This window comes from Podarcis pityusensis, assembly GCF_964106645.2.
Source record: "Podarcis pityusensis genome assembly, chromosome: 8".
NCBI lineage: Eukaryota > Metazoa > Chordata > Lepidosauria > Squamata > Lacertidae > Podarcis > Podarcis pityusensis.
Genome location: NC_138033.1, coordinates 32,143,588 through 32,202,436, shown reverse-complemented (window position 1 = coordinate 32,202,436; position 58,849 = coordinate 32,143,588). Strand labels below are relative to the sequence as shown.

Here is a 58,849-nt window from a genome sequence, read left to right as displayed (position 1 = left end):
CCAGGTATTTCACTTTCTTAACCACTGTTAAACCTGTCTCATTCTGAAACCTCTCTTTCTCAATCACAGTTAAGTTTTTCTCTAAGACCTTTGTTTTTAACTTATTCAATTTAAATCCTGCAACCTGACCAAATTCTTGAATCAGTTCCAAAACCCTTTTAGTACTAGATTCTGGCTCCTGCAATGTCAATACTAAGTCATCTAAAATACCAGCCTGTTTAATCCATATTTACCCTTTTTGGTAAAAAGCCGTTGGGCAAAAACAAACCTGTTGCTATCCTAGTGGCCCCTTTGCAATAGCTCAACAAAGTATTTGAAAAGTATGCCCCATTCTTGGGGGAAAGCAGTAGCTCAGTGGTAGAGCATCTTCTTTACATGCAAAAGATCCCAGGTTCAATCCCTGACATCTCCAGGTAGGGCTGGGAGAAATTCCCTTCCTGAAATTCTGCAGAGCTGCTACCAGTCAGTGTGGAAAATGCTGAACAAGATGGAACAGTAAAAGACAGCTTCACTCGTTCCTATTGGGATCAGTTTAGGCATAACCAGGAAGCAAGACTCTCTGCACATACTCAGTGGTACTGTTATTTACATGTTCTAGGACAGAAATTAAGGGACGCAGGTGGCACTGTGGGTTAAACCACAGTGCCTAGGACTTGCCGATCAGAAGGTCGGCGGTTCGAATCCCCGTGATGGGGTGAGCTCCCGTTGCTTGGTCCCTGCTCCTGCCAACCTAGCAGTTCGAAAGCACGTCAAAGTGCAAGCAGATAAATAGGTACCTCTCCGGCGGGAAGGTAAACGCCATTTCTGTGCGTTGTTCTGCTTTGCCAGAAGTGGCTTAGTCATGATGCTGGCCACATGACCCGGAAGCTGTACGCCGGCTCTCTCGGCCAATAAAGCAAGATGAGCACCGCAACCCTAGAGTCGGCCACGACTGGACCTAATGGTCAGGGGTCCCTTTACCTTTACCTTAGGACAGAAATTAAGCTCTAGTATTCATATTACTCCATGACCAAAGCTATACCACACCAGGATGGCTGCTAAATCCATTGCACGCTCAGCGCAGGCAGATCAGGAAAAACAACATCACCAGAAAGTACACAAGTTGTGTAAAGAAAGCATACATGCCCACCAATTAGGGACTGTGTCGCTTATGCCACACATGGATGGAGGGAGCCAACCAACCAACCAAGGCCCCATGTCTTTCAAGTCACCACACCTACAACAGACAAGAAACACAGAACTACGCAGCAACCATCAGCACAGCCAAAGGAGCCCTGTGGTGTTGTCTGTTAAAACAGCCATCAACACCTTGGGGAAGTTACTGGTTCATGTGATACCATGTAGTTTGCAAAACAGCCACATAAATATATATAGGAGGCTGCCAATTCAATTATTCCATCCTTCCTTCCTTCCTTCCTTCCTTCCTTCCTTCCTTTCCCACAAGCCATCATTAATTGAAAAGGGGATAGTCAGTTAAGTTGTGCATACACTAAAACAAGGATGCAGACATACTCCCAGGAGCACTGGTTCAAATACTGCCAGGGGAAATTAGAGCAGGTGAGACAGAGAGTAGTGCTTCTCCTAAGGTTCCTGATGTAGCATTCCCATTGGTCTGGCTGCTTCTGGAGGCTCCAGGCTATGCCAGTCTGACTGGTCAGTTGCCTGCCAATCAGGTCCTGGCCCTACCGCCAGGTAGTTGCCCCTCTCTACCTGATTGGCAGCACTGCTCCTTCCTGTGACCTTACAAGCATATAACTGGGCTGCACTAGGGTCATGGAGAAATACTCAACCATTATTTAATACCATGGTACGCAAAATAAGAATAGGAATAATAAGACACCCATGTTTTTGAACTTAACTATAACTTGGTAAGGCATGATTTTGATCCTGTTCATCTGCACAAACTTCCTCCAACAGGATCTCGGACTTGAAACAAACTGCAGGCAGGGCCGAATCCCATCCCACCCCAAACTGGTGTTTGCTTTCATCTTATTATTTTGCTTTTCTTTTTAGCATACTGTCTGATAAAAGATTCTGAGTAACTTAAAAGCTCACTCACAACCCAGGGAGTCTTGGTCTTAAATATGAGATAGTATTCTTAATGTTCCTGTTCCTGTTGTTGTTGTGTGTTTTAAAAAACAACAGCAGAGTAACCTGAGTTGTTTAATGAATCTATAGCTTTATTTGTTTGCAGAGAGCATAGAGGATCTTGGCTATTTAATGAACATTCATCCTGATTTGTTTGTGAGGAAATTAGATTAAGTTGCATTGAGCAAGTGTTATCCCAAACTTTCCAATGTATTTCCCCACCACTTTCCTTATCATAAAAAGCCCAGTTTTTAAGTAAAGCAGGTTTGTTTCGCAGGAGCTCCAGATCAGCTTTAATTGTACTACATGCATTGCGGGTATGTGATTAAATCTCACCCCAAAATAACAATAGTTTTGATTTGGTTTGATTAGCACTAGCATGTCAATGGATGCCAATGAATTGTTTAGGGTGCTGAAGTTTAACTCACTGTTCAATGCTACCATCGTCTGGTGACTTGATGGCATTGCATTGGGAAAATTTTCTACATTGGAAGCTTAAAACTCAAAGGGGATGGGGGAGCCAAACTCCTTGCAAAGCAGTTGCTAGTAATAGGCTGCACTCAATTGTTTTTGCTGCCCAGAATGGCACTGTAGGCTAGCTTCTAAAATGCCTTTTGCTATACTGCTCCAATGTGTTGCCAAAATGAGAGTCAGCGTAGTGCAGCAGTTAGGGCACTGGACCAGGACCTTCATGGATCCTCATAATTTTTACAAGCACTCCCTCCCCAAGCCACCATCAAACGGAAGCTGGCATTGATTCTACTGTTGTTTACCTTGGTGTTCCATCCTTTCTCTATTGAGCTTAGCATGGCATACACAAGTATGTGGGCTACCTCACTTTATCCTCATAATAAATTGTGAAGTAGGCTGCACTCAGGCACTGACTAGCTCAATGTCACCTAGTGAGGTTTATAGCAGATCAAGGATGTGAAGTCCCAACATGGTGACCACTAACAGTGCAATTTGCAGTCTCACTATTCTGTTTATTTAAAATGTGTATAGACTCCTTTTTGAACAAATTGTTTCCAAAAGTGGTTTCCAAAAATATACACAAACCATTGTATAGTTTGAAAACCAGTTTAAACAGATTTACTGTACAAAATGTTATTAAAATCACCATGAACTTGTTAGGATATTTCCATTCCACCTTAAAAGGGAGCAGGCTTTGTGAGTAACAGAGTCTGCGCATGTCCTGTTCACAGGATGTTTATGCTTGCTGTTTCCTTTCGATTTCAGTCGGGCAGAGACGCTGACGCAGAACGGTCATGTTTTTCTTTGTTCTGTTCAACGCTAAATAAAGTCTGTAAATATGCTCTTCTGCTCTTCTGCGGTGCAAGCTTTCTGGCTGTGTTTCTGCTGATAAAGGATGTGCACGAGCCTGGAATGTGGCAGTCAATTTCCAAGGCTTCGTGTCGCTAATTGCTGGGTCTGCGTGGCTACAGAGATCGATGGACGTCCGGCAGCCGGCATGGGGGCTCAGATGGACGCTATCTCCCTGGCAGTATCCCAACAACAAGGTTATGGGCCCAGATTCACAGCACCTACAGGAGAGTAAAGCTGCAACAGACTGCGTATGAGAGGTATGTCAAAAGCGAAAGAGAGGCTTTTCTGTTTACCTCGGAAGGAGCCTTTGGAACTCCGGCAGATTAATGGCTCTGAGAGCCAAGCCAGAGAGTTTGTGATTAATGGGCTGCCAAAATAAGGAGTCTTTGAAGGCATAAGAGACTCCCGGCTCAAAGGAAAAGCTGAAATGGAGTTTTTCCAAGCTTCTCAGGCTGAGGAGTGCCCAAAGTTAAATCGGCACAATTATGAAACCTGGGCAAAATGGTGTGAATCTTTGCTGCGTCAGTTTGGAGTGTGGCATACTGTGTCTGAAGCCCCTCCAGTTCCTCTGACAGATAGATGGAGGGCCGCTAATTCGAAGGCGATTGACATAATCGTCTTGTCCGTCTCTCTGGAGGATATAAAGACACTAGCTGGCAATCTGACTGCACGTGGCATGTGGAATGCTTTGATGAAAGCTCACAAGCCAGTCATCCCAGCCCAGAATTTGACTGCATCGGAGGTCCTAGCTGTTTCCCAGAATGCGAGTGAATGCAGGGATGCTGAGGGCACCGGTTGCAAGCTGCAGGGGGAGCTGACCGTCACGTCATCCCAGGCAGCATTCCAGCCTCCAGGGGGAGCCAAGGAGTCGGCAGCTGAGAGCTCTGTTTCTCGTGGGAACCAAGGTCATCGTCTTTGCAGAGGCCAGAAGGCCAGAGGTAAACAAAGACAGATGCCTGCAGATGGCCAGAAGCAGAGGGAGGGTGAAGAGCCCGCGCCAGGGAAAAACAAAGCATTGTTTGCTGGCACAGCTTCACCAAAGGCTAAAGGCACGTCTGCTGACCAGAAGCAGGGGGGCAAGCTGCAAAAGCCCACGCCAGTGGAAAACAAGGCTATGTTTGCTGGCACTGCTTCACCAAAGGCTAAAGGCACGTCTGCTGACCAGGAGCAGCAGGGGGGCAAGCTGCAAAAGCCCACGCCGAAGGAAAACAAGGGTTTGCTTGCTCTAAAGACTGCTCCAACAGCCAAAGGCAGATTTATTATCGATTCAGGTGCGACCCGCCACGTCACGAAGGATCGCCACCTGTTCATCTCCTTCAAGCCTCAGGAAGGTGAGATCCACCTGGCTGACGGAAGGACGTTGCAAATCGCAGGAGAAGGGACTGTGAAACTTGCAAGTCTGCACACAACCATCAGCGGTGTACTTTATGTACCAGGCGCTGCAAGCAATTTGCTAAGTGTCCCACAGCTTACTGGGCGTGGTTTTCAGATATCCTTCAAGAGGAGCGTCTGTGTCATCAGTAAAGGCAAAGAGGACTATTTGCATGCAAAGTTTATGGATGGTTTGTTCCATGTAACTTATGATGACACTGCTGTTGTATCTAATGCTGATTCTTGTTGTGTTGCACAAACGAACAAAGTTCTTCATGCAGGTTGCATTCACGATGCACACAGAAAGTTTGGTCATCTCTCTTGGAAGGCACTGGCCAAGATGCCAGAGGTGGTTGAGGGTTTGAACATCAAACCCTGTAAATTTCACATGAAATGTGTATCTTGTGCAGAGAACAAGGTGAAGGTTGCTCCAAAAGGCAAGGAATCTAGCAGGCAGGCTTCCAAACCCTACCAGCTAGTACATGCAGACCTGGTAGGGCCACTTACGCCCTCTTTAGGGGGAGCAAGGTACTTCATGGTTCTAATTGATTCTTTTTCCAGGTACATTCATGTGTTTTTGCTCGAACAGAAATCGCAAGCGTTTCCGAAGTTTAAGGCATTCTGTGCTTGGTTGGAGAATGCCCACGGCAAACGTATCGGTTGTTTGTTTACCGATCGAGGCGGGGAGTTCACTTCTCAGCAGTTTGAAGCTTTCCTGACTGAGAAGGGAATCCAGCATGACATGTCAACGCCCAGATCGCCATGGATGAATGGGCTTGCGGAGCGAGCAAATCAGACATTGCTGCAAGGAATGAAAACCTTGTTGCATGATGCCAATCTCCCTGATAAGTTTTGGGGGGAAGCTGTCGGACAGAAACAATACAAATTAAAAGCTTTTGCAGATGACCTGGTTTTGACCTTGCAGAAGCCAGAGCCTAGTACGAAAAGAGTATTACAACTGATTAATGACTTTGGTCGGGTGGCTGGATTTAAATTAAATAAACAGAAAACTAAGGTTTTGGGAAAAAATTTGACTGATACAGAGTCAGAACGGTTTCAGAATGAGACGGAACTTAATGTGGTTAAAAAAGTAAAATACCTAGGGGTAAACATAACAGCAAAAAATCTAAGTCTATTTAAGGACAACTATGAAAAATGCTGGACAGAAATTAAGAGAGACTTAGATAGTTGGTCAAAATTGAAACTTTCTTTGTTAGGCCGAATTGCTGCTATCAAGATGAATGTATTGCCAAGGATGTTGTTTTTATTTCAAACACTTCAGGTTTTGGACAAAACGGAGTGCTTTCAGAAGTGGCAGAGAGATATTTCTAAGTTTGTCTGGCAGGGCAAAAAGCCCAGAATTAAGTTTAAGATATTAACTGATGCAAAACAAAGAGGGGGCTTTGCCCTGCCAGACTTAAAGTTGTATTATGAAGCCGCAGCGTTCTGCTGGCTAAAAGACTGGCTACTTCTTGAAGACACTGATGTGTTAGATTTGGAAGGGTTTAACAATGCTTTTGGATGGCATGCATATTTATGGTATGACAAGGTTAAAGCAAATAAGGCCTTTAAGAACCATATTGTCAGAAAATCATTGTTTAATGTCTGGACAAAATATAAAGACTTGCTGGAAAATAAAACACCAAGGTGGCTTTCACCTTTGGAAGCTAAGGCCCGAAAAAGACCCAATATGGAGGCTAAATGGCCAAAATATTGGGAAATACTAGAAAAGGATGGAGATAATTGGAAATTGCAGAGTTTGGAGAAAATGAAAGACAAAGTGCGAGACTGGTTACATTACGCTCAGATTAAAGAAGTTTTCAAAAATGATAAGAAACTAGGGTTCCAGGTGGAGAAATCGAAACTAGAAACAGAATTGTTAGAACCAAAGATTAAGGTACTTTCAAGGATGTATAACTTGCTGTTAAAATGGAATACACAAGATGAAACGGTTAAATCGGCTATGATAAGGTGGGCACAGGACATTGGGTATAATATCATGTTTGAGGACTGGGAAAGGTTGTGGAGTAATGGATTGAAATTTACTGCATGTAACGCTTTGAAAGAAAATGTAATGAAAATGATTTATAGATGGTATATGACCCCAGTCAAACTTGCAAAAATTTACCACCTGTCTGATAATAAGTGTTGGAAATGTAAAGAGTGTGAGGGAACGTTCTTCCACCTCTGGTGGACTTGCCCTAAAGTGAAGGCGTTCTGGGAAATGATTTATAATGAATTGAAAAAGGTATTTAAATATACCTTCACTAAGAAACCAGAGGCTTTCCTTTTGGGTATTGTCGGCCAAGGGGTGGTAAAGAAGGACCAGACATTTTTTATGTATGCAACAACAGCAGCAAGGATACTTCTCGCAAAACACTGGAAAGCTCAAGATCTACCCACACTGGAAGAATGGCAGATGCAACTGATAGACTACATGGAACTGGCTGAAATGACCGGCAGAATTCGTGACCTGGGAGAAGAGAGGATTGAGGAGGACTGGAAGAAATTTAAGAATTATTTACAAAAACATTGTAATTTGAGTGAATGCTAAATAAGATGCTAGACCAAAATAACTGAGCACCACTTAATTTAGAGGTTTTTAAGAAAATAAGTAAGATTGTGAAAATTTAACTTCTTTTGAGAACTATAAGATTATGAAACATAGAAGGGATATAAGAATGTAAATAAGATGATAAATTGCTGACAAAATGTTATAACGATGAAAGTGGGAGCGGGAGATGTGAGGAAGTCCAAAGAAAATGTGAAATTATGTTAAGACAAATGTTATATTGTTTATTATGTTTATTTCTATTGTAAAACCCAATAAATTGTTAAAAAAAAAAAAAAAGTTTTGGGGGGAAGCTTTGGGGAATTTTGTTTACAGTTTTAATCGCAGATTGTCATCACCCATTGGCTGTACCCCCTATGAGAAGATGTTTGGCAAGAAACCCAACACCAAACACATGAGAATCTTTGGTTCTGACATGTGGGTACACTCCCCACAAACCAACAAGCTTGGGAAGCGTGGGGCACATGGTTTGTTCATGGGGTACGAAAAAGGTGCATACAGGGTATGGATGACTAACTCTAAGTCCATTAAGTTCACAAGGAGTGTTGAGTACAATCCTAAGTGGGGGGAAAATGTGGGAATTTTCCAGAGTTACCCAGAGGAGGATGAAGGTGATGTCAAGCAAGCAGCTAAAGCTGAGGAAGCTGCTGAGGATGAGGATGATGATGATGAGGATGATGATGATGATCAGAGTTCGGATTCCAGTTCAGTGGGCGGTGCTGCTGCTGGTGTCAGTGACAGTGATGACACAGCAGACTACCAGAGCGCAAAGGCCTCAGTCAGACCATCTGATGCGTCTGACAATGAACTGGAAGAACCACTGTTCACCATTGGTCAATTTTCTCCTAAGAAAGAGGAGATGAGTCCAGAAGACTTGCGTCTAGTACGTAGGTCTGAAAGGGCAACCAAAGGCAGACCTCCAAAGAGGTATGCTGATGAGTTTGCTAAGACAGCAACTGCTGTTCTTAGTAGCTCAGAGAAGGTGTGGGAACCTTCAAGCTTCAAAGAGGTTCAGGAGTTAACCTCTAAAGATGCTGAGCCTTGGCTTAATGCCATGAAGGCTGAAGTTGATTCCTTGAACAGGAACCAAACTTGGGAACTGGTACCGGTAGTCCCAGGAATGAGACTGGTTGGCAGCAAATGGGTCTTCAAGGCCAAAACAGACCAGAATGGCAAGGTAGTCAGACACAAAGCCAGATTGGTTGCCAGAGGTTTTTCACAGGTACCAGGACAGGATTACCACGAGACCTACTCACCCACAGTCAAATATGAGAGCATTCGGCTGATGCTCAAGGTCACTGCGGAGGAGAAACTGCATGTTTCCCATCATGACATTAATACAGCTTTTTTGTACGGGATTTTGAATGAAGAGCTGTTTATGCTTCCACCTGATGGGATGGAGATACAGAAGGGAATGGTCTGTAAACTGCGGAAATCCTTATATGGTCTCAAGCAGAGTGCCAGGTTGTGATGGCCTGGGATTCCGATTCTGAGAGTGAACCGGAGGAATCCCAGCCGGCACAGGAGTCCCCGCCTCCAGGGCCGGCTGAACTGGGGCAAGGCCTAGATTCTGAGGAGCCTGCACCTGTGCCAGATCCTCAGGAGCAGGCACCAGGTGAAACCATTCTGGCCCCAGAGGTGCTTGAGGACTCAGTGTCTACAGGTGAGCCTTCCCCGGGGCCCAGTAACCCTTCAGCCTCTCCTGAACTGCAGAGGCTTAGGGCAGAGAGGCGAAGGGAACTGGTTTCTCCCAGGAGGAGTGCTCGCCTTAAGGCCAGGAGAGGCGGGGCTCCTGGGGGCCGGGACCGCCCCTGGCCTTAGAGAAGATAAAGGGCAGTCAGCCCGGTCCCAGGTTGCGGGAGCAACGTCGTCATTGAAGAGCTGTTTTGGCCAGCATCCAGTCCTGTTCCTCCAGTGTTCCTGTTCCCCGCCCGGCTACCTGCTTCTGATCTTCGAGTGTTCCTGTCCCCGCCCGGCTTCCTGTTTCGGACCTCACCTCGCACTTTGTGGACTATCTCCAGGCTAGTGACTTAGGACTGAACTTTGACTACGGTAACAGTAACCTTCCCCCCGGGACCAGCACAGTTTGCTCCCGCCACACCCGCACTCCCCCTTCGTTGGGGTGCGTTCGGGAACAGCCAGAGGCCATGGTTGACCAGGCAGCTGCGCTGGTGGCATTGGCCCAGGAGAACCAGGCCTTGACCCACACCGTTCAGCAGTTAAGCGATGTGGTTGCGGCGCTTCAGCAACGGTTGGAAACCTTTACAGATCATGGGGCCGACGCCCCAGCTCCAGGCAAGTACCCAGTGGCTTTGCCAGAGAAATTTGATGGGACCCTGGCCAGTTTTCCCATGTTCTTCGCCCAGGCCAAGTTGTATATTCAGGGGCGAGCCCGGACCTTCCCTGACGACCGCACCAAGGTGCACTTTCTGATCAGTTTGTTAAAGGACCAGGCGGCCAAGTGGGCTTTGCCACTGCTCCGGCACGACTCTCCTTTGTTAACGGACTATGTGGGATTTTGTAACCACTTAGAGACTGTGTTTGGCAACCCTCTGAAGGAGAGCCAAGCCAATCGGGCGATTCGTCAGTTGAGACAGGACAAGTCCACAGCCGCCGCCTACGCCACAGAATTTCGGCTGTTGGCACAAGACTTGTCTTGGAATGACTCTGCACTACGGGACCAGTATCTGGAGGGACTGTCGGACGAGATACTGGACCAGTTGGCCATGATGGAGCGTCCCACCACGCTGGACGCCCTCATTCAGCGGAGCCTGCAGATAGACGATCGGTTGGAGGACCGTCGCCAGGCCCGGGACCGCCAGCACCCCCGGCTCCTAGCGCCCATCCTTCCCAACAGGTCCACGCCCACAGCCGAGTTGCCAGTCGAGCCAACGCAGCTCGGGGCTGTGCGACCTCGCCTCTCCCCCTCGGAGAAGACGCGGCGTCGGGAGGGAAACCTGTGTCTTTACTGCGGTGGGAGTGGACATTACGCCCGTTCCTGTCCCAGGAAAATGCCAGTCGCAGGAAAACCACCAACCTCTGTAGCCGAAGGCCCTAGCAACGTGGGGTCCCAAACCATGCAAGAGGGGCCCTCACCAGTGGAGTTGCGACATCTCATGGTTCCAGTGCGTCTCTACCCTCCAGGTGGGCCCTGGATTCTTACCCACGCTCTGGTAGATTCGGGGGCAACCCGCTCCTATATGGACGCTGCCTTTGCCGCTCATCATCAGGTGCCACTTCAGAACAAGCCAGAACCGGTACAGGTGGAGGCAATCGACGGACGGCTCCTGCGTTCGGGTGCCGTCACTCGGGAGACCCAGCCCTTGGTCCTGTGTCTCCAGCAGCACCGGGAGGTGCGAACTTTGGACATTGCCTCCATGCCCCGGTTCCCCCTGGTGCTTGGAATGGACTGGTTGGAGGCTCACAATGTTCAGATTGACTGGGTTAATCGGACTGTGCACTTCCCAGACCCATGCCCCCATGCTCGGTCCGAGATGCTAGCGGCCGCACCCACTGAGGAGGCAGCACCCACGCTCCCAGCCGTGTACCGGGACTACCAAAACGTGTTCGAGGAACGGGGGGCAGACCAGCTGCCGCCGCATCGGTCTTTTGACTGCGGCATAGACCTCCAGCCCGGAGCGCCCCTGCCGGTGAGTCGCTTATACTCTCTAACAGAGCCAGAGCGCGAAGCTTTGCAGGACTTCCTGCGCAAGAACCTGGAGCGTGGGTTCATTAGGCCTTCTACCTCACCCACCGCTGCGCCAGTACTCTTCGTTAAGAAGAAATGTGGGGAGCTTCGCCTTTGCCATGATTACCGGGCCCTGAACAAAATTACCATCCCGGACCGGTACCCCTTGCCCCTTATTTCGGAGTTGCTGGAGCGGGTGCAAGGGGCGCAGATGTTCACCAAGCTTGACCTCCGGGGGGCCTACAATTTAATTAGGATCCGAGCCGGGGATGAGTGGAAGACAGCATTCGGGACTCGGTACGGGCAGTTCGAATACCTGGTTATGCCCTTCGGATTGTGCAACGCGCCCGCTGTGTTCCAACGGTACATCAACCACGTGTTCCAGGACTTGCTGGACAAGTACGTGGTGGTGTACCTGGATGACATTTTGATTTTCTCCCGTGACCCGGCTCGCCACGAGGGTCATGTCCGGACCGTGCTGCAGCGCTTGCGGGAGCACCGCCTGTATGCGAAGCTCAGCAAGTGCGAGTTCCATCAGCAGACAGTGGATTTTCTGGGTCACCGACTCTCTCCAGATGGGGTGCAGATGGATCCTGGGAAGGTGGCAGCGGTTCGGGAATGGGCGGCACCTCGGAACCGCAAGGACCTACAGCGTTTCCTGGGGTTCGCCAACTATTACCGGACCTTCATTGCGGGTTACGCTCGTCGCACTACCCCATTGACCCGGCTACTGCGCCCCAAGACGCCGTTTTCCTGGGACAGCGAGGCAGAGGAGGCGTTTCAGGGGTTGAAGGCCTGTTTCCAGAGAGCGCCGATCTTGCAACATCCGGATCCTTCTCGACCCTTTGTGGTAGAGACTGACGCCTCCAGTACGGCTCTCGGTGCCGTCTTGTCTCAGCAGTACGGACCTGATGCGCCACTCTTACCCTGCGCCTTTTATTCCCGCCAGCTCCTGCCGGCGGAGCGTAACTATACTGTATGGGAGCGGGAACTACTGGCCATCAAGGTGGCTTTTGAGGTCTGGCGCCACCATCTTGAGGGGGCACGACACCCGGTGGAGGTGAGAACCGACCACCGGAACCTGGAGTACCTCCAGACCACCCGCAAGCTGAACCAAAGGCAGATCCGGTGGGCGTTGTTCTTTTCCCGGTTCCAGTTCCGGATCCGCTACATCCCTAGCTCCCAAAACCAGAAGGCGGATGCCCTGTCCCGGAAACCTGAAGACAACACAGACACGGTACAGCAGGCAGTACCCACCACGATCCTACCACCGGCTGCATTCCTGGCCACCCAGGAGGCTGAGCCACTGCAGGCTCGGGTGCGGGAACAGCAGTGGGTCGACGCTTGGGCCCAGGAACGACTCCAGGAACTGGCCGAAGGGTCATGCCCTCAGTACCCGGGGCTGGTCCTGCATCAGGGCCTTCTGCTGCACCACGGGCGCCTGTACATCCCGCCAGGGCCGCTGCGGGCTGAGGTTCTCCGGATGACCCATGATGCTCCAGCAGCAGGGCACTTTGGGCGGTATCGGACCACCCATCTGGTAAGCCGTGAGTTTTGGTGGCCCCGTCTGAAGGCTGACGTGGCTCGCTACGTCGCTGGTTGTGATGTCTGCCGGCGGGCCAAGGGGCCTACCGGGCGACCCCCCGGCCTTCTTCAGCCGTTGCCGGTTCCACCACGTCCTTGGCACACGGTTTCTCTGGACTTTGTAGTGGAGCTACCCCCGTCTCGTGGCTGCACCTGCCTTCTAGTTTTCTCTGACCATTTCACGAAGATGGTGCACTGTGCCCCCTGCCCATCCGTACCCTCAGCTAAGGAAACCGCTCAGCTGTACCTTCAGCATGTCTTCCGCCTGCATGGCCTACCTGAGCGTGTGGTGTCCGACCGTGGCGTTCAGTTCACGTCCCGGTTTTGGCGTGCTTTGCACCAGGCCCTCGGAACAGAGGTCTGTCTCTCATCTGCCTACCACCCACAGACTGATGGCCAGACGGAACGGGCGAACGCGGTGCTGGAACAGTACCTCCGGTGCTACTGCAGCTACCAGCAGGATGACTGGGTCGACCACCTAGCATTGGCGGAGTTCGCTTACAACAACGCGGTGAATGCATCCACCCAGCAGACCCCGTTCCAGGCCAGTTACGGTTTTCATCCACGGTTGTTTCCGGATGTGCTGCCGGCATCTGCGGTCCCTGCGGTGACAGAGTGGCTTCAGGAGCTCCAGTCCCAGCAACAGCTGTTGATGGAGCAGCTGCGCCAGGCTAAGGAGGCGTACAAAGTCCAGGCCGACCGCCACCGCCAGGTGGGGCCAGAACTCCACGTCGGTGACCTGGTATGGCTCTCCACTCGCCACCTCCACCCTTCTCGACCTTCGCGGAAGCTGGACGCCCGTTTCACCGGCCCGTTCCCTATCGTGAACCAGGTCTCGCCTGTGGCATTCCGTCTCCAGTTGCCTGCAACCCTGAAGGTTCACCCGGTATTCCACAGGTCCCTTCTGAGTCCAGTGGCCCCACCCGACGAGTTCCACCCGGACCGTCCCCGACCGCAGCCAGTTTTGGTTCAGGGAGAGCCTGAGTACGAGGTGGAACGCATTCTGGACTCCCGATACCGCAGGGGAAAGCTGCAGTATCTCATTGACTGGAAGGGGTATGGGCCGGAGGACCGTTCCTGGGAATCAGCGGCCAACGTCCACGCGCCTGCCTGCCTCCGAGAGTTCCATGCGGCGTACCCCAGCAAGCCGGGTCCAGACCCTCGATTAAGGGGGGGGCCTGGGAGGGGGGATGGTGTGATGGCCTGGGATTCCGATTCTGAGAGTGAACCGGAGGAATCCCAGCCGGCACAGGAGTCCCCGCCTCCAGGGCCGGCTGAACTGGGGCAAGGCCTAGATTCTGAGGAGCCTGCACCTGTGCCAGATCCTCAGGAGCAGGCACCAGGTGAAACCATTCTGGCCCCAGAGGTGCTTGAGGACTCAGTGTCTACAGGTGAGCCTTCCCCGGGGCCCAGTAACCCTTCAGCCTCTCCTGAACTGCAGAGGCTTAGGGCAGAGAGGCGAAGGGAACTGGTTTCTCCCAGGAGGAGTGCTCGCCTTAAGGCCAGGAGAGGCGGGGCTCCTGGGGGCCGGGACCGCCCCTGGCCTTAGAGAAGATAAAGGGCAGTCAGCCCGGTCCCAGGTTGCGGGAGCAACGTCGTCATTGAAGAGCTGTTTTGGCCAGCATCCAGTCCTGTTCCTCCAGTGTTCCTGTTCCCCGCCCGGCTACCTGCTTCTGATCTTCGAGTGTTCCTGTCCCCGCCCGGCTCCCTGTTTCGGACCTCACCTCGCACTTTGTGGACTATCTCCAGGCTAGTGACTTAGGACTGAACTTTGACTACGGTAACAGTAACCTTCCCCCCGGGACCAGCACACAGGTGTTGGAACACAAAACTCACTGAGACATTGCTTTCTCTAGGTTTTCACCAGGGCAAAGCTGATCCATGTGTGTTTGTCAAGGAGGAGGGGCAAAACAAACTGTATTGTTTATGTTTTGTTGATGATCTTCTGATGTTTTGGAAGAATCAGGCTTTCTACCAAAGCACCCTAGCTCAGCTGAAGGAGCATTTTGACATGAAGGATCTTGGTGAGGTATCCAACTATCTTTCTCTGCAGGTGGAGAAGGACCAAGCAGGTAATTTTCTGGTACACCAAACACAGAAAATTGCTGATGTGTTAACCAGGTTGAATTTGGTTGATGCAAACCCAGCAGACACACCGATGGTGACAGGTTACCAGGTAGACAGTACTGCTGAAGCGTTTTCTGACACAACGCTGTACAGATGCATTCTAGGCAAGCTGAATTTCATTGCCAGATGTTCAAGACCTGACATAGCTGTAAGCTGTAATCTGCTTAGCAGACATGCCAACAATCCTACAGTTCAGGATTGGAAAGCTCTGAAGCGCATAGCCCGCTATTTGAAAGGGACTATGCACTACAGGCTGAGGTTCACCAGTCAGAAGACTGGAGGTCTTGAAATCTTTGCTGATGCAAGTTTTGGAAGTGACACCACGGATGGTACAAGCACTTCTGGAGTATGCTACATGTACAACCACTGCCTGTTTGACTGGTTGTGCAAGAAGCAGACGACAGTGAGCCTAAGTTCCTGTGAAGCAGAACTCAATGCCCTGTCATTTTCACTCATGGATTGTGAATGGTTGATGCAACTGTTTAAGGACATCGGGGTTTCTGTGAAATGTCCTGTACAAGTGTATCAAGACAATAGATCTTGTTTGGCTTTGCTGAACTCCGAGAGTTGCAAGCAAAGAACCAAGTACTTGCAGATTAAGCTACATCGTGCAAGGGAGTGTATTCAGAAAGGACTGATTCAGGTGTCCTACATGCCAGGAAATGAAATTCCTGCTGATCTGTTGTCTAAGGTTGTTAACAGAGAACAACTTAAGGTTTATGTACAAAGGTTGCAATTGGGTTGAACCACAGGTACTACAGGTTACACGGAAAGGGGGAGGATGTTAGGATATTTCCGTTCCACCTTAAAAGGGAGCAGGCTTTGTGAGTAACAGAGTCTGCGCATGTCCTGTTCACAGGATGTTTATGCTTGCTGTTTCCTTTCGATTTCAGTCGGGCAGAGACGCTGACGCAGAACGGTCATGTTTTTCTTTGTTCTGTTCAACGCTAAATAAAGTCTGTAAATATGCTCTTCTGCTCTTCTGCGGTGCAAGCTTTCTGGCTGTGTTTCTGCTGATAAAGGATGTGCACGAGCCTGGAATGTGGCAGTCAATTTCCAAGGCTTCGTGTCGCTAATTGCTGGGTCTGCGTGGCTACAGAGATCGATGGACGTCCGGCAGCCGGCATGGGGGCTCAGATGGACGCTATCTCCCTGGCAGTATCCCAACAGAACTAATATGACTAACTTGATTCTAATAAACTGGGTTATTCTATGTGCTGATCCTCTTTGCAGTTCATATATCTATATTTATATAAAGAAAAACTTTGTAAAACATCAAGCGGTGGAGGGAAAAATATGTACTTCATGTACGCCAGACTGCTATAAAATATGGGTGTTCTACCATATGCCTCATTCTTTGTGTAATCAGTAAAGTCACACCAGAATGCATAAAAATAAAAAAAATTGATTTTCTTTTGGCCTCTTGTAACTTTTATTTTTTATGTCAGTTTTTCTAATAATGTTGTTTGTCAGATTGCATTATACCATTGGTCCATAGTTGATTGTAATGATTCCCACATCCTGGCAATAGTTGTTGTTGCAGCAGTTAACAGATGTGTTGAGTTCTTTTACAATACAATACAATACAATACAATACAATACAATACAATACAATACAATACATACTGTATTGTGAAGACATGAGTTAAGTAGAGCCAGTCCTGGGTCATGGGGACTGTCTGCCTTGTAATTGTAATTAAAGATATTTCTGTAATCAAATATATTTTTGTAAATACATTTTTCCATAACTTTTCAATTTTTGGACACTCCACCACATTTGCTGATACTGTATGTCCTTATAGCGGGACATCCTCTCCAACACATGGGATAACTCATCGGTTTTATAAAGCCTAGGCTTCTAGGTATTAGGTTCCAGCTCTGTGCAATTTTAAGTGGTCTTTCTCTGCTGGTCATTGCTGCTATGGATTTGTATGACACTTTTGTCCACATTTTTGTCCATGCCTCTTTTTAGAGCCAGTATAGTGTAGTGCTTATGAGTGCTGACCTATGAAAGAAAAACCTAAGGTATGGGATAACAGGCTTCATAAAACCCACCCAGTCATGAAGCTCACTAGATGACCTCAGGCCAGTCACTGCCTCTCAGCCTAACCTACTACACAGACTTGTTGTGAGGATAAAATGTGGAGGGAGAGAACCATATACACTACCTTGAGCAATGTGGAGGAAAAGTTGGTATATAAATGTAATAAATAAGACAAACTTGAAAGAACGGATGGAGTGAATCTGGCTCACTCAGCCTACCCATGAGGGAACACATTATTATTTACCCAGGCTTTGTTTTTATTGGGAGGGCAGGTAGATAAAGGATGAACAAAGCAAAGGCCACAGACATTAAGTTTAGTGGAAAGGGCTTTGAAATGTACGGTACGTATTTTGGGGTGACCTTATTGCCCTTTCTTACCTACTTTAATGCTGTTGTTTATTACTTTGAGGCACTTGAGGGTTAGTGTGGTATAATGCTTATACAGTATCAGACTAGGACCTGGGAGAGACCAAGGTTCAAATCCCCAATAGGCCATGAAGCTCTCTGGGTGGCTTTGGGCCTAGTCTACCTCACAGGGTGCTCATGGGGGTTAAATGAGGAGGTGAACCATGTACTGTATGCTACATTAGAGCTCCTTTGAGAAAAAGGTGGGATATAAATGCAAGGGATCATAAGAATAAAAAAATCAAATTAAGCAACCAAGCATGATACGGAAAGACTGCCGTCTCATATAAATCCTCCTCTTGGCCCCTCGTAAAATGCCACTTTTTTTTCGAAGCCCGCACAGGGAGCCTCACTCTATTATACAGGAGACAACATCCTGCGCCAGCATTTCGAGAGCATATCACCCTAAAGACTTTCTCGCCAACATTGGGAATTGTAGTCCCCCCGCGGCGATACTTCTATGCCAGCTAGTCTAGCTTGGGCTGAAAAAGACTCCACCTCCCATCAGGCCTAAGGGTGGCTCCTGCGGACGTAGAGCGCGCGAGCTGGAAAAGGGGGAGGAGCTTGACTTTAGAGAGAGAGCGCGAGAGTCGGCGGGGCGGAAGATAGTCGGTGACGGGCTCCTGCAGAGGCATGCCGGTTCTTGTAGTACATGACGTGAAAGCCGTCCGCGGTGCAAATAGGCTAGGGGGGCGGAAGAACTACATCTCCCAGCGGCTTTACTTAGTTCGCTCCTGGCTGGTAGTGCTGCGCGCGCAGGACGTCTGGGCCTGCTGCTACTGCTGCGGTGGTGAGCTGTGAGGTAGGCAAAGGCGGGCGAGAGAAGAAGGCCGCGTCTGAACGGTGAGGAGGAGGCCGCGGCCTGCGGATTGTTGTTGTTGTTTTCTGTTTCCCCTCCCTTAAGATCGAAAAAGATGGCGAAGGATTATGTTTCTACCTCACACACCCCAGGCAGGGGGGTGCTGAGGTGGAGCGGGGGGGAGGGGCGAGTGGGGGAGGGGTATCGCGTGCCCTGGGAGGAGGTCGGTTCGCGAGTAGGCCAAGGGGTAAATGGAGAGGGCCGTTATTTCTGATAGCAGAGCTGAATCGGGGCTTTTTTAAAAATCGCCCCCGAAAACCAGACGGGGTTTTGGCAAATCCACCTAGAAGTGTTGGCGGGAGAGGTACCGGGAAGGCGGCCTCTGGTCCTGTCCTCTCCTTTCGCGATTGAATGGATGCCGACATATATTTTTTTTAAGAAGTCTGCGCGCGATCAGGTGAGGGGGCCGCTTCCCCTCTTGAGTCAGGTACCATGGCACCCAACCCCCCTTGCGTGCAGTGTTTATTGTCTGTCCATTCCGTCTTCCCCATCGGCATTCTGCTTTTCTTTCTCTAAAAGGGAGCTGCAAATTAATTCACAATTAGATACGAATTAGCTTGTGTCTACATAGTGTGAGGAGTGGTCCTCTAGATCAATGTTTCCCAACCTTGGGTTCTCCAGCTGTTTTGGGGCTACAACACCCATCATACCTAGCTAGCAAGACCAGTGGTCGGGGAGAATTGTAATCCGAAAACAGCTGGAGAACCCAAGGTTGGGAAACACTGATCTAGATGATGACGATTAATTCCTAGCTCTTTGTAGCTGCAGCTCCCACTCCACGTGGCCTTGTAGTCCAAGGACACTGCAGGACTGCAGCTTACCTACCCCTGCCAGCAGGACTTTACAGAACCCAAAAAGAGAAGAGAATGTTGTAGTTAAGTCTGGTTTCAGTAGGGCATGGAAATTAGGGGCTTTCTGTTCTAAAAACTCCCTTGTGCAGACTGTTGAGCAGGCTTTGGTTCTGCCACACACCAGCTGTTAGGTGGTACAGCTGAAGCCTGCTTTCCTTTACCAATGTACCCTAATATTAGGAGTGCACTTCAAAGATGCTCCTAAATGTGCATTGACAGCTGCATCTCTGTCTTCCTCACATCGTAGGTGTTAGTAAGTGGGCATGATTTGGGAAAAGTGGCCTAGCAAATGAAATTTTAGATGCTGGTTGGCCAGATTTAGCCTGTGGGCCAGAGGCTCCCCACCCCTGACATAGTTCATAAAACAATTTATTTACTACTTTTACTTCTGAGAATACAACTCAAACCATTGGGATCATGTTACATGAAAAGGGTTTTAGGTTAAATATTAGGAAGAGCTTTCTTACAGTGCAAGTTGATAAAAGGCATTTTGAACCACAGAGGTCACGTAAATATTGGGTGACAATATTGAGTTAATACTAGCCCCTAAACTGTGGCCCTAATGCATAAGAGAATGCAATTTTTCCAGAACAAATTTAACACCATCATCTGGTCAGATAAACCACTTACCAAGGTACCTCCATCTTGTCTAGATTGAATATCAGTCAATAAACCCTTATCCAATCTTCTACCACACCCAGGCACTGATTCAGGGCACAAAAGTCTCACCTAAAAGATGAAAAAGAGAAACAGCTGGATGCCTTTTTGTGTATTGATGATACCTCAAGAAAAATCTGCAGACCTCTCCCAGCAGTTTTATGTTAAACAGTGTTAGGGGCAGGGAGGGGAATAGAATTATGTAGACCCCTGGAGTGTAATATATAAGGGGCTGAGCCACAGTTCCCCAGCAGAACTCTCTGGAATTAGCCATCCAAATAGGAGAACCACCACTATGTCGTATCTCAAGCACACAGTTGCGATATATTATCCTGATGGTCAATGACATCAAAAGCACCTGAGAGGTCCAAGAGAATCAACAGGGTTTTGAACCCTTTGGTTTTCAGAAAAAGCCATCCTACAAATTGCTCAAGGCAGTTTCTGTCCTAAAACCTTGCCTGTAGCCTGATTTAAATGGATATAGAGAAACACTTTTATCGAAGCACTTTGCTCAGGACATGTTGTCAACCAGCCTATAATTGTTGACATTTTCTAGATGCATGCTAGGTTTCTTTATGACCAGTATTAAAACTTCTGAAGTGGAAGTTAGAAACACCCTGCCTCCCCTGTCATCTAAGACTAAGACTGATTCCAAGGAGCCCTCACACTCCACCCTTGGAGATGGATTAATGCCATTGAATGCCTAAAGTTTAACTTGAGCAGATACGTAAAATTTCCAGAAATTTTGAAGCCATGGAGAGGGGGACAGGTTTTTTGGGGGGTGATTGTTTTTTTTGGGGGGGGAGAAACAACTTTTCTGGGGGAAATGCATTTTTTTGTTTTGCTTCCAGTGCTCCATATTGAAAATCACTTTGTTACTTTAGGAACCTAGAATGCATTATGCATAACTTGGTTTGCAATAGAATGATCATGTCTGTTATGTTAAAAGTTCAGTTCTTTACAATAATTACAAATTGAATTTATTAAAGTTTTGTTTTTGTTTTTTACAAATGGGGCTACAAGCTGCTAAACTAGCATCTCTTTGGTTTTGCTAGTTTATGAGGAATGGGCAAAAACAGAAACCAATATTATAGTAAAACAAATTATTATTCAGAAAATAACAGTTAAGCAGACATAAAGCATTCATTTCCATTAAAAGAGCTGAGAAAAGGGGAGGGGGAACAAAACTCATTAAATTTCATGCAGTGTTCATTGTCCCATGTTCTAAATTATTGCTATCAGTTCCTCTTTATCTTAAAAGTTTATTTCCAATGTATGTTTGAATGTAGTAGTTGAAATGAGATATTTAAATAAGAAAAAAGAATACAGTAATGCGAATAATTATATTCAAACAAATTCGGTTATCTGATAGTCAGAGATTTAATCTTAAATCCCTTGTGATGGTCAGATCTTGTTTATAGAGATGTGAAGGCCCAGAAAATGAAATGTTTTCTTTTAGAATGATGAACAAAATGTTTTAAGACACAGTGTTCATAAATTTAGTCTCCCAAAATGATTTCTAAAGCTCTGTTAACAGAAAGACTTTGATGTAAGGCTTTGTACAGTATCAAATCATTACAATTCCTATACACTGAGGACAAGCAGGTCCTGAGCTGTACATAGAGTACAGTTCTAAAAAGCAAGAGTAAGATACATTTTTGCCTCTTGGGAGGCACTGTCATTGTTAAAAGAGAATAAAGGATTCAGTGCATTCTTTGCTTGTAGCTTTCTTGTTGGATCTGTTTCTGTCCTCTTGACTAAGCCTCAAAGGATTTCGAGCAGGAAAAAGTACAGAGCAACATAATTTTGTTGCCATCCAATTCAGACTGCTGCAAATCAATTGGATCAAAGATTCAAAGGGATAAATGTAAGTGATAGCACTGCTTCAGCATTTGACTAGATTACAAAACAAGCAGCATTCTTAGGGTTTGATATTTGAAAGGTACCTTCAAAAGTTACAGAGAGCAGAATTATATTTATGTATTTGGCCAAGTATAGGGACACGGGTGGTGCTGTGGGTTAAACCACAGAGCCTAGGACTTGCCAATCAGAAGGTCGGCAGTTCAAATCCCCGTGACGGGGTGAGCTCCCATTGTTTGGTCCCAGCTCCTGCCCAACTAGCAGTTCGAAAGCACGTCAAAGTGCAAGTAGATAAATAGGTACCGCTCCGGCGGGAAGGTAAACGGCGTTTCCGTGCGCTGCTCTGGTTCTCCAGAAGTGGCTTAGTCATGCTGGCCACATGACCCGGAAGCTGTACGCCGGCTCCCTCGGCCAATAAAGCGAGATGAGCGCCGCAACCCCAGAGTCGGTCACGACTGGACCTAATGGTCAGGGGTCCCTTTACCCCTTTATCTTTATTTGGCCAAGTAATGCAGTCTGGGATTCTGCACATCCCTCCTGCAGCATGGTGGCCAAATCTTTCCAGTTTGTTTCAATCTGGGCATACCTTCAGTTTTAAGAGGCCCATGATAAATACAGTAGGTACAAAGGTGACTCTCTGAGGATACTGTGCAGCTGAGTTTTGAAAGATTATGATCCTTATCTTCAAGTGTGAATTATTAAAACTTTTATTAAACTGACATCCTATATTGAATTCAGAACAAAGAAGCAGGCCAGTTTTAATTTAATAAGAAATGCAATTCTCAGCCAATTTTTTACTTATGCAAGGTGCACTTTAAAAAAATATTACCTATTATCACCAGCATGTGATTTAAGTCAACATCATCACAGTTTGTATTTACCCATTACACAAAAACTATTTTAGTACTAGTTCTGGTTCATTTAACAAGATAGTCTAGTAAGACAATTGCTGTTATTAAAGGTAGCTGCATCAGTGAATTATTGAAAATTGTTCCCCAAAAGGTCTGCCACATTTTTCTTCTTAATTTTTAAAAAATGTCTTCAAGGCTGTCTAGACATCTTTTTTTAAAGGATTTGTAAAGCATTAACATGTGAGCTTGCAACTAATGTAGAACTCTAAATACATAGCATAGTAGTCTTTATATGCTGGAGTTGCAATGGTGTGTATTGGTCAGCTTGTCTTGGATCAGCCATTACACCACAAACTTAATTCTTTACCTGTGTAAAAATACATTAACATTCTGATGTCCCATAGACATTACTGGAACTGTTACAGAACTGCAAACCTAATCCAAAAAACTGTTATTTCTTAAGGTGGCTCATTGCCATTTTCAGAAGTAATTGTTTTTCATTGTGGTGGGAAATAGAGAGAGACACAGTTCTGTTTGGCTGTGACAGAGAAAATGAGTGTGATGTAAGAGTTAACTGGCACCAGTGCAAAAAGCTGAGACCCCATCGCAGCCTAGGTCTCATATACTCAAAACAGTGTGCTTCTTCTGATTGGTTGAATGATTTACTATTTCAAGTTGTTTTGGGTGTTTCTTTGCTATAAAGCACTCAGTTTCAAAATTCCTCCTTGGTGTGTCATATCTTGGGCACAAATTTTGTTTTCCAGTGATGGACTGAATTTACAGTTCTAATTCTTTCCTTCTTTCCAGCATGTGTAATGTGTCCTTTAAGGAGTTTGAGAACAAATGCTCTTTCCTGCTGATTTGGCAGGGTCTCCTCCCCATATTTCAAAAGTGTCTGTTAAGTTCACTTGGTTATCTGGATAATTCATAGTGAACTATATGTAGTAGACATAATCAGGAGAAAGAAGAGTGTCTTCAGTCTTTTGTACTGTGGCTGTTCTTAATTATTTTGTGGAATCGAAATAGAGATGAGAGTGTTCCGTTGCTCCCAAGCAGCTGAATACAGTGGCAAACCAGAGCAGCGCACGGAAACACCATTTACCTTCCCGCCAGAGCAGTGCCTATTTATCTACTTGCACTTTGACGTGCTTTTGAACTGCTAGGTTGGCAGGAGCAGGGACCGAGCAACGGGAGCTCACCCCGTTGTGGGGATTTGAACCATCGACCTTCTGATCGGCAAGCCCTAGGCTCTGTGGTTTAGATCACAGCGCCACCCGCATCCCTAATGATATTGGTAGTTACAATTTAAATCACTTTTCTAGTGATTTTGTAACATCTTTCACAGTTTCCACATTCTGGGTTTTTTGAGCTATTCGTCATGACTCCAATATCTCCCAGTGTGGAGAAATCTTTTTGGAAATCTACTAAATCACAGTATCTTCAGCAAACTTGACCTCCTCACTTCTCAAGGCCTTTGTAGATCCAGGGACAGAGAGGTAACTTCAATTTTGCTTGTTTGCTTCTGTACACATATCTGACCTCAGGTTTGAGGGTTAGAAACCTTGGGTTGGTTCTAAACTGCATTTTGAGGAACACAGGGGAGTTACTGATCAGACATCCATTCACTTACCTTTTGTTCTTTCTCTGCTTTCTGTGATAGTAACTTCTGAAGTCCTTACTAAAGCACAAGTCCTATCTGAGCTGCATTTCCCTCTATCCTTTCTCGATCCTATCGTTTCTGGCAGTGGGCCGTGTTGCAAAGCCTGTGGTCCTCAAGTTTTTAAGAGATCTGGGATTGCTGTCTCTGTTTTGAGCTGATAGGTCTCATTTGAAAGTATTTTTAGGCACAGGTTTTCATGGCTACAAGTAATACAGGACTTCATTGCTTCTGTGGTCCTATCAATGTGCATTGCCCATTGTACAGTATCCTGGAATAGGGCTTCTCAGTGGTGGCACCTTGACTCCTTGACCCTGATTTGCATTCAATACAGTGGTACCTCTGGTTGCAGACAGGATCCGTTCCGGAGCTCTGGTCGGATCCTGAGATTTCCGCAACCGGAGGGATCGCTTCTGCTCATGGCGCAGTAGAGCACTTCTGCGCATGTGTGCGAGGCGAAACCCGGAAAAATACTTTCGGGTTTGCCGCGTACATATCCCGAAGGATACGTAACCAGAGGTAAACGTAAGTAGAGGTACCACTGTATAGCACTAAGCAGATCGTTCTGACAGCATAAGGATTTCTGCATGCACAGTGGAACAGTCTTCTCCTCTCGTCCTCTTGTGCTCCCCTAAATCTGTTCTAGGGTTTCCCCATGCCCTTCAGAGAAGATTTGGAGGCACATGCAGGGTTCCTTAAGACAATTGTTCACCAAGCTTTTGGGAGATCAGTGCCTGGTGCTAGACTACTTGATCTGATTTATCTGCTGCTTTATCATTAATGTATTTTAAACTCTTGCTTTTAATGTATATTGCTGTTTTGTTGGTCTTTAAATAGAATAAATAATAATAATTAGATACTCAGAAATGTGGATTATATAAATGCAGGTGTTGTATGTTTGAGTTTAATTGCAATGTTTTATTTTGCCAAGCAAAGTGTTCAAAATATTTGCAAGGGAGAAACAGTGACATAGGCAAAGTCAGCCACCTCATTAGTCCATACTTGGAGTTGTGCTTATTGTTTAATTAAAATGAACCAAAATGGGTTACTTCTAATCTGGTGTTTAAGAGCAGGCCTTAACAATAAATCTGGTCTGAAAATTCTGAACTCTATCCCATAAAATGAAAGCAGATGAGAAGTTGGCAGCAAGTTATCTACTTGGCAAGATTAATCCTCTCTTCACCAAATTGAGGTGGAAGGATTAAATCTATAGCAAGATTCTAAGTAATACTGAATCCTGTTTTGGCTCTCTCCCTTTGCTGGGATTTGAGCAAGTCTGTTCTTTCTTTCCTTTTTAAGGACAGCTTGCCAAATGTAGCACATATGGTATTGTTAGGCCTTGATTTACCTCTGAGAGGAGCTGTAGCTGGGATCCAATTCAGGTGCAGGTGGGTAAAAATCAGAAAAGCAATAGATGTGGTCACTTGGCAGGCTGGGAGTCTGGCAGTGCATCAAGCAGATGAGGATCAAAGGGTTAGCAGTAGGAGGTAGATCCGGGCAGAAGGCTGAGTTCCAAGACAGCAATAGGTTGAAGGGGCAGGTGCAGTGTCAAAAGCAGGTTGTGGTAGCAATCCAATCTTAATACTCAAAGGCTACCTAAGAACTAAGAATGCTGGTTGCACAGTAACCCTTGACATCTTACACCTATCCTTAAAGCATGACGTGATTCTGGACTCCTTTGGAAGTAAGGGTAAGATATAAATTTAGATGATGTATATCTGAGGGTATGTCCTGCTCTCCTTATAAGGCTAGAACCTCAAAAGAGCAGTGTGTGTGCTTGTCTCTCCTGGAGAAAAAATTGCCCTTAGGCTAAAATGAAAGATGTGTGTCTGTTATATAATCCAAATAAGAGATTTGATAGTTTAATTTGTTCATGCGCATAACAACTTCACATGCTTCAGTTCATACATTCAGATGAAAAAGATATTGCAGTATTGTGGCTTCTAGAAGTACTAAGTTCTCACTGTGCTGCTTTTTTTCTTTTCTGGGGAGGTGTTTCCCTCTGTGTGTGTGTAGTACTTCTGCATAGTGTTCAAAACTCCCATTGTGCTAGGCACATTTTGTGACAAGGAATTTCATTAGCGTGAGCAGTTTCTGAGCTCTGAGCGTAGCACTGTGCCTAAGAGTTCAGATTAAAACTGCAGAGTAGAAGGAAAGGAGGACCTTTTTCTGCCTCCCTACTTCCAGCTACTCTCTGAAGACTGGAGAAGAGTCTCTCTTAAGAATATTAGGGGTGGGCAGAGGAAGGAGTAGACCATGTGAAAAATGAACATAATATTTTAGCTGCAGTTCATTCATTTTTAGGTTGGTATTGTTATAAAAAAGCACACCTAGACATTCCGTTGTTGCGCCCATAACCTAGGTTTAAGGTGCCATTTAGCTCCTAGCTTTCATATCTCAGTTTCTAGCACTGCTTCTGCATAACTTGGGTTTAACTCTAGCACTTCTCCCTCTTGCTTGTTTCTTGCTGGTTCTGTTTTGGCTCCAGTCTTAACAGCATGGCGGTACTGATTTCAGTATTAGAGAGGATAATGTGGTTGCTTGGCTAATAAGAGCAGTGGTCCACAACTGCTGTTTGTATGGCTCCAGCAATGACTACCTGTCCCTGCAGACACAGCAGAGTGAGTCCCTTTCCCTAAGTTGCTGGTGCATCAGAGTGTACTTGGAGTGGGTCTTTTTCTCTTTTAAAGAAAACAAACTTTTATTGAAGAAATAAAATTTCTTCTATAGATATATTTTTGTACATTTTTATGATAGATGTCTTTCTAACACCATACCTATCAGTTTTCAACTAGATGCTTATGCTCCTCAGTAGTATACCGTAATTAAAAACCACTGGTTATGCATGCCATGATACAGTGGTACCTCCGGTTGTGAACGGGATTCGTTCCGGAGATCGGCCGCATCCTGAGGAATTTGCAACCGGAGGACCACTTCTGCACAGGCGCGTGGCGTGGTTTAGTGCTTCTACACATCCGTGAGCAGCGAAACCTGGAAAAATACTTCTGGGTTTGCCACTTTCGCAACCCAAAGTTTACGTTACCCAGGGGTAATGTAAGCTGAGGGTCCACTGTATGTATTTAAATTTTGTTTCATAATTGTTCATTACTTATCTTGAAATCTTATATTTTATTATATAACCCTTTTTGATGTTGTGAATTACTTTGAGCAGAGTTTACCATGGAAAAGCAGTATACAAATAAAATAAATGATTATATATAGCTGCCCAGAGACTGAAATTATGATATTAATGATTTCTATTTGGTCCCTTGTGAACATCTGCAAGGACACTAAAAAAGAGTGGTTACACAAAGCAGAAGAAATTGCTCTGACCCATAAATTGAAAATTATAATACAGTAGAGTTGTTATTTGAATATATGTGTGCTGAGTCACATACAAAATTGACCAAATCCACATGTTCTGCCTTTTCTTATCCTTAAAAGAGGCTTGTTCTGAATAGGAATTTAGAATTCATTGAGAAATACAGCAGACTCATCTGGTGCTTTTCTTGGAAAAAGAATGGAAGAAGCTTAAATGGAAGGATTTTTTTAAAGGATGGAAAATCATGGCAAATGCAACAGGAAATTGGATTGTAAGATACCGAACTAGGTGCAAATGAATACATAATATGAAAATAATTATGGATGCATCAGAGTGAAGAGATTCTTGTGTGCACAAAGATGAAAACATTCACAGTATTGTTTAACATGGAGGAATGTTTGTTGAAGTTATTGGAGGCAAAGTTGATATATTTGATTAGAGAAAAAAAGAATGGTTGACATTTATTAATAATAGAGAACCCCTTTTGGACTTTATGTGTGGAAAGGAAAATGAATAAATTTGAGACATTTGTGTCTAAAAATTGGGAAAATATTGCTTAGCAGAAAGTAGAACAGTTGGATGTCATCCTAGAGTGAATATTTTGAATAATTTCTTTTATGTAACTGAGGACAGAAAAGCAGAAGTCCATTTTATTTATTTAGTTTTCCTTTTTCTTCTGTTCTTTACTTCTGGGTGAGAGCTGGGAGGGTTCACCACTTTCTGCGTCAGACAAAGGTTAAGAGCTACCTTTGAGAGAGAACTCTAGGTTTTCTTTCCTCTTTCTTTTTCTTTTTCATTTAAATTAGTTTCTTTTCTCTTATTGTATTATGAAAATGCTTTAATAAAATATTATGCAAAAGAGAGAGAGAAATACAGCAGACTCCTATCTGTTTAGGACAGACTTCAAAGGCAACACACCTCTCCTGGGGAGAGGCCATAGCATATACAGTGGTACCTCTAGATGCGAACGGGATCCGTTCTGGAGCCCTGTTCGCATCCTGAAGCGAACGCAGCCCGCGCGTGCGCGATCACAATTTGCTGCTTCCGTGCATGCGCGTGACGTCATCTTGATTGTATGCACGAGTGGCGAAACCTGGAAGTAACATGCTCCATTACTTCTGGGTTGCCGCGGAGCATAACCCGAAAATGCTCAACCTGAAGCTACTTCAGCCCGAGGTATGACTGTAGCCCAAAGCTAGTGGCTAAGGGTTAATCGCTGCTTAATTATGGCAAGGTGTGAAGATAATAAATGGTCTGTTTTTAGGTGCAATACAATTAAAACATCCTTTGAGATTGCATACTGTGCCCTCAGTGCTTTGAGATTGAGATGGAACAGGTGGTGACTTCTTGTTTTTAAAAAATTGCAGGTGGATTGATAGGATTGACTACATTGAGGAGTGCTCACTTTACTGCCACACCTGCTGGTGAGGGACTTCTGGGCTTTGTTGTGTTGAACAAAAGGTATGTTTTCCTCTCCAGCTTAAAAAATAGCATAAAAATTAAAGCCTTACTTGCCTTTGGTTTGCAGTCGTGGCAGTAGGAAAGCAAAGCAAACAACTTCCAATTGCAGAGTCCCAGGCTTCCCTCCCCAAACACTTCAGAAGTGTAAAATACAAAGCAACATATCCTTTTATATCTGTGTTATTGATAACTTTACAGTATGCAAGTGATTTAATTTGCGGACAAAAAGAGCCTGGTGTAAAATCTTTCTATGCACAGAGCAACTTTTTGCGGGAAAGTGGAACTTGTGGATTGCACCTGATTAACAGCGGAAAATGAGTATCTGGCCTGGGGATTAAGATGATTTGAGGGTCACAATGTGTGCAAAAACAGCTTTTGTTTCCAACACCTGATATTTCTTATGTCTTATTTTGAATCATGGAACATAGTTAAAACAGGGAATCATATTTTTCTAATCAGTATATAATTTTTCAATGTGTATGTTTTCATTTAATCAGTGCTTTTTTTCTGGGAGTACACACACCCCTAAACATTTTGTGAATCGTAACTGGAGAAGAAACTAAAGTTTTTAACATTTTTAGTTTCTTTAGTACAGTGAATCGTCAGTTCTGTTGCTACTCTCGATGGTGGCCTCATTTCCTGTCATGGTCTCAGACGGAATGAAAGTACAGTCATACCTCGGGTTACGGACACTTCAGGTTGCGTTTTTTTGGGTTTCGGCGGTAGCGCAGAAGCGCTGAGTCGCAACCTGTGCGTGTGCAGATGCAGCGCTGCGGGTTGCGAATGTGCCTCCTGCATGGATCACGTTTGCAACCCGAGCGTCCACTGTACTCCTAAATTTTGTTTTAGAAAAAAAGCACTGCATTTAATTCAACTGACTGCCATTTTTGGAGTTGAGATAGCGTTCTCATGGTATGTATAGAGAGGTGACCCTGCACTTGGTTTGCCCATGTACATCATCTACAGCTACAGGCAATGACCAATTTGCATGGGGGTAACATTCCAGGAACCCCCCCCCCCAATACATACATTGACAGGGCCTGTATAAGCCTGTTTTGCCTCTGCCCCGTTCTACTCCTTTTGTGATGATTTCAGGTCACTTCCAGGTCAGCATGATGTACAAATGTGCAGTCACACACACATTGGACGTGCCTAAAACAGTTGCTGCCTGCATTTGGTTTGCCAGTACCTTTCCGCTAAGCACCTGCTCTTTGTGTATGCCACGCTATGGTTTTCCTCTTGTGAATTGATTGCAGGCAACGGGGGTTGCCTAGCAGGCAAGGCAGTTCTGGTCCTTTCTAACGGGGGCACACTTTTTCCAGTCTGCTTTGTTCTGATTTCATTGTGCTCCCAAGCAGAAGTTAAGACTCTCTAGCAAACAAAACAAAACAACAAAACTCTGTCTATTGGTAGTTCATGAAGATATGGTAGTTATCTCTTTGTTTCATAATAAAAATAAGGTTGTTGGATCGTAGGTATTATTAAGTTTCGTCCATGAAAGGTGTCTTGCATTCACATTTTCTTCCCAACTCCAGAAAACAAGTGTAACAGTCTGCAGCACAGATTTTTTTAAGCATTTGAGACAGTTATAGTTTTGCACCCTTCATTTTTAAGACCAGTGCTTCTCTGCAGAAATTCTGTTCTTCAGCTCCCATCCTTGGTTAATCATTAGCATTTAAGAGCCAATTTCAGCCAAGCTAAAGCAACAGCAAATGAAAAAAATCAGCATTTGATAAGCTTACAGTGGTGCCTCGCAAGACGAAATTAATCCGTTCCGCGAGTCTCTTCGTCTTGCGTTTCGTCTTGCGAAGCACGGCTATTAGCGGCTTAGCGGCTATTAATGGCTTAGCGGCTTTAAGAAAAAGGAAACAAACTCGCAAGAACTTGCAAGACGTTTTGTCTTGCACGTTTTTCGTCTTGCGAGGCATTCGTCTTGCAAGGCACCACTGTACTTCTGTTATCAGCATAACAGCAAACCCCAAGATTAGTTAACTTCAGGAAGTGCATGGACAGAAAGTTTCCTATTCCCAACTCATCTCTGCAATGGACCCACCCCCCAAAATGCCTTGTTGGGGGGGGGGCTCCTGAACAGTGTAGGATGGGTTAGGGGATTTGTCTAAGGATTCAAACCAATGAGTCTTGTGGCAACTTAAAGACTGGTTCATGAAATTGTGGTTGTCTTCTCAGGTGACACAAGGCTCTTTATTGTTTTTGCTGCAACAAACTAGCACAGCTTACCCCCCCTGGAAATTTCTGCTGACAGATTTATGTGGCAGTTAAAGCTTTATTTGTCTTGGCATATATGATTGTTGAGCACAGCAATTCCAGACAGAGACTCCAGCTTCTGCGATCAATGTGTGGGCAGCAGGAAGAGGAACGAGAGCAGTGGCTCATTCGAAGGCATGGGTGGGAAATCTTTCTGGCCCAGCAAGTCATAATCTGTTCCCACCTCCACAGGCCAACTTTGATAGGTAGATTGTCCTGCTAACCTCTCAAAAGTCCCTTGCATAACACTGGTTGTCAGTCACTTGGGAACCAAAGTGCAAGGGGCTTTTGCCAGCCCTTTGCTTGGCAAAGCCTGGAGCACAAAGCTGCTTTCTGCAGACACCAGCTGCATAGTTGAGTTCCACATGGGGATCTCACTCATGCACCCAATCCTGCCATGTCTCTTCCTGCTACACACCTGACCACACAAATGATGTCAGGTGTGGGGCAGGTGGACACTGTTTGCAGTTCAAATTGGGGGACCCATGCTAAGCCTGAATTGGCCCACGGGCCAGAGGTTCCTTACCCCGTGCTAAGGCTTGGTGGACCTTATGCAGGATATGGTTACAGATGGTAACTGTACACATAATTGTTTTATACTTTCTGTCTGCCTTTCTCTTTTTTAACTTAAATGCCTCTCAAAACATTATTTATTTACTTTTAATTACATATGGTATGCAACAATTACACAAGATGAAAATAAAAAATAAAACACAACAACAGCGAACACTCAGAGAACTTCTCAAAGCACACTAACAAAGTTATGTCAGAGTGCATATTCCAAAACCATTACAATTTTAAAGGACACAAAATGATGCATAGCAACATATTGCTTCAATGGTTGACCACAAAGACATAAATATTTTGATTGACAGGAGTTCATACGAAGGTGGGAGGAAAGAACAAATAATAATTTAAATATATTAAAATAATTTAAATAGTACTACCTTATGTCTCATTATTTGTGTAAGCTATAAAGCCACCCCAGACAGCATAAAAATGTTCATGTTACTTTTTGAAAATCTTTTTAAAGCCATGAGGACATAGCAGGAACATGATAACCTATTTCTAGTGCTTGCTTGTGAGGCTGACAATGCAAGCTGACTTTTTCCCTGCCCTTCATCCAGAAGGGCTCTCAAGCTTGCAGTTTAATAAAAACATTCACAGTCTTTGCCCACAGGTTTGTTTGTTTGTTTGTCAGAAAGCCATATGATGATACTAGGAGACAGACCAGTAGACAACTAGCTGAATGTTTTCACAGCCATAGCCTTTGTAAATTTTGCTGGTTGTTTCTCCTTGCAGGGAGTGGAGAAGTGTGAGATTACTACTGAGGTGTGTTCAAGTTTGGTAGGCTTATACATGGACACAGTTACTTGAGAAAACAAAGTGGTTTGTGCTAGAGTAACAAATTTGAGGAAGGCTTAATTAGAGTAGCGCTGCCTTCACACCTTTCTTCAAGGTAGAATGGTTATTGTGCATGTTCTCCTGTGAGCAGTTGCAATATTAACAATTACTTTTATTTTGCAGAATTTTTTGATTTCAAGTGGAAGGAGACAGTGCCAGGCAACCATCAAGTTGTGACAAAGCAGTCCAAGTAAGGTAGGTTGCCCACAGGGCTTGAGTGTGTATGTTGCATAAGGTAAAGGTAAAGGTACCCCTGCCCGTACGGGCCAGTCGTGTCTGACTCTAGGGTTGTGCGCCCATCTCACTTAAGAGGCCGGGGGCCAGCACTGTCCAGAGACGCTTCCGGGTCACGTGGCCAGCGTGACGAAGCTGCTCTGGCGAGCCAGCACCAGCGCAACACACGGAAACGCCGTTTACCTTCCCGCTATAAAGCGGTACCTATTTAACTACTTGCACTTAGGGGTGCTTTCGAACTACTAGGTGGGCAGGAGCTGGGACCGAAAGACGGGAGCTCACCCCGCCGCAGGGATTCGAACCGCCGACCATACGATTGGCAAGTCCTAGGCACTGAGGTTTTACCCACAGCGCCACCCGCGTCCCGTATGTTGCATAACCTTTATGCAAATTTATTTAAAATATTTATAGACCACTTTCTGACCAGGCAGGGTAGAACACAGTTTTTAAAAACATGCCAAAAAAAGCCAGTGGATTGTATCCTGCATTAGTCATACTCCAAGTAGACCCATTGAAATTAATGGACCTGATTTAATCATGCCCATTAATTTCAGTGATCCAACTAATGTTGGATACAACTTCTATCTTAAATACTGTGTAACACTAATTCTTGTTATGGACTCAGTCCATGGCAAATCAGCAAATGGGTTTCATCATAGGGCTGCATCCTTAGAAGTTTTTAAGTAGAGGCCGAATGGCCAGCTGTCAGGGATTCTGTAGTAGTGGATATCTTGCATCAGCAGGGCATTGGACTAAACCATTTTATGTTCTTCCAATTCTGATTCTTTGACTTCTTACATTGTGTGAGTTCATTATACGTGCTCAACTATATTTAGGGCCTTGTTTTTTTTAAGTTCCTATTACTGCTGGTAGAGTCACACCCCTCTGAAAATTGTTTTAAAGGTCTTATTTCCATAAAAAGTGCTCATTCTTTTTTGGCAAAGAATGAGATGTACATTGCATTTAAGAGATTCTTCATGTTTATTTTACTGTTTTGTACAATTCTGAAAACATTTCTAGAAAAATATATTTTTTTAAAGTAGAGAGCTGTGGGCCAGAATTTGTAGAAATGCAGCAGTTAATTGACAGCCAAATGTTTAGAAAAACTCCATATTTTAAGGAATTTCCAAGCTCATGATTTCCTATATAATCTTAATAAATTGGGTATTATGCTGTGTTCTGTTGCTCTTTGTTGTGCCTGCGTTATTGAATTCTCCTTGCGGGGAGGGGGGCGATAGCAATGAGGGCTGTCATTATGTGTGTTTGTACAGGCATACCTTGCTTTACTGTGCTTAGCAGATATTGCTCCTTAGGAGGATGCGGGTGCAACTACAGGCAGCCTGGCCATTTCCAGGGGAAGGAAGCCTCCTGCTGCCACTGTCCCCCTCTTCTGACCACGAGAGTGGAGCTGGCTAGGGCTGGAACCAGGTTTTTCCCCTTCCACCCCTGCAGCCTGGGGGGCCTGGCTTAATAGACTACAGTTTAGTGTAAACCAGTGGTGGCCAAACTCAGCCCTTCAGGTGTTTTTGGAATTACAACTCCCATCATCCCTAGTTAACAGGACCAGTGGTCAGGGATGATGGGAAATGTAGTCCCAAAACAGCTGGAGGGCCGAGTTTGGCCACCACTGGTGTAAACATAACTTTTATATGCACTTGAAAAAAAAAATGGTGTGACTTGCTTTATTGCAATACTCACTTTATTGTGATGGTCTGGAACGAAACCTGCAGTATCTCCAAGGTATACCTGGACTTTAAAATTTTGCCACTACACCCCTGTTTTTATTGGGGGGGGGGACATGTGGCCCTTGAGATGTTGCTGGACTGCAGTCATTTACCAATGATGCCTGGGACTGTTGTGAGTTGAAGTCCAATAACATCTGGAAGGCTGCAAATGTTCCCTTTTCCTGATTTATATGTACAAACCTAAATAGCATCATGCATGAGAGGTATGCATCTGTAAAAGTTGTAGATTTTTCTGGCACATTTCAAGGAAGAACTAAACTCACTCTCTCTCTCTCTCTCTCTCTGTGTGTGTGTGTGTGTGTATGTATATATATATATATATATATATATATATATATATGAATGAGAGAATGAACGAACAGGCTCCAAAGAGCACATATTTCAGTGCATGCGTGTGTGTGTGTGTGTGTGTGTGTGTGCGCATGTCACTGAAATATGTGCTCTTTGGAGCCTGTTCTGATTGTCATCTCTTTTTTTATCTCTTCCCACATTTATATCCTGTTGGGTACATGTCAGCAGAGGCTGAAATCTTTAAAATCTAATCTAGGGCTTGAATGCTCAGAACACAGCTGACTCTGAAATAGGAGCACTTCTGCTGGAGTGGGAGGAGGGTGAAGTGTTAACCCTTGAGACCACACTGTCTGGAACTCAATTGTGTTGTTGCTTCACTCTATTTAATTGCTTGGAATGTGTATAGGGAGAGTGTGTGGCAGAAACAACAACTGAATTTGACCTTAGTTTCTAAGAAGCAAAAGTATTCCCAGTTAAGGGGTGACTGATGAATGAAGTCAAAACATACTTTGCTGAACAGAACTTGAGCTTCAGTTTGCTCTTTGTACAGTGAAAGTGATGGGCCAGGCCAGGTGTTAGCTTATGGAGTTAGGTCTACTGAACAGTCCTGGCAGAAGTAGAGGGAGGATTTCAGGTCCTCACTCAGGATTACTTGAGGTATGCCACTTTACCCGTTACATTTCAAAAATGGCTTGGGAATGTAAGGGAGCACTCACTCTTTTTATTGCTACCCTGAATTAGAACTGTGCTGGGTTGAGGGTGAAACGAGTCTTGTACCAAGAGCTGTTTTGTGGATTATGTTAAAGTTGCCAATTTTGAAAGCAAAAATTCCAAATATGATTTATGGAAAACGTTTGCAGAAATAAACAGATTCGTAGTAAGTTGCTTTTTATAGGGTTTCTGCAAGTGTTTTATGTTTGTAGTACTTTATAAAACCAATTAAAAAGATAATGCTTTTTTCTGTTTTGAATTAGGATATTTTGAGTGGCATTGAATAAAGTTGCTTCTCATTTGTATTGGTATTTGATGTTTTCTCTTTAAAACTGTGTGTTTTTCTGTCACGTGCTGGGTTTTTCCCTGGGTGTAAAACTGGACACACACAAAATCGTCACTGAGAAACCACCTAATCATTCTCTGCTTTGTTACAATTGCGTCATGCCTGATGGTTGATTTGCCCCTGCTTATTTCTATAATCGTGGGATTTCCGTTTGAGATAATTTTGCTACATTTCTTCCTGTTAAAATTATTAATTGATTATTCAAAGCTGTTGAGTGCTATAGAGAAACTTCTTTTCCATCACCAACATTTGAACCCTTGAAATATTTGGAAGGGTTCCTGATTTATTTTGGCTGCAACAAGAGTCCCTAGTGGCTGCTTGATTGTAACAAGTGTATAACTTGGTTTACCAGCGGTAGGGCTTTTCAAAGAGTCGGCACCTCATCCATGGGAGATAGTATGTAAGTGTTCTTTTGTCTTAAGTGTGTTAGTTGGTGACTGTTAGGACTCCATTCTCACCACGTAAAGGAATAGTTACAGGAACCTGGACATGTATAGGCTTTGTGATTAGTAGACTTAAATCAAAAGCAGGATTGGAATTGTTATGGAATAAAAAGGTGTCTAAACTAGTCCAGAGGCTTCTTTTTAGAGCTAACTTGCAAAGGCTGTTGGATATATGTTATTTGCTTTGCAAAGAGAATTTTGCTATTCTTGGACATCCAAGAACAACCAAGGAAAGAATCTGGAAATTGATTCATTTGTTGTTGTTTTTATTTTTCCCTCTATGTTGACAGAATTAAGTGAAAGGAGTGAGAAAAAATGTCAAAAACAAATAAATCCAAATCGGGGTCCCGTTCCTCTCGTTCAAGATCTGGTTCTCGATCCCGGTCCCGGTCTTTCTCAAAATCTCGGTCCCGATCCCGGTCTGTTTCTCGATCAAGAAAACGCAGGCTCAGGTAAGTGCCATTGGTTGCTTCTGATGGTGTTGTGTTCTTTTCTTTGTACCTGAGGGGAGCCCTGCACAAATGGGAATTCTCCTGCGGAAAGCTTTTGCTAGATTCCAATTTATTCTACCATCTTAAGTTACTTCCTTTGTCTGCCAACCAGTTCTATTTTTATAACCTCACCATCCAAATAGCTCTTGCTCGGCCATGAAGTGGGTAGCTTTTTTAACCCAGTGTTCTCTGTGTTTTGGTTGTACTAGGCCCTTTTGAGTTGTTGTTTTTGAAGTTGGTTGTTGTCAAACGTTCTGAGCAACTGGGTTGCCTCTGGAATTATTCTGACTTTGAGGAATGCCTAAAATTGCAGAGGGAGCAAAACAGAGGGGGTGTATCTTTACCTGTTCTTCAGCAATCATACTGAAGTCTGTGCCTAAGATTTTACTTTTGGATTTCTATTCTATCTCTTTAAATGTCCTTGTGATTAGATTTGTAATTGCAAGAACTTTGTCTCTAATGAAGAGTTACTGATCTTAACTCACTGCTCAGGATATAAGAACGATGCAGTAGAGAGCTATATTGCAGAGAAAGATGAATGAAGATTTTCGCTAGTGAAAGTTAGGAAAGGGTACTAATTCTGTGCTTTTCCAGTTGGTTATTTAAACCTGGACTGTTAACAAGAAGAACAACATTCTGAATAATTTCTGGGATCTGTTTATTGGCACATCCTGCAGAACCAAACCCCACTTGGCTGTTCATTGTGTTGCTTTACTTTTCAGAAGATTTTGAGTCTCTAGTTAGATTTTGTTTATATCAGCCATTTATTTTGTTACCTTTTAAAAATAATGGTAAAAGGCTCACAGATTTTATGTAACTGTTGGGACAGAAGCATCAGTGGCTGTTAATAATTAGTGTGTGTGGTTTCTGAGAAAGATACAGAAAGGGAACAGTAAAATGCAACAGGGGGTGGAGAAAAGGACAATGCCAGAAAGAGGAGAAGAGCCGAAGCACAAACGATCTCCTTACAGAGGGTAAAAGCATTAGGAAGGGCTTACCAGTAGGCTGGGAATGTCCGGCTTCATTGAGGGGAGCTCTGCCAATGGAGAATGAGCCCAGCATGCAAAATGTCCCTGGTTACAGACAGCTTTTGGAGAAACTTTGATTATGCATATGACTTGGCTGGAGAAGTAAAATGGAAGAGGCTGGGGAATGCAAATCTAGGAAAAGTATAGAAAACTCACTGAGGTAGGTTTCCTGCCTTACATTGGCTTCATTTCTTAGGGATAATAGGCTTGCTGGTCAGAATCTTGTTGTGGTAGAGGGAAGCAGCTTGGGCAGCTGGTTGCTTTTGCTGTCTCGACTGTAGAGAATGTGGCTTGTATTACATTTGTGTCTTTCTCCAGGGAATTCCCCTTCTCTGCCTCAACTCTAGTCATAATCTATTTAGTTCTTTGTAGGAGTCGTTCCACCCCAGTAGCTCTATTTTCTGTAGTGGCTTTGAACCCATGCAGTTACTCAGCTGCAAGCTTTAGGAAGAAATAACTTGCATGTTCTCCCCCCGCCCCCCAGCTGCACTTCATGTGCTGTGTCTTTTCAAATGATTTCTGATTAACAGCTTCCACAGATCTTTGAAGGGAAACTTTTCATTTTCCATGTCTCTTAAAATGGCAAAATGGATTTTGGAAGGATCAGGCAACAGGTCCCTCAGCTGTTAATTGATAACAAAATGCAGTAGCTGTCTAGGGACTGGCTCCTACGTGGGCTGTGGAACACCTCATAATTAGCTCATTTTCACTGTCTGCACCAGGCTGTGTGCATGTCTATTCCTTCTTAACGTTGCTGAAACTGTTTGCGAATGAGACAGAATCCAAGGTAAGCTGCTCTGGTTTTTTTTCTTAATAGTAAAAGAGGCTGGATTCACGGAAGAAAACAGGCAGCAACTTCTCTTTGTGTAGAAATTGTACCAGATGTTGTTTTAGACTGCAAACCTTGCTTTTCCGTTTTTATACCTGTTTTCATTTGACTGTGTAGCTCCTCACCAGCACAACTTCTTGTTACATAATCCTTGTCTAATCTCAGATTAGTCATCCACTTGGGCTGTTCTGGTTTGTGGTTCTTCAGGGCTTCAGTTGCAGTTTTGTTCCCTGCTCAGTCATCTCCCCACCCCAATCCTTCAGTTGGGAGATGCAGCGTCTGGCCTTCTTTTTCCTGCAAAGCACCTGCTATTTCAAGTCTCACTCCAGCATTCATGGGCAGCTGCACCCCATTTGTGAGCACCAGTGGGATTTATTAGTAGCTTTGTATCAGTTGTTACATGAAGTGAATAGACTGCAAGAGTAGTGACCCAGTGGGGACTCAAACCTGGATCTATCTGATCCTAGTCTGACACACTATAACCCAAACAAAGGGAACTTAATCTTGAAATTGTATCTTCCACATCATGCCCCTCATACTAGATACGTCTATTTAATGTGGTGTGTTAAATATAAAAATATACTCAATCACATAATATAGCTTTAAAAATCCACAAACACAAAAGACTTGAACCTAAAAAAGATCTATTTGATTGAGTAGTGTGCCCTGATGGCAGAAAGTTGCTGGCCATTTAACTCCCTTATTGTAAGACAGAATAATGTCTGATACTCCATTTCTTCTTTAATTTTTCTGTCGTGGGGGGGGGGGGGAGAGAGCTTTTTGTTGCCTTTTAAAAACAAAAACAAATCATCCATGAAGTGGAATCTTTGCTGGGTTATAGTAGATAAAACTGAAAGGTTAGAAATAACGGTTTCCACTCTACCCTGTTGGGTACATTTGCCCCATGCTGCAAATTGAGCTCTGGAAGGTGGGTGCTCTGAAGATGGCCTTCTGAGGGAGAAAATGCTGCTTCCTCTGTGTCTGAAGTGGTTTTGAAGGAAAACGCTCATCCTAGCAATAGCAACTTTGTTCCATCTGCATTGCTGAGGGTTGTTTTTAAGGAAGGGGTGCATACTTATCATTATGAGATAGAAGTTGGAGATGAGCTAAGGGGAAACCTATGCATCATTATGAAAACAGGTTAATGTCTTTACTTGCAATCAGAATGCTGTAGTACTGTGTGTAGCAATTTCCAAATACATTTTTCTTTTTCCTCAGTTCTAGGTCCCGTTCGAGATCATACTCTCCATCTCATAACAGGGAGAGGAACCACCAGCGGGTCTACCAGAACCGGGATTTCCGAGGGCATAACAGAGGTTATCGGAGACCCTATTATTTCCGTGGAAGGAACAGAGGGTTCTACCCATGGGGTCAATATAACCGAGGTGGCTATGGAAATTACAGGTCCAACTGGCAAAACTACCGCCAAGCCTATAGCCCTCGTAGGGGACGCTCACGTTCTCGGTCACCCAAGAGGAGATCTCCATCCCCAAGATCTAGAAGCCATTCAAGAAATTCTGACAAGTCCTCATCTGATAGGTCAAGGAGGTCTTCATCATCTCGATCCTCCTCTAATCACAGCAGAGGCGAGTCCTCCAAACGTCGGTCATTGAAGGAGAAGAAGTCTTCTTCCAAGGATGCCAGGGGGTCTCAGGGTGCTGGAGACAACCAAGGGGATGACACCAAGGAACAGCCCTTCTCAGGAGGAACTGCACAGGATGCCAAATCCTCAGAGGGATCGAAATCTTGGCAAGAAGTGGGTGCTTATGGCACAGGTTCAGCATCAAGGGCCTCTGCTGTGACAGAGTTGAGTCCAAAAGAGCGAAGCCCAGCACTAAAGAGCCCTCTCCAGTCAGTTGTTGTGAGGCGCCGTTCACCTAGGCCAAGTCCTCTTCAGAAGCCCAGTCCTACATCTTCCAACCCTTCACAGCTGGGCTCGACTCTGCAGAGCAGCAGCTCCTTCCAGGCAGGCTCACATCAGTTTGAGCATAATTTAGCAGGCCTGAGCCCAACAAGGAAAAGTCCTGTGTGCAAAAGCCCTACAACAATCAGTTCCATTTATGGGGCATCTCAGAAGGAGGAAATGGGGATAGCCTTCTCCAAAAGGCAAGTTGTCTTCATTCCTAAAATTGATTGATTGATTGATTGATGTTTGTCTGACTTTCAGCTGACTGTTAGATTGGCACAATTAGGCTAGCCATAAGTAATGTAAAAAGTTTAGTCTCAGCTAGTCAGAAGTTGCAAAATCTGTTGTGAAAATAATAAAAAGCAGACTTAGGTAATAGTGGTAAAAGTATTGTTTTTCTTAAGTATTGTATTAATTGCTGTGGTATGTGAGATACTATTATTAACACTATTTTTCAATCTCTGATTTTTTAATGGAGAATTACTCAAGGTGGCAGACAAGATAAAAATAGTCATGTGGGGTTTTTGTACAATTTCCTAGAGCTTCAGAGAAGATTTAAGATGGCTATTTGATTTATAATGTACTAAACAAAACAAAACAAAAAGTAAACCATGCCATGCTAATTTATTTGCTACATACATGTTTGAAGAGATCTTTTAGTAGCCATTGAACTCAAATATTTTATTGTGGGAGGAATTAAATAAATATACTTGGTGCATTTTAATGTTGTATTTGACCTAGTGCATAGCTTTACTTGGCAATTATTATTAATTGAATTTTTTTAAGATTAATTTTACCATACCTGAAGTGCTGTGTATAAGAATATGCACTTCCAAGAGATAGTTAACTGAAAAGTTAATTACAACTTCGATTTTGAATTTTACTAGTAAGGTGTCCATTCCACAATTTGACTTCTGTTTATTCATTGGGCTAAATTATACAACTTATTAAACCATAGTTTACTGTTACATGTATGAGTTGTTGTATGCCACGCCCTCCCCTCTGAGGTGTGCCAAAGAAGGTGATTGGAAGTATCCAGTTCCAGTTTTAAACTAACAAAAAATCCTGATTATGTCTAAACTCTGGTAGTTCTTGTCAGTCTAACTATGGTTAGATCTCAAGGCACAGTTTGGTCTTGGATTGCTTGAACCAATCTAAGTTCCTAGAGTTTGATATAATGGAGCGTTTTGATTAGTTTAAAATTGTAAGTGGATTCAACATGAAACATGAAATTGGTATACAAGTCTGTAGATTGTACAAATAACCTAAACCAAGGATTGGACAGCCTGTGGCCATCCATGTGATGTTCAACTCCCATCAACCCCAGATATCATGGTGGGTGGTTAGGATTGATGGAAGTTGTAGTTCCACAGACTCTTCAAGACCTCAAGTTGTGCTGCCTTGTGGTTTAGCATTGCTTCCATACTGGACCATTAAATTACTAGTTCATTTATGAAACAACAAATGTTTAAAAATGGGAAATTTTCTCTGGAAAAAATATGACATTGGGAAACTTCATATAATACTTCACCCCAGTTCAGCGCAGCATGTATATATATATTTTTAAATGTTTCAAACGCAAAAATAAAGCAGCAAAAGTAATGTCATGTTAAAAACCTTGGCAATCAAATAAATTCAAGGTGCACAGTTGAGTAGCTTGGTAGACATTCCTGAAAAGGGTAATTCATAATATAGATGTGTCACCTCCCTGAAAAGTGTTTGCTCCCTGGCAGATCTTGCATTCTGAACAGAAGGAACACAAGAGTTTCAGCCAATACAAGAAAGAATTGACCTTTCCATTTTGCATGTAACTGGTTTCTAGTCAGCAAGTAGGGAGCTGAATTATCTCCCCAGAAAGCATGCATACACCTCTAGGAATTTGTCTTACTTTTACTGTACTTAGTGTACAGCACTAGTGGTCACTTGTGTAAATAACTTATGGCTATTAACCATGGTAGCCAAATCTGCAGACTCGTTTTGGATGACCAGTGGATAGGTGCTATTGGGATTGGAACTCATTATCATGATGAAATTTCTGTTAAACAGTAGGAGTTAGACCTTCACTCTGCATGGCAGTTATTGTTTTCTTACAGAAATGCAACTGTTGCTATAAAATTGCAGTAGTACCTATGGCATAGAGCTTGGTAGCTTTTGTAATGTCAGTTGCGCCTTTATATACCAAATTCATTTTTATCTAAGATGCAGAATCAGATCTAGCTCTGAGATTGTGTTAAGTATTATTACACAGCTGCCTAATATGCTCATTTTAAAAGGATGGTAGCCGCTTATTTCTCTCGGTGTACAGCAGGTGTAAAACCCTTGGATTTTCCCCAAGGGAGTCACAAGCTGGTTTATGGTAAATAATCCAGCACAATTACATACAAAAGCATTTTTAAAAAGCATTAATCAATAAATACCTTTTCAGTAAAAAAGAAAGTAAGGTGTTTTTAAGTTCTCCCAGTATGTTCGAGAGGCAGTTTGTAAAACTGAGATTTGTGCATAGGTTTTGCTGTTATGTAGAACAGGTGTTTCCTAAACCCTTTTTAGAAGGAGTGGGGGAGAAAATTGTCTCAGATTTCTTGGCACTGGCTTCAGATTTTCAGGAGTCAGCATTAGATGTGTAGGTGTCAAGTGTTGTAAAATATAGTACTTTAAAAACCCAAAAAGCAGATTATCAGGCACCACAAGTGTAAAAATTTAGGAGCAGAGGCCTCACTTTTGGAAATACACGAGAAGACAGTTAAAGAATAGGTACAATGTTTGTCATCCCCTGGAATCTGCTGGTGGGCTCAGCTTCCAGCAGATACAGAAAACAGCTGTCATGGAGCCAATTTTTGCATCTAGTAAAACTTATCCAGCACGAAGATAGTTGTTAGTAAATGTCCTTTGGGCAGGAACATTACTTGAATCTTTGCAAATACATTCCCCCCCAGGGAGTCACAAACACCAGTTAGTACAAGGAGCATTGTTTTTAGTTGTTTAGTTGATCTCAGCAGCTATAGATCCATCTGTTTAAGAAGCGATTGCATTGTTCTCAGATGCTCCACAATGATTTTTCCATTCTCAATTTTGTTACATCATCAACCAATGTATAGTTTTGAAATTCACCTCCAGTTGTAATTAGAAAATAGAAACTTGCCCATATAGTTTAGATATATGCCAACCATCATCCTGTCAGTTTTAGTTGGGGATTGACCATCTTTATAATAATGCTGAGTATTCGTGTTCCTCCCAACCAATTAAGCATTTCCCCCCCGTTAACCTTTTTGCTTTTATTTGTGTTTTGAATTGTCTATAGCTTCCATAGGAGACTTTCCTCCAAAAATTTGAAGTAGCTTTTGAGGCTTTTATTTCCACTGTGTATTACTTAAAAAGCACAGCAATCCAAGGTGAAAATGTTGATGGGTTAATTCTCCACAAACAGGTTTGTAAGTGAATGCACAGGTTGGGTAAGATCTTTTACGTATTTCCTGCCTTCTAGCTATGGCAAGTAGGTTCTTAAATACGATTTTATTGGTTTTACTAAGCTTTGTGTGCCAAGGTTCTGTGACCTGTAGTGAATAGGTGTACTAATTTTAAAGCATTAAGAGTTAGAAAAAAGCTAAATAAAGCTTTGTATCAGTAACACAGGGATCGTCTGCTTTATCAGAACTTTAAGAGTTCCTGAATTGACTGTCTCTCTCACTTTCTTTTTTAAATAGGTATTTGGAAGAGCAAAAATCTGAGAATGGGAAAGACAAAGAGCAGAAACTGTCGAACATGGAAAAAGAAAAAATGAAAGAGAAGGGAATTTTCTCTGACCTGGGATTAGCAGATGGTAAAACAAAAACAGATCCGTATGCCTCCAAAGCTGATACAGAAAAGCTGTATCGTGGAAGTCAGTCCCCAAAGCGCTATAAGCTCCGAGATGATTTTGAAAAGAAAATAGCAGAGTTCCACAAGGAGAGCCACTATGGCAAAGAGGAGGCAGATGAGCCCGAGAAGAAGCTTAAAGGCAAAGGGCGAAAGGAATCCAATTTTGATGAGGATGAGGACGATGAGCCGAAGTTTCTGTCCAAGACATTGTCTGCTTCCAGTAAAAACCAGGAGGAAGATCGATCAGGCAAATGGGAAGGCCTAGTATTTTTGCCTGGAGCCAAAGAGAAGCAGAGGAAAGCTGAGGAGGTGGAGGAGGAGTCCTATGCTGAGCAGACCAAGAAAGAAGAGAGGCAGGTTGCCAAGAGAGCAGAAGCCGGGCACAGAGGCTTTGTTCCAGAGAAGAATTTCCGAGTTACCACTTACAAAGCCAGCCAGGAAAAGAATGCTACATCTCCTCCTCCACGAAAGGCTTCAGAGGGCAGAGAGAAGCTGGGCGCACGGGGAGAGGGCCTGGCCACTGGCAAGTCTTCCTTTTCCATCACTCGTGAGACCCAAGTCAACCTCCGAATGGATTCTTTTGATGAGGATCTTGCACGGTGAGAGGCTCAGTGTATCTGCCCCACAGTTGGAATAAAGGGTTAGGGGAAAGTTAAATGGGAATATTGCTCTGTACTGTGTACAGCAGTTCTCCAAAGAGAGTAAGCAAGCAGCCTAGTCTGCTCACTGTTTTTTTTATTTGGAGCATATGGGTGGATAACAGAGCCCAGAGATTCTCTTATTTAATGTCAATGTGCCAGAGTTTCTCACTTGCCATGGCTGCATATGAGTGAGCATCATGCTGGTGTATGCTTCCCATTAGGTCCAAGCCAAAGAGCATGGTTTGCTCCTCCCTAGCAAGCCACAGTCGGTAAGCCAACAACAAACGATGTCTTAAGGTTGGCTAGCAATCATGACTCCTTAGGGAACAACAAACCACAATCCCAGGTTCAGATGTAACAGGAAGCCAAAGCTTGATGGTTTGTTTCTCCTTCTCAAGCTAACAGAGAAGCAAAGCGGGAGGCATCTGGCAGCACGTACCAGCACACTGCTTATTCACAATAAACCACAATATGCCAGAAACACCAGTTTATCATTATGCAAATGCAGCTATTGCCTAATCCCAATTTTTTTGGCAGTGGAGTGACAGGGAGAACCAGATCATATGTCTCTGGAAAGGCCCAAAAAGAAGAGCAGATCACAAATAGCCTGCAAAAATGGGATGCAAGTCAAGGGGTGATATTCAGCTGCATTTTACTCAGAATACACCCATTGAACATTAAGTTACGTCCATGCATTTCAGTGGGTCTGCTTTGAGTCAAACTTAGTTGAATATCACCCTAGCTTTCAGGTAGAACAAGCCATATAACTACTACTACTACTACTACTACTACTACTACTAATTTTATTATTTGTACCCAGCCACTCTGCACCTCCCTTCTGTTCTGAGCAGATGGGAGGGTGGATGTCCAGTCCTGACATCCATTGAAATGTGGCCATATTTAAAGACATGTGCTCAGTGCAGGAGAGTTTGAGCCTGTGAAACACAAACTTGAGCAAGAACAGCTAACAGTCTCTTGTGTATTGTGGTTTTTTCAAAGGATATTTGCTGAGAGCTTTCACGGGTACCATAGGAGGTACGGATTAGCACACTGGCATGTGTGGACACCATGTTACCAACCCTTGCCCTAATTAATTAATAAATTAATTAATAAAGTCCAAGGATCACCTGGAGCAAGCGAGCCAATCTACAGCAGAAAACAGCCCACCACCTTCCCAAGCCTTAAATACACTTTTGAAGTATGAGCAAAAGACATCCGAAAGGACAATTGGTTGGGCACAACTTCATGGTGCACATCATCACTGCTGCTGATAGCCATGGTAGCCCCAATGCCTGTAGAGAAATAATGCAGGGATGGACAGAGGAACATATGTGAACCTGCAAAAACCTAGGAATAGAGAGTTGTATCCAACTTAATTATACTCAGAGTAGACCCATTTGAAATTAATAGGCCTAAGTTATGTCTAGTGTTTTCAGTGCATCTACTCTTGAGTAAAACATTGCTCCTAAATTGATCATGAAGTGCCTTCAGTGACAAGTCTTTGAAGTGAACATGTTGCTTCCAGGCCAACTGTTTGTTCACTGGCCTCCCCACAAATGAATTCACACAATCTTGTTCCCCATAATCCAGAGAGTTGGTGCGCTGCAAAAAAGAAAAAGGTGCTTGACAATGATTGAAGTGGAACACAGCCAATAAACTTTCATAGCTAGACAGTGGTGTATTTTATTCCTCATACTGTTGGCTGTTGCTATTGATTTACTTGACATTTATACAAAGGCAAGTGTCTTGTGGCACTGTAGAGACTAACAGTTTTTTTCTGATAGGAGCTTCTGTGGACTGAACTCTGTCCATCCAGGCCAAGGTGTACAGAATCTGCTTCATGTCAAGAGTTCCTTGAGCCACCACCTTCTTTCTTAGTTGCTCAGCTGCCACGGTACAGTGGAACCTCAGTTGTTGAGTGTAATCTGTTCTGGAAGACCATTCGACATCTGAAACGTTCAACAACCGAGGCACAATGGGCGGCCGGCAAAATCCATTGAAAAAATGGAGACATGTGCCCCAGAAGTCGTTCGACTTCCGAGGTGTGTTTGAAAACGGAAACATTCTCTTCTGGGTTGTCGGCATTTGAAAGCCGAAATGTTCGACTTCCGAAGCGTTTGACAACCAAGGTTCCACTGTACCTTCTTGTTTTGTTCACTATGCCAGACAAACAAAACCACCTCTCTGGAAGTAGTTGCTTTTGGAGGTCATAACAATTAATGAGCATATCTTTGTGTGTTTCCCCACCAGCCCAAGCGGGATTTTGGCACAGGAGCGCAAACTGTGTCGTGATCTGGTGCACAGCAACAAAAAGGAGCAGGAGTTTCGCTCCATTTTCCATCACATCCAGTCCGCCCAGTCTCAGCGGAGTCCCTCGGAGCTCTTTGCTCAGCATATTGTGACCATTGTTCACCATGTGAAAGGTGAGTTGCATTTGAGACTGGTGTTAGTTTATTTATTGCTTTAAAACATTTCCATCCCACCCTTTATTGTACAGAATGATCCCAGAGTGGGTTACAACTGCCAATAAAATACTGAACAAACAGTGAAATGCAGATCACGGAACAAATTCTAAAAATATAAAACTTTTGCCAAAGTGTTGCTTAAGGAAAATACAGTTACTCCTGGAGCTGTCCTCTTGCTGTAGATCCATAGAAGGAAGGAGAAGACACTATGCAATCCTGCTTGTTTCGCTGGAGCTCTCTCTTCCCTCCCCCTGCCCCCTGATGAAGCTTATTCACTCTTGATTAGTGCTTCATCTTGCAGTTGGGAAGGTTTTCCAGTTGGGAAGAGTGAGAAATCTATTTTTAAAATTCTTGTCTCCATTTCACCTCTTTGTTTTATTTTCATTTTGGTCCTTCTGAGCTGTTCTGGTTTATGTGGGCTAAGTGGCTAATTGGCAGCCCCCTCCATTTTCTCTCTCCCCTGGTTACACTACAGATAGAGGCATGATAAAAGTTTTATCTACAGCTTTACTCATAAGGGAAAGAAAAGTTTTAAAGTAAGAGTCCACAACTGAATGCCCAAATTCTTTCTTTGGGTTTTTACGTACAATGCTTCAGCTGTGCTTGAAAATATGTGATCGGAAACTTCAAGTGGCACCAACGGTATCAGTGTATGTGGAAAAAATAGACATTCTTCCCTGACAAGTTCTCTGTTGGAGAAGTTGAGCTTAATTAACAGTATGGAGTTTCTCAGCAAAAAGGGCAGCATGTGGTCTGTGCATTCCTATCCATTTAGTGTCCATCTCTTCTCCCAAGCAGTCTGCTTTACCTGAATATCTAAGAGCAGGATGGATATTTGAGATGGGGATAAAGTACTAAGGTATCCTTTTGATATTCCGTAGACTCCTAGCCACCTGATACTTCCCCTCCCTCCGAAAAAATTAGATGGATACCCAGCCAGGGAAGATGACAATAAAAAGACTGTGTCTCGACTTTGAACATTGGACTATGGTATAAAAAATTGTGGAAGATTGCAATAGCAGAAAAAATAACCCATCTAATCCACATGTGGAAGAGAAATGAAAAATCTGACTCCTTTCATGATATTTGGCAAAACATTATTACTTTCACAAGTTGGACTATCACGAATATGGTCCCTCTCCAGCCAGTCTTCATATTTGGAAATCAAGATCAGTTGACACTATGGTTGTAGTAAGATCAGATTTGGAAATCAAGATCAGTTGACACTATGGTTGCAGTAAGACTGTCACTGTAGTTTTTCCTGTACAAAAAGATAAAGGAAAGTATGATGTTAACAATCTGATCAAGCTTGTAATGCTTTGCTGATCTTCATATGATGTCAGCCTTGTATTGGATCTTACACTTGAGACTTATCTGGTGTCTTAATTATTCTTATATGAGTAAAAGCAATTTCTTTTAAAAGTCTGCACTGCTTAACCTGCAGACAGATGGACCCATCTCCTTCCCTCTTTTCTCCTGCCTTCACCTTTATGTTGTTTGCTTCCTGAATCTGTTTCAGACCCTCCTGCAGAAGCCACTTTTATATTGTCCTAAAGTATAGATGCAATGTTAATGATGTGATATTTCCTCACTGCATATCAACAGAGCATCATTTTGGGTCTTCGGGAATGACATTGAATGAGCGCTTTACAAAATACCTAAAACGAGCAGAGCAAGAGTCTGCTAAGAACAAAAGCCCTGAAATCCACAGGTGAGTGCACCTTTGCATGTGATAAAGGCAGGTTGTGGGAGAAAATGTGCACCCTTGCCACAAAGAGTCCTCAAATGAATAGGCTTTGGCATAGCTCACCAGCACAAAAGCAGGCTGTCTACTAGACAAATCAGACTACTATCTGCCAAGTGTAGAGTTTTGACATGTACTTATAAAATCCCGATTTAAGAGACTTTTTGAATCGTAGCCATTAAGCAGCATAAAGGCTTGCATTTAGCTACTAGGCATTTGCTTGCTTATCATAAGCAAGTGCTTCTCATCCAAGGCAAACTCTGCCTTGCCCTGCCACTGTCTTGGGTGCCTATCCAGGAGAGAAAAAAGGACTTTGATTCAAGCATATTGAATCCACAACAAGAATAAAGTACAGAAATCAATAATTTGCTCCTCATGGTGAGGCAAGGATGTTGGAGACCCAATCCTTACAACTGAAACTCTTAAGCAGCCATTTTTCTGGTCTTCAGCAGGTGATGCCCACATAATTCAGCCATACTTTCTGATGGTTAGAAGCTTCCTTTTTAAAAAGGAAGCGAGTGGAGACTGAATTCTGAACCTTTTATCCATTGGAGGTTCATTCATTAGAGTGAATGGAGCACTGGCTAACCAACCTCAGTCTGCTCTCAGCCAGCTCCAACCTGCCTGCCTTCCTCTCATTTACAGCTAGTCCAGGGGGTTGCCCTGTCTGTCAGCATCATCCTCCTAAGTCTCTGTTGCCCCTTGCAGAACACAGTAGGGAGGTGGCTGAGGACAAAGTTGGAATAAATTGTCTCTCCTTGTTATTGGCTCTGCCTCTGCCTACTGTTTTGTCTCCCTGCCTTCTGTCCTCCTGTTCCCAATGGACACCAGCCACCACTGTTGCTACCAGAGTCTGCACGAATAAGTATGGCTTTCAGAGCAAGAAAGAGATAAACAACTCTTTGTTGTATCCATAACTCTTTAAGGTGCCTTAAGGTCCTGTATTGTTTATTTTTGAACAAGTCTCTGTTGTAGCTGAGGCTTACCAGCATCAACTTGCCCAAGGCCACTAGGGAGTCTCGTGATGGAACAGGAGATTGAATGTTCTATCCATAAATCAATTCAGCCCTGAAGTTTTATGTTTGTCATGTGCCATTCCTTACACTATAGAACTAAGGCCTAATTTATACATTCCCTGAATGCAAAAGGGAAGGCATTCCTTGACCTTTTCTTAATCATGCACACTCTTTTTTTCTTTTCTTTTTTAGGAGGATAGACATTTCTCCCAGTTCCTTTAGAAAACATGGATTCTCGCAAGAGGAAATCAAAAGTTCCAAAGAATCCAGCTACAAGGTGACCTGTTGCTTTGATCTGTAGTGAAACAAAATGTGTGCACTTCGGGCATGAACTTGTTTTTTATAATAAAAAAGTGATATTTTTGTTTAACTTGCTCTCTACTTAAGTTTGTGTTTTTCTTTCAAGGATGGGCATAATTCTAAAAATGAACTACAAAGGGTTAATTTTTATTATAAAAAAATGTATCAACAACCTTTGTGAAGTGGTTAGAAATATGGTAAATGACCCCAAAGTCAATTGAGGTTGAGCTTGAGACAAAAAAAATGGAATTTTGGAAACAAGTGACCTTGATGATGGAAGACTTTTTGTGATATTTTGCTGCTTGTAAGTATGACTAAATCACTTGTCTTACCCGTGATATTTCCAACCATGTTTTCAAAAAGACGTGCATGTCAGGAAGAGAGGAAAGTAAATCAAATCCATATCTGAACCAAGCACACAGATATTTTTTCTGCTAATGTGTTTTCTGTTGACTGCCGCTAGTTTATTTTAAAATGCTGCTCAGAATTAAAAACACTCTCCTGGGGGTCTTTAAAACTGTTACGGGCAGCGAAACAATTATATGCCCCTAATTTTAAAGGGAAAAATGACCATCTTGAGTTGAAGCATTGTCTGTTCACTTTCATACACGTTTGTCTTAATGGTTTTTAGCAATGCTGTTGAAGGGTTTGCTTTCATGTCATACCTGTGTTCTCAGTTTCTCCAAACACACTTGTCGCGTTTGAAAGATACTCGACTGCTGGATTTGATCTCTCTCTACCACACCATCCGACAGTGAACATGCCTGTGTGTGTGAATAGACACATACTTCAGGTTTACAAACAGTCAGGAGCTCCTTAGACGACTTCTTTATGAAATGGAACTACACAAATGGCTACAACAACTGATCTAGGTTCTGCTGATGAATGACATTTGATGGTGAAACGAGTTTCCATTCTGGCAATGACAGATCGGCTTTGTTTTATGAGTTGAAAAGAGTTCTCCTTCACTTATGGAAGGCAAAAGAACAAATACAGCTCCCACATTCAGCCATGCCAGCTTCTTTATTTTAATCAAAAAGTAGGCTAGAAGCTTGTGTAAGTAAAGTACTTAATAGAGAGCTGCTACCCATTCTTTTTGAGTTAAGGCGAAACTATTGCTCCCACTTTTCCCTGCCCTAGTTATTCCAAAGTCTTGTGCTGGACTGAAAGTTACCAAGTTGAAACAAGAAGCTCCACTGATTTTCTGTTTCAATAAATATCAAAGAGACCTGTAACAATTCAGAAATGACTTTGATCCTACTGCTGTTGACTGAAGATTTTCGTTTGCCCATAGAATTTAATCTTCTCACCACTTTCTCCTGTTCTTAGCCATTTCTTCCCAGATGTGCCACTTAAAGTATCCTAAATAAGGACAGGGATGATGAAATAGTGGGATGAGACAAACCTGTGTCTTTTTTGTGTTTTGTTCATGGGAATCTCATTCCGTAAAGTGATCTCCAAGGATATCTTAACTTTTCCAACTACAGCTCCAAACACACTGTTGATGCTGAATAAATGTTTGCTGTTTATAAGTATTGTTCAGAATAAGTAATATAGATACATTTATCTTGCACAACGTGTTCTGCTCTCAAAGTTCAAGTTCCCCCAAAATTCAGGAGCTTCTCGGCAATGGAGACAGGGAAGGGTGTGTGGAGACTGGATTGTAGCTGAATGGTAGAAGCAGGGAGTTCTGTTTTGCAGGGGGTGGGAGTGTGCAGTGAGCACAGCAGTGCAGAACACCTAAGTTCTAACTCTTGTCCCCTAGAAGCCAGGCCAAGCGTGGCTCCATTTGGTTGCTGAGTCTTCAGCAGCAGGTGTATGTTCAAATCTTTTTTCTGCCATCGTAAGTGTTAGAAACATGATGCCTCGTTTTTGTGCTTACGGTGCACAACTCTGAATTTGAGAGGTTATGCTGATTGAGAGCCAACTATGCAGCAGCCCCTTCAAGGCTCATTATGGATCTCTCAACAGCCAGTGGTGATTGGAGGGGGGAGCACACTCAGGAAGCCTGCCTCCCCAAATAACTCCTTCATTGGTTCTCTGGAATGTAGAGAATTGGCTCTATTATGATACTGGAGCTTAGACGGCCTGCACATTTCCCCTTCACTGTCCATAACTGCAGCCAATGTCTCCTGCAGTGAGAGGAGGGGGCGTCCCTTTCCAGGCACAGGGAAGGAATTCTCTTGTTCAGTCAATTCCCTGTAGAGCACAAGAATCTGTCAGAAGAGGAGAATACAGTTCTTAGCTTTGGCATATACAGATCATTGCCCCTGGAGCCTGTTGTTTTTCCTTTGGACATCAAAGGGTCTTGGCTTTGGCACCCAGTTTTGCTCCCTTGATTTGATTAATAATTACTTACGTTTGGCATAGAGAGAAGTGGATGCAGAAAGATTGAAATCTTTTGCGTGGATCTTGTGAAGTCATTCAGTCTGTGTATTAGCACCAGCATAACTTCCCTTGCTTGAGTATTTTTCAGTCCTGAGCAAGGTAAAAAGGGATGTAGTTGTGAAGGAATTGCTTAAGGCTCAGGTGTCAAGTCTTTCCCCTGTTTTTCTCTTTGCAGGCCGAAAGCAAATACAAAGAGGACCCAGTTGACCTGCGCCTTGACATTGAACGGCGTAAAAAACATAAGGAGAAAGATAAGCGAGGCAAGTCGAGGGAATCGGTGGACTCCAGACCCTCAAGTCATTCCCGGGAGAGATCAACGGAGAAAACTGAGAGGTCTCATAAAGGGTCCAAAAAGAAGTATGTAGGAGGAGAACATTCTCCACTTCTTCCTTCTTTCCTTCCCTTTTTATTTTAGATGTCACACACAAGAGTGATAGTGAGCTGACATAATGAAACCCCACATGGAAGAAGCTAGCAATGAAACATTTTCAGCCCAAGGGCTGCATTTCCTCAAGAGGAACCTCCCCAGGAGGTGCATGCCAGTGTGGGCGGGGCAGTGGATGCTCAGTAGGATATGTTCCAGAGGTTTCTACAGTCACACGTGCAGTTATCCAGCCTTGCATCCAAGAAAGTAAGAGGTGCTACCACAGTTCAAGGAGACATCCCAACCAGGCACAAACTGAAGGAAGGTGCAGAGCAGAACCAGTACGGGGTGTGGCCTTGTAAAAGTCCCAAGGGCCAGATAAAGAACCCTGGAGTTTCCCCTTCAGCCCCTGAGCCTGAGGTCCTTCCCCTCACTGGGCTAGTTGTTGATACTTGCTAGGATGCAGCAGGTGTCTGTGGGGCTGTCCTGTTACATAGCACAGGCTTCTGGGGATATGGAAAAGTGCTGTTTTTACATCCAGGCTTGCTAGGCCTCAGCTGTTGGGTCCAGCCACCCCCCTCATGTGCATTGCCTGTGGGCTGTACACTGTACCATAAGGTCTGCAATAAGTAGGCAAGCTGTTCCAAAAGGGATGCTTGTCCGTCATCACTGATGTTCTCATTGAGCAGTTGCTAATAAGCCTCCAAGGAACCAACCCTACATTTTCCCAGAACACAGTTTGTAGGGTTACTTATTGAAAGGACACGGGCAGGCTAGTCTAAGTGCATTTCAAGTCAATGTCTTTTACACTTATTTATTTGTTTATAAAAATATTTAAGTACCATTAATTCATTTTTTAAAGTTATAAATGTACATTTGTGATTGTTAGCTTAGCCTTTCCCCCTAGACGTCAAACGCAACTTTGCTTTTTCAAGCTAAGAGGGGTGGGTGTAAGAGAGAGGAGAGCTCTCTGGATCATTGGATGGGGCATGCTAGCATTGCTCAATGCTTTCCTGTCTGCATTTCTGAAACTTCCATTTTTGCAGCAAATAGCTGTGTGTTTGGGCCACTTTGGGCTGAATGAGGCACTATGCTGCCCAAGCTTAATAACAGCGTGTGTGATGTGCACCTCTGTTGCTGAATTGCACTGGAGCCCTAGAGAACAAGAAGCCACTCTAGATAAAGGAGGGGAGACTGTACGCTTGCTTTCATTTTTGGTCTGGAATCTCCTGACACAGAGACCCAAATTAATGATTCTCTTCAGTCACTGGAAGACAGCAGGTTACAAGCAGGGTGGTTGCGGAGGCAGGGAAATCCCTGCCTTTGGTCTAGGAGAGGGTAGGGAGTATGGTACTCTCCTATTTGTATATAGAAACATTGTCCAACAGGTCGATCAGGATTGACTTGTAGATCATGTGATTGTTTCTCGTCAATCTCTGTATATTTCTCTTTCCAGAAACAGCCCTTTCTCTGAGGAGCCAGCGTGCAGGGCTTCTCTCTCTCTCTCTCTCTCGCTCTCGCTCTCTCTCGCTCTCGCTCTCCCCCTCTCTCTCAGAAGGAGGAGAAGGAGAAGCAAGCGGGCGGAGGTGTACGCAGATGTAGAGGCTGGGCAAGAGAGAGAAGCCCTGTGCACTGGCTCCTCAAGAGAAAGGGCTGGCTTGGGTCGAGAGAGAGAGAGATGGTGCTGGACATTCCAGGATCTAGCCCTTGAGGAGAGGACTGCCTTGTCCTCCCTCCCCGCTGATGAGCTCTCTCTCACTGAGCGCAGCAAGGCTTACTCCTGAGTAAATACACAAGGGAGTGGGGGCCCTTCCTGGCTGCTGCCATCCCACTCACGCGGGGAGGGTTGTGGTGTGTGTGTATGTATGTGCAGCCCTGCACACTGGCTCCTCAAAGAGAGAAAGGTCTGGTTTAGGTTTACTCGAAAGGAAGGGGTAGGTTGGATCCAGGGGAAAGGGCTTCTACAGGTTCCATCCAGTTCTTAAGGTGGTGCTTGAAGGCTGTCAACTCTGCAGTTGAGTTTACCCAATTTATGTTTCAAACTATGGGGGAAATCACTGTGGCTGACATGTGCCCCTGACTCATTTGAAAAACAGCAAGAGTCTGGGGTACTTTAAAGACGAGCTCTTGTGAACAACAATCCATGCATCATGCTCTGATTATGTAGAACCCTGTCCTCAATGTTATTTTCTTATGTTATTACAAGTATACAAATTATGTATTTAAAAAAAAAATTGATTTATGATGAACTTTTCAGGTTTTATGGAAGGGACTATCATTTGTTACTATTTTTATCATAAGCCCAGCCTAGTATAATATGTTTAAGTTGAAGAACGACAATGGGAGAGTGTGGTGGATCACTGCCAGTTTTTGATATTGGATGGTAGATCTCAGGCTACCTTTGGTTGGACATGCCTGGTATATATCATGTGGTGAAGTTGCGGGGAGAGGTGGAGGAATGACTGACATTGAGGCAGTAGAGATGTGCCCTCCCCTGACATTCATATATCTCTCTCTTTGCCTTGACTTAGGAAGCACCGGCGTGTGCGGGAGCGATCTAGGTCAAGCTCCTCGTCATCACAGTCTTCCCGCTCCTACAAAGCAGAGGAGTACCCCGAGGAGACTGAAGAGCGAGAGGAGGCTGCCCCTGGCTTTGACAAATCCCGCCTTGGGACCAAGGAGTTTACGGGCCCAACTGATAGGGGCAGAGCCCGAGGAACCTTTGTAAGTTGTCCTTTTGGAGGGTGTGTGCCCTGGGCCCTTGTTCCAGGGTGATAAGTCAAAATAGTTTTGAATTGTGGCAGAGCTGGAGTGTGGACAGGCACCTCCCAGCTTTTGAAAGGGGTTCAGTGTTAGGTGTTGGCAGCTACCCAGTGTAAGGGAGTCGTTCTTGCTTATAAAATTTGTCTCACCTCTTCCACATATTTACTGAGTACAACTTCAGGGTCTTTTTCAGAAGAAGTTTCCTATTTGTGGTGAAAGGGCAAACTTTTTTTTTTAACAATATGATATGATATACCAAAAGCAACAAAACCATAACATTATAGTGCGCATCAGTTGCTCAAGGAAGTGTAACGAGCCACACCCAGAGGCTCACATCCAGACCCAAAAATCAGTCAGAATCTGAAGGACAATTTAACCAAGAAGGAGCCTAGCTAATAGGTTGAGCCAAAAGGGTTGGGTTTGTTTTAGTAAATGGGAGTATTATAGCACCTCTCTGCCCAGCTATGTAATGCAAAAAGGGATATCAAGTGCCTACGGATTTGTCATGTTTACTTAGCCCTCAAAATAGTGCTATTGGGTCAGTTTTTTTCTGGAAAGACAGTAGCCCACACCTTGAATACAGAAGTGTGATGAGTGTTTCTAGTGATGGGCAATTTCCATTCTATCTGTTGCTAAGAGATAAACGATCAGGTCTGTGTGTGTAGTGCTCCAGAAATCATGACGGCCATCCCAGGCCCAGCCAGATCCCCCTTCTTTCTGTTGCTCGCTTTTTGACGTTCCCTTTCTTCCTCTGCTCCTGATGACAGCAACAGTTCCGGGCCAGGGGTCGTGGCTGGGGAAGAGGGACCTTCTCTGGCAACAGCAACAACAACAACAGCAGTGGCGGCAGCGGCAGCACCGACTTCCAGAAGCGGAGCAGGGAGGAGGAGTGGGACCCCGAGTACACCCCCAAGAGCAAGAAGTACTACTTGGTATGTGCCCTGGGGGTGAGGTGGGCATGTGGCTGTGAGCTGCCTGCACAGAAGTTGTCCCTTCCACCAGGTGACAGGCCCCAAGTTGGTCTTGCCGTCATTGTCTCCTCAGCCATGCAGCATTACTGGAGGGCTTACTTGCAAAATGCAGAGGCTGGGGGGCATATTCCAGGGTGTTTATCCTCCCCTGTCTGTGTGGGAAATGTAGCAGCGGCCACTGGGGAAAGGAGAGGGGGTGGACAGAGGTGGGGCCTTCTGGTGGGCTGTTGAGGAGCTCTGCATTTGTTGACTGACAAATACCTTTTTTTCTTCTTCTTCTTCTTCTTTTCCCTTTGCAGCATGATGACCGTGAGGGCGAAGGGGGTGAGAAATGGGTGAACAGAGGCCGGGGAAGGGGCATCTTCCCCAGAGGGAGGGGCCGTTTCCTGTACCGAAAATCGAGCACCAGCCCCAAATGGGCCCATGACAAGTTTAGTGGTGAGGAGGGAGAGATTGAGGATGATGAGAGCGGGGCTGAGAACAGAGAGGACAAAGAGGCCCTTCAGTCGGTGGCGGAGTAGCAGTCTCAACAAGTGGAAAGAGGGTCCTGAGACCCTGAAGCAGCAACAGCTGTTGGAGGGGGGACTCTGTCAGTCTGGACTGTAATTGATCCTTATTGACTAGTTGAATGTTCTTTTATTTTCTCTTTTTTAATTTTTCAGTGATCTCATGGAGGACAGTGGAGTGAGTTCTGCCCAATACTATTGGCAATCAGTTTTTGCGCGCTCGCTCTTTTTAATGTGATGATACATGTGGGAAATTAATTCCCTGCTCTTTGTTTTCCCCCTTTCTTCCTGTTTGTGGATATTCTTTTTTAGAAATCCTTTATTTTAAGCGTTTGCATATATATACATATAAAAACAACACCCCTTAAAATGGTTAACTTCAGAAAGGCGTTTGTGGTTCTTATATATAGAAGAAAAATGCATGTGAATAAACATCTGACTAGAAACTGTTGGGACCAAACTCTGTGGTGTTCTTAATTTAAAGGAACTTTCCCTCTGCTTGAATTTGGAGTCGTTTCTCTTTAAAGAATCGCCTTTTGTTTTTTCCCTTTTTGTGCTGAAGTTCTAAAGTGTAGCATGGCACAGTTGAGGGGGAAGGACCCAAGCTCTCCCCACCACAACCACCAAAATGCAAAACTGCTCTTGGCTAATGTTCGCAGCATCTTGGTCCGTTCACTCTAGATTTCTTGCATACCCTCTTTGCCTCCAATTGTGAATCTGAACACTATTTTTGGGGTCACATAGTTTTCTAAGAAACTTGTGAATATACTAGGTTTTAAAAAAGAAATCCAGACATATAGCATGAGAAATGAGGATTTTTTCCAGTATTTTTATTAATCTTTTTATAAAGCAATTTTGACTCACTTCTGTGATGGCCATGGGTAAGTTGCTGACAGTTGGTTTTGTGATTCTCTTCAGCTTTAAATCCGCAGCACTCGAGAAACATGTCGGGCAGGTGATGTGCTCACTCTCCCAAGCCAGCTACAGAGACTGTAGTTGCCCTATGGAGAAATCTGTCCCCCTGGAAATGAGACTTTGCAGTGCTTCTCTTTGTTCCCCTTTTCCTCTCTGTGCTATAAATAGAGCTCATTTTGTGGGACTGGTGCAGTTCTTGCTTAGCAAAGCCTGCAAGCTTTTGTTTTGACTCCTTGTTCAAATAAAATTACATTGAAATGGACCATGCAGACCTTTTTTTATTGCTGCTTTTATTGAGCCTCCACCCCACCCCCCAAAATAGGGTTGCAACATAACCTTACATCAAACAGGGCCAACATGATAGTGTTGGGCAAAACAAAGAAAAAAGAGTTGTTCAGAGCTCCTTAAGGGTAGCAGAAAAATGCTCAACTTGCCACCCTTGATCCCAGTAGCCGTATGTTTAACATTGCAAAGAAGTGTGTACATCCACAGAACGCTGTACATCTGT

At 44.2% G+C, this 58,849-nt stretch overlaps 1 protein-coding gene across 4 annotated transcripts; it reads left to right on the top strand.

Moving 5' to 3' along the window:
• Positions 1-17,900: 17,900 nt before the first annotated feature.
• On the top strand, positions 17,901-58,603 carry THRAP3 (thyroid hormone receptor associated protein 3). Of its 4 annotated transcripts, XM_081019606.1 has the most exons (14): positions 17,901-18,045; positions 28,627-28,720; positions 32,513-32,584; positions 36,450-36,611; positions 39,726-40,613; positions 44,115-44,867; positions 47,160-47,332; positions 48,980-49,085; positions 50,327-50,411; positions 52,998-53,179; positions 55,718-55,910; positions 56,717-56,881; positions 57,220-57,244; positions 57,583-58,603. In XM_081019606.1, the coding sequence occupies exons 4-14, from the start codon at positions 36,475-36,477 to the stop codon at positions 57,606-57,608; spliced, it is 2,733 nt and encodes a 910-aa protein (XP_080875732.1). In that variant the 5' UTR covers positions 17,901-18,045; positions 28,627-28,720; positions 32,513-32,584; positions 36,450-36,474; the 3' UTR covers positions 57,609-58,603. The 4 variants fall into 4 exon arrangements, with proteins under 4 accessions (XP_080875732.1, XP_080875729.1, XP_080875730.1 ...); XM_081019603.1 differs by having other exon boundaries at positions 57,220-58,603; XM_081019604.1 differs by lacking the exon at positions 28,627-28,720 and having other exon boundaries at positions 17,921-18,045; positions 57,220-58,603.
• The last annotated feature ends 246 nt before the right edge of the window (positions 58,604-58,849 follow it).

Bases quoted from the DNA above. Each gene is read 5' to 3' on its own strand.
- THRAP3 (XM_081019603.1), top strand. From the start codon at position 36,475: ATGTCAAAAACAAATAAATCCAAATCGGGGTCCCGTTCCTCTCGTTCA. The intron at 47,333-48,979 runs GTGAGTTGCATT...GCATATCAACAG, and splicing joins CATTGTTCACCATGTGAAAG to AGCATCATTTTGGGTCTTCG. The intron at 50,412-52,997 runs GTGACCTGTTGC...TTCTCTTTGCAG, and splicing joins CCAAAGAATCCAGCTACAAG to GCCGAAAGCAAATACAAAGA.